The following is a 72,089-nucleotide window of genomic DNA, read 5'->3' on the forward strand; positions in this document are numbered from 1 at the left end:
CTACCCTATAGGCATGAGAGATTCTCAAGTACACTGAAGTTTGGGACAATTCCAACTGTATCCTAATATTATTATTTCAGTTGCAATAGTAAGCCAAAATTGGCTGCCAAAGACCAAGTCAGCTGATCCAGAAAGCTTAAACAACTGAAGTTTCCTATCAGCTGTGAAAAGAAAGCACATTTTGCCTTTTAATGCTATTTCTATGTTTCCATGTTTCTACCATGCCAAAATCCAAGCTTTTCAAGAGCAAAGTGTAAAATCCAGCAAATTTCTCAAGGCTGAAGAATAAGGAAAATTAGAAAAATGGAATTGCAGTGGAGGGGTGGGGAGAAAGATAATGAGGAGACAAAAAGTCCTTCATCTTGTCTCATCACCAGTTCTTTCATCCCTCTGTCCCACAAACGGTTATAATAGGGATGCTTGGGTGGCCCAGTGAGTTAAGAGTCTGCCTTCAGCTCAGGTCATGATCACAGGGTTCTGGGATGGAGTCCTGCATCAGGCTCCTTGCTCAGTGGGGAGCCTGCTTCTCCCTCTGCCTGCTGCTCCCCCTGCTTGCTCTCTCTCCCTCTCTCTCTCTCTGACAAATAAATAAATAAATATTTAAAAAGTACTGTATAATATTAGGTAGTGTTGATCTAATTCCTGGAACTTACATTAAAATGAATTTTTTGATTGCTGAATAAGTATAAATAAAAGCTATAGTCTGTTGAGATAAGACTATAGAAGCCATGTCAGAAGGTTAACTATTTAGAAATGTACACTAACAATGATTTGTAGATAATTTTATATGGTACATAAGACAAACGTTTTGTTTTTAATATTATCTAGCACATCAAGCCCATGATGCCAAAAAATCCAATGTTTAAGATAATGACAAAAAGGATATTTAAATTTAAAAGAGAGTCATTTTTTAAAAAATAGTAAGCAATTAATAATAAAAGTGTTGAGAATATAGCAGATACTAGGAAAGTGGTATAAAAATGACCAAAAGTTAAGCTTTAGGAAAACTTCCAGTAAAATTTAAGCTTGAGAGCAGGATATATATTTATAACTTGAACTTACTGAATCTTTATAGTCAAATAACAAAATATTCCTTAGGTTTAGACTATATTTAATCAGAGTTTTCAAACTGCATGGACCCTACTAATCAATTGGTTAATGACTTAGACAGGAAAGATTTTAATTTGGAGCAAACACTGGGACATGATTTGAAAGACAGAAGGGAGGAGGGGAAGATAGGGGAACTAAAGAGAGAGAATGAGAGTAAGGGAGAGAGAGGGAGAGAGAGAATGTACCTGAACTTTTATGTTTCTAAAAATCCTTGCTTTTGGTAAATTGAAACATTTTATTTAATTTAGTGAGGGTCTCTTTTTAGTTTTTAGATTAGAACTAGATGTCTAATTAATCTGTGTCACATCCAAAAAATATTTTATTTTTGCCTGTCTCAGAAAGGCAGAAATATCCACAGTGAACTTATACAATGTGATTTTATTCACTCACACAAACAAGAGAATGTAGTGTTACCTAGAACAATAGAAGTTGGGCGGGAGGCAAGTACCCTAGTCACAGAAGGTCTTCCTCCAGATTTCCTGTACACTACATTCTCCGGTATATATGTTTTACTGAAGAGAAAAAAATAAGAGAGAAAAAAATGTCTTTAATCATTGGTTTGTTTTTTTTTTTAGAGAAGTTCCAAAAAGACCAAGTGTACTTTGAGTTTGTGTCTTGGCATAATAAAATGATAGACCAAGGGGAGTTTGCATTTATCCAACTCATTATGCTAAAGCAATGACTGAGAAGTCTAATTATAAGAATTTACTGTCAGTACTGACAGTATTAACTACTTCCCCACTGATTCTCCTACCAGAATACAGAAAACACACACCACACCACACCACACACACACACACATACACACACACACACCATGTTCTATCTATCTATCCATAGATATTATACCATAAAATAATTTAATATTATACTTGATATATAATATTTTATTTTATAGTTATAATATCATTATAATATCATTTTGAAGTTTTAAGTGCGTTTACATTTTTAAATTTTCCAAACATTTTTGCATCAGTCATTTCAAACAGTTTATGATCATTCAAAAGGAAAGCATGGGGGAGGAGTTAGGTGGCAGAGGAGTAAGAAGACCCTATGCTTGCCTTCTCCATCAAACACAACTAGATAAATATCAAATCATTCTGAACGCCCAAGAAATCTATCTGAGGACTGGGAGAAGAAACTGTACAACTAGAGGGAGAAAAGAAGCCACATCATGGAAGGTAGGAGGTGTGAAGATGTGATTTGGGGCAGGGGGAGAATCACAGGTGCTGTGGAAGGGAGGGAACCCTGATCACAGGAAGAAGAGAAAGACAAACAGTGACAGAGAAAGAGCAGCACACAGGGGATTGCACCCAAAAAAATGTCTCCAAAACCATTGACTGGGAAAACAAGAGGGTCTAGTTTTTATAAGCAGAGGAGCTCAAAGACTGAAGTTTTAGAAGTCTGCACCATGGCAGGTGTGGAGCCTGGAAGGTGGAGCAGTGCTCCTGTGGAGAAGGAGGGCAGAGGCCTGAGAGTGGACGGTGTGGTCTGAGGATCCCCTGTGTCACACTAAGAGAGACAGTTCCCTTTCTTGGAGCACATTTGGGAGAGGTGGCCCTGCCTCTTAGGTGACAAAGGAGCCTGTGGGCACCATTGTGCTGCTTTGTTCATTAGCATAAGGGCAGAGACACTTGCTGAGGACAGCTAACATGAATATCGGCTTTTCGCTGTAGTTTACTATACACTTCAAGCCCCTGCACATTGGTGCAACTGCCCTGCTGGGATGCACCAGCCACAGTGCAGTGAGACCCTCCCCCAGAGTATCAGCAAGGGTCTATTTCATGCTGGATCTCTAAAATTTGGAGTTTTGAAACTCAGCCATCATGCCTGAGATAAAACACAGGAGCAATACACTGCTGGGTGGGCAAATGGCCCGGACAGACACAGTGAAGGCAAGGATCTGAGGGATGAATGGGACACATGAGGGGAGATTGTTTGCTCTTCTGTGAGGGCTTCCTGGACAGCAGCAGGTGCAAAGTCCCCTCTACAGGGACAACAGTGTGAGCTGATGTCAATTTTTATCCCCCACCAATCAGCACAGACAGACTTCAAGGAACAGCACAGTATCCACAGTGGAGGCTTGAGCTGCTTACATGAAGCCCTAGCCCCCTGTACTCTGCAGGTGCTTTTTTACTTGGGCAACTGTGCCTGAAAGCCAGAGAGGCAGGAGACCTCTCCCCCAGAAGACCAGCACAAACCCACCCACACCAAGCCCACTGACCTAGGGTGCTGCAAAGATTCAGCTCTAGTTCACTTTTAACAAGCAGACCAAAGCACACAGTTAAAACTCACCACACACTGGACAAGGTCCAAACACTCCCCACTGCAGGCAAGGGTAAACTCTCCAGAGGACTGATGTGAGGGGAAGAGCAACCAAAACATAACAGCAGAGTACACACAGGATACACCAGAAACACTTCCTGAAGTACCAGACCTTTGGAAGTATATGACTTCTTCTTAATAAAGCCATTACTCTCAGAAGCAGGAAACCTAACAGGTTTTCCCAACACACAGAAGAAGACAGAGATCTAGACAAAAGGCCAAGATGGAAGAAGTATCCCAAAAGAAAGAATGAGAAAAGGTCATGGCCAGGGATCTAATTGAAACAGATATAAGTAATAAGCCTGATCTAGATTTTAAAACAACAACCATAAGGATACTAGCTGGGCTTGAGAAAAGCATAGAAGACACCAGGGAGTCCCTTACTGCTGAGATAAAGGACCTAAAAACTAGTAAGCCTGAAATTTAAAAATGCTACAACCAAGAGGTGAAACCAACTGGATGTAATGACCATAAGGATAGAAGAAGTAGAAGAATGAATAAGATAAAATTATGGAAAATAATGAAACTGAAAAGAAGGGGAAAAGAGAAATATTGGTTAATGAAAGTAGACCTAGGGAATTCAGTGACTCCATAAAGCATAACACCATTCATATCATAGGAGTTCCGGAGGGAAAAGAGAGAGGAAAAGGGGCAGAAGGTTTATCTGAGCAAATTATAGCTGAAAACTTCCCTAATCTGGGGAAGGAAACAGACATACAAATCCAGGAGACAAAGAGAACTCCCATCAAAATTAACAAAAGCAGGCCAACACATTGTAGTAAAAAATTTGGAAAATACAGAGATAAGGAAAAAATCCTAAAAGCAGCAAGAGAAAGATATCCCTAACTTACAAGGGAACACAAATAAGGTTAGCAGCAGATCTATTCAAAAAAACATGGCAGGCCGAAAAAAAAAGAGACATGATATATTCAACATGCTGAATGGGAAAAATATGAAGCTGAGAATACTTCATCCAGTAATGCTGTCATCCAGAACAGAAAGAGAGATAAAGAGCTTCCCAGAAAAACAAAAAGTAAAAGAGTTAAAGACCACTAAACCAGCAGTGCAAGAAATATTAAAAGGGACTCTTTGGGGAAGAAAGACCAAAAGCAGCAAAGACTAGAAAGGAACAGAGAAAAATTTCCAGGAACAATGAATTTACAGGTAATACAATGGCACTAAATTCATATCTATCAATAATCACACTGAATGTAAATGGACTAAATGTTCCAATCAAAGACATAGGATATCAGAATAGATATATAAAAAGAAAAGACCCATCTATATGCTGCCTACAAGAGACTCTTTTAAGACCTAAAGACATGTGCAGATTGAAAGTGAGGAGATGGAGAACAATCTATCATGCTAATGGACATCAAAAGAAAACCAGAGTAGCCATACTTATATCAGATAAACTAGATTTTAAAGCAAAGACTGTAATAAGATATGAAGAAAGGATCTGTATCATAATTAAGGGGTCTATCCAACCAGCAGATCTAACAATTATAAATATGTATTACCCTAACCTGGGAGCACCCAAACATATATATCAATTAATAAAAAACATAAAGAAACTTATTGATAATAATACAATAGAAGTAGGGGACTTTAACACCTTACTTACAGCAAAGGCCAGAATATCTAAGAAGAAAATCAATAAGGAGACAATGGCTTTGAATGGTACACTGGACCAGACGGACTTAACAGATATATTCAGAACATTTTATCCTAAAGCAGCAGAATATATTCCTTTGAAGTGCACATGGAATATTCTCTAGAATAGATCACGTACTGGGTCACAAATCAGCCCTCTACAATAAAAAGATGGAGATCACACCATGCATAGTTTCCGACCACAACACTATGAAACTTGAAGTAACCACAAGAAAAAATTTGGAAAGACCACAAATACATGGAGGTTAAAGAACACCCTACTAAAGAATGAATGCATTAACCAAGAAATTAAAGAAGAAATAAAAAATACATGGAAGCAAATGAAGATTGAAAACCCAATGGTCCAAAACTATTGGGACACAGCAAAAGCAACCCTAAGAAGGAAGTATATAACAATACAGGCCTACCTCAAGAATGAAGAAAAGTATTGTATACACAACCTAACCTTACACCTAAAGGAGGTAGAAAAGGGACACTAAACAAAACCTAAAGCCAGCATAAGAAAAGAAATAATTAAGATTAGAGCAGAATTCAATGATATAGAAACAAACAATCCAATAGAACAGATCAATGAAACTAGGAGGTACTTTTTTGAAAGAATTAATAAAATTGATAAACCCCTAGTCAGACTTACCAAAAAGAAAAGAAAAATGACCTAAGTATATAAAATCATGAATGAAAGGGGAGAGATCACAACCAATGCCACAAAAATACAAGCAATTACAAGAGAATATGATAAAAAAAATTACATGTCAACCAGCTGGGCAATCTGTAAGAAATGGATAAATTGCTAGAAACATATAAACTACCCAAAGTGAAACAAGAAGAAATAGAAAATTTGAACAGACCAATAATCAGCAATGAAATCAAATCATAGTAAAATATCTCCCAACAAATAAAAGTCCAGGACCAGATGTCTTCCCAGGGAAATTCTACCAAACATTTTAAAAGGAGTTAATACATATTCTTCTCAAACTATTCCAAAAAATAGAAACGGTTGGAAAACTTCCACATTCATTTTATGAGGCCAGCATTACCTTCATCCAAAACCAGACACAGACCACACTGAAAAGGAGTATTAAAGACCAATATCTCTGATGAACATGGATGCAAAAATTCTCAATGAGATACTAGCAAATCGAATCCAACACTATGTTAAAAAAATTAAAAGTGAGATTTATTCCTGGCCTGCTGAGATGGTTCAATTTTCCCAAATCAATCAATGTGACACACCACATAAATAAAAGAAAGTATAAGAACCATATGATCCTGTCAATAGATACAGAAAAAGCTTTTGACAAAATATAGCATTGATTCTTGATAAAAAACCTTCAGGAAAGCAGGGATAGAGGGAACATGCCTCAACATCATAAAGGTCATATATGAAAGACCCACAGCTAATATCATCCTCAATGGTCAGGAATAAGACAGGGATGTCCACTCTCACCATTGTTATTTAGCATAGTACTGGAAGTCCTAGCCTCAGTAATCAGACAACAAAAAGAAATAAAAGGCATCCAAATCAGCAAGGAAGAAGTCAAACTTTCACTCTTTACAGATGACATTATAATCTATGTAGAAAACTTGAAAGCCTCTGCCAAAAAATTGCAAGACCTGATACACGAATTCAGTAATGTCACAGGATACACTATCAATGTACAGAAGTTTGTTGCATTTCCATATAGAAATAATGAAGCAGCAGAAGGAGAAATCAAGGAATCAATCCCACTTACAATTGCACAAAAATCATGGGATACTTAGGAATAAACCTAACCAAAGAGGTAATCCTAAACTATAGAAATCCTTATGAAAGAAATGGAGGAGGACACAAAGAAATGGAAAAACATTCCACGCTCATGGATTGGAAGAACAAATATTATTCAAATATCGATAGTACCCAAAGAAATCCACACATGCAATGCAATGTCTATCAATAGCCCACCAGTATTTTTCACAGAGCTAGGACAAACAATCATCAAATTTGTATGGAAACACAAAAGACCCCAAATAGCCAAAGCAATCTTGAAAAAGAAAAGCAAAGCCGAAGGCATCACAATTCTGGACATCAAGTTATATTACAAAGCTGTAGTCATTGAGACTGTATAGTACTGGCACAAAAACAGACACATAGATCAGTGCAATGGAATAGAAAACCCACAAATCAACCCACAATTATATGGTCAACTAATCTTTGACAAAGCAGGAATAAATAGTGAAAGGAAAAATGTCGGTCTCTTCAACAAATGGTGTTGGGAAAACTGGACAGCCACATGAAGAAGAATGAAACTGGACCACTTTCTTACACCATATACAATGATAAATTCAAAATAGACAAAAGACCTAAAGGTGAAACAGGAAGCCATCTAAATCCTAGAGGAGAACACAGGGAGCAACTTCTTTGACACTGGCCATAGCAACTTCTTGCTAGACATGTCTCTAAAGGCAAGGGAAACAGAAGCAAAACTGAACTATTAGGACTTGATGAAGAGAAGAAGTGTCCCCATAGCAAAGGAAACAATCAACAAAACTATAAGTCAAACTACAGAATGGGAGAAGATACTTGCAAATGATATATCTGATAAATGGTTAGTATCCAAAATCTATAAGAACTTACCAAACTTGACACCCAAAAAAACAAATAACCCAGTTCAGAAATGGGCAGTAGACATAAATAGTCATTTTTGCAAAGAAGACATACAGATAGCTAATAGATAAGTGAAAAGATGCTAAATATCAGTCATCATCAGGGAAATACAAATCAAAACCATGATGAGATACCACCCCACTTCCATCAGAATGGCTAAAATTAACAACACAGGAAACAACAGATAGTGAGAATGCAGAAAAGGCGAACCCCTTTAAACTGTTGGTGGGAATGCAAACTGGTGCAGCCACTCTGGAAAACAGTATGGAGGTTCCTCAAAAAGTTAAAATTGATCTACCCTACAATCCAGCAATTGCACTATTAGGTATTTACCCAAAGAATACAAAAATGCTAATTCAAAGGGAAACATGAACCCATTGCTTATAGCAGCATTATCAACAATAGCCAAATTATGGAAAGAGCTCACATGTCCATTGGTTGATGAGTGACTAAAGAAGATGTGGTATACACACACACACACACACACACACACACACACACACACTGGAATATTACTCAGCCACTAAATAGAATGACATCTTGCCATTTGCAATGATGAGGATGGAGCTAGACTGTATTATTCTAAGTGAAATAAGTCAGCCAGAGAAAGCCAGAGAAAGACAAATACCATATAATTTCACTCGTATGTGAAATTTAAGAAACAAAACAGATAAATATAAGGGAAGGAAGAAAAAGAGAGAGAAGGGCAAATCATAAGAGACTCTTAACTATAAACAACAAACTGAGGGTTGCTGAAGGGGAGGTGGGTGGGGGGATAGACTAAACAGATGATGAATATTAAGAGGGCACTTCTTGTGATGAGCGCTGTTATATGTAAATGATGAGTCACTAAATTCTACTCCTGAAACCAATATTATACCATATGTTAACTAACTAGAATTTAAACAAAAACCCGAAACAAAAAAAAAAAAGGAAAGCATGAAGAACTGTTATTGCTTTATTAAGAAATTAACCTCATTTCATTTTTAGATATGGTTGCTATACTAGCAGATTAGTGGAATGATATAGACCTAATATATCTTGATTTTTGCAAGTCACTTTACAAAATCCTTTATGATTTCCTGTGGCAAAAACAACGAAATGTGGGATACATTCTACGATACTTAGATATTGAACATGTTGAACAGATATACCCATGAAGTACTAATGAATAGTTTTCTATGTAACAACAGAGGCTAGTTGTACCACGTTGAGCACTTGCCAGACTATAGTATTGACGCAGAAATAAGTGGTCACAAAAGAGTGCCAGGATGATGAGAGGTAGTCAAAAGCATACCATATGAGAAACAGTTAAAGGAATTGAAGCTGTTTCACCTGGAGATTTATGGAGACTATTGGTTTTCACAATCTTGAAGAACCATTGTATTAAAAGATTAGAATTTATTCAGTGTGGCTGCAAAAAAAAATAAATAAATAAAGGGTTAAATTTCCAGTGAGGTAGATTTGAATTCAACATAAGGAAGAACTCTCTGGCAATAGTAAAATAAGCTTTCTGGAAAGATGGTGAGTTCCCTCTTCTGGAAAAGCTTGAGGATAGACTGAATGAGTGTTTGTCAAAGATATTGGAGAAGATGTTATGGAGTGAGAGACTGGGTTAGGTGGCCTTTAAAACTTCTGTAACTCTAAGAGAATATGAGTCATTAACTTACTCATTCACTCAGTCCGTAAATATTTATTGAGCTCCTACTAAGTGTCGGGCACAATTCTGGCAACTAGAAAAACCGTGGAGAATAAGAGAAATTTTCTATCCTAATAAGGTTACATTCTTTTGGAAGATACAGGCACTACATAAGAAAAAAAATATTTAAGATAATGTCATATAGTGACAATGTTAAAAAGAAAAAAACATCTTTGAATCATTTGCTCCTAATAACAACTGGAACCTAGATTTTCATTTCAGGATCGTACTACACCCATTAAACTTATTCCTTCAAAGTTAGCCTGGGATTTGTCAGACCAGATTGGCAGAGAAAAACTAACATTGGTGATTCCTTCTAAAGCATATTACAGGATTCTTGTAAAAGGGGGAATTAACAGTGTGAGATTCACAGTCAGTGAAAAAACCATGTTTCTTGGGGCAGCATTCTGCGTGGCCTGGGAGCTGCAAAAAAGGGTGCATGCATGAGCCCAAGGCCACTAGCAGTTGCAAAGTCATAAAGTGCAGAGACATTTGCAGGTTCCCTTGACTCCCCCAGGAGAGGTGTGTTGGGCATGAATTGCATGAGTCTGTAGAGTTTGGTACTCGAAGAGGTGGAGACGGATTGACATGGAGGATTTGCTGAGGGGGCGAACTGTGACATTGTGGCTCTGGGCTGGAGATTCTTGCATGGCCATGTTTGCTCTGACCCTCTAAAGAGAAGCAGGAAGATGCCAGGGAAAAAAGCCAACTCACAATAAGCCCATCCACCTGACAAGGGGTGGGGCAATTCCACCCAGGCAAAGATGCGTGGGAAGCCAAGCAGCAGGCCCCTCTCCTACAAGATAGACTGGAAGAACAGGTGAATAATAAGCTTATTTCCCACAGGACTGTAAAACTCCAACACAACAGGAAAAGTACATAGGGAGCTCCAGGTGTTCCCTCCCAACTCACTTATACTTCAGGCTAAAATTTTACATTTCTTTTTAATTTCTTTTCTTATTATTTTTTTAACCCTGCTCCTTTTTCAAATAGATTTGTATTTCCCAACTTATGTTTTTAAGTCACTTCTTGACTTTTGTTTTCTTTCTCACCTATATGTTTTATAGGTCGATGCCCCATACTAGCCTATTTTTCACACTATTCAATTTTATCCTGATATATATGTAGGTTCTGATTTCTTTGTAATTTTGAGATAGAACATTTTCTAACAGAGAGACCAAAAATCAAGCAGGAACAGGCAGATCACCCTGCTGTGTCCACCCTGAGTGATTATAGTCTCTCTCCCAGCACCCCCTCTTTTTTTTTCCTTTTTCCTTTCTTTTTTTTATTGTTTTGGAGCATTTTGGCTTTGATAGTGCATCTGTGGTAGCTTTTGACCACTTCAGATTTCTTCATAGGTGCATTTTGCTTGGGTCGTGGTTGATATTTTGGACCCTGTACATTCTCTCAATCATCCCTCAACAGAATGACTAGGTGGAGGAACTCTCAACAAAGAACAGAGACAATGTCCTCTGCCATAGATCTAATGGATATAGATACAAGAAAGATGTCAGAGATAGACTTCAGGGTAGCAATTATGAAGTCAATAGCTAGGGTTGAGAAAAGCATTAGTGGCAATATAGAATCTCTAAGGGCAGAAATGAGATCTAATCAGGCCATACTTAAAAATGCTATGAATGAGATGCAGTCTAAACTGGATACTCTAACAGCCAAGGTAAATGAGGCAGAAGAATGAATTAGTGACCTAGAAGATAAGCTGATAGAAAAGAAGGAGGATGAGGAAAATAGGGACAGGCAGCTAGAAGCCCATGAGAACAGTCTTAGAGAGATCAGTGACACCCTGAAACATTCCAATGAAAGAATTGTTGGGATCCCTGAAGGGATGGGGAGAGAGAGAGGACTAGGAGTTATATTTGAGCAAATCATAGCTGAGAACTTCCCTATTCTGAGGAAGGAGACAAGCATTCGTGTCCAAGAGGCAGAGAGAACCCCTTCCAAAATTAATAAAAATAGACCAACACCTCGGCATATAATTGTGAAACTTACAAATCTTAGAGCCAAGGAAGCTATCCTGAGAGCAGCTAGGGAGAAGATATTTCTTATGTACAGAGGGAGGAACATCAGAATGACATCAGACCTGTCCACAGAGACCTGGCAAGCCAGAAAGGGCTGGCAAGACATATTCAGGGTACTAAATGAGAAGAACCTGCATCCAAGAATACTTTATCCAGCAAGGCTGTCATTCAGAATGGATAGAGAGATGAAGAGCTTCCAGGAGAGGCAGTAACTGAAAGAATATGTGACCACCAAGCTAGCCCTGCAAAAAATATTAAGGAGTATTCTATAAAAGAAGAAAGACCCCAAGAGTAATATAGACCAGAAATTTACAGAAATAATCTATAGAAATAGGGGCTTTACAGGCCATATGATGGCACTAAATTCATATCTTTCAATAGTTACCCTCAATGTGAACAGCCTAAATGCTTCCATGAATGACACAGGGTTGCAGATTGGACAAAAAGACAGGACCCATCCATATGCTGTCTACAAGAGACTCATTTTAAACCTAAAGACATATCCATATTGAAAGTGAGGGGATGGAAGACCATTTATCATGCCAACGGACCTCAAAAGAAAACTGGGGTACCAATTCTCATATCAGACAAATTAGAATTTAAACCAAAGACTGTAGTAAAAGATGTAGAGGGACACTATATCATACTGCAAGGGTCTATCCAACAAGAAAATCTAACAATCGTAAATATCTATGCCCCTAATATGGGACCAGCCAACTACATAAACCAACTGTTAACAAAAAGAAGAATCATATAGATAATAATGCATTAATAGTAGGAGACTTGAACAGTCCACTCAAGCAACAGTCCACTCACAGATCACCTAATCAGAAAACCAACAAAGAAGCAAGAGCTTTTAAGGACACATTGGACCAGATGGACTTTGTAGATATATACAGAACATTCCATCCTAAAACAACAGAATGCTCATTCTTCTCGAGTACACATGGAACATTCTCCAGAAGAGATCACATACTGGGTAATAAATCAGGTTTCAACCAATACCAAAAGATTGAGATTATTCCCTGCATATTTTCAGTCCACAATGCATTGAAACTGGAACTCAACCACAAGAAAAAATTTGGAAGGAACACAAACACTTGGAGGTTAAACAAAATCCTGCTAAAGAATGAATGGGTCAACCAGGAAATTAAAGAGAAACTTAAACAGTTCATGCAAACCAATGAAAATGAAAACACATCCATTCAGCACCTATGGGATACTGCAAAGGCAGTCCTTAGAGGGAAGTACATAGCCATCCAAGCCCCTAAAAAATTATAAAAATCCCAAATGCACAAGCTAACCTTACACCTAAGGGACATGGAGAAAGAACAGAAAATAAAGCATAAACCAAGCAGGAGAAGAGAAATAATAAAGATTGGAGAAGAAATCAATGAAATAGAAACCAGAAGCACAGTAGAACAGATCAACGAAACTAGAAGCTGGTTCGTTGAAAAAATTAATGAGATCAATATACCTCTGGCCAGACTTATCCAAAGGAAAAGAGAAAGGACCCAAATCAATTAAAACATGAATGAAAGGAGAGAAATCACGACCAATAAAATAAAGACAATTATTAGAACTTATTACCAGCAGCTATGTGCCAACAAACTAGGCAATCTGGAAGAAATGGATGTATTCCTGGAAACTTATAAACTACCAAGACTGAATTAGGAAGAGATAGAAAATCTGAACAGACCAATAGCCAGCAAGGAAATTGAACTAGTAATCAAAACCCTCCCAAAAAACAAGAGTCCAGGGCCAGATGGCTTTCCAGGGAAATTCTGCCAACCATTTAAAGAAGAAATCATACCTATTCTACTGAAGCTGTTTCAAAATATATAAATGGAAGGAAAACTTACAAACTCATTTTATGAGGCCAGCATTACCCTCATCCCAAAACCAGACGGAGACCCCATCAAAAAGGAGAATTACAGACCGAGATCCCTGATGAACATGGATGCCAAAATATTCAACAAGACCCTAGCCAATAGGATCCAAAAATACAGTAAAAGGTTTATTCACCAAGACCAGGTGGTATTTATTCCTGGGCTGCAAGGGTGGTTCAACATTGCAAATCAATCAATGTGATAGAGCACGTTAATAAAAGAAGAGACAAAACCATATGATCCTTTCAATTGATGCTGAAAAAGCATTTGACAAAATACAGCATCCTTTCCTGATTAAAACTCTTCAAAATATAGGGATAGAGGGAACATACCTCAATATCATAAAAACCACCTATGAAAAGCCCACGGCAAATATCATTCACAATGGGGAAAACTGAGAGCTTTTCCCCTAATGTCAGGAATAGGACAAGGATGCCCACTCTCATCACTTTTGTTCAACATAGTACTAGGAGTCCTAGGAAGAGCAATCAGACAACAAAAAGAAATAAAAGGCAATCAAATTGTCAAAGAAGTCAAACTGTCTCTCTTCGCAGATGACACAATACTTTATGTGGAAAACCCAAGTTTCCATCCCCAAATTATTAGAACATATACACCAATTCAGCAACGTGGCAGGATACAAAATCAATGCACAGACATCAGTTGCATTTCTATACATGAACAATGAGACTGAAGAAAAAGAAATTAGGTAATTGATTCCATTTACAATAGCACCAAAAACCATAGGATAGCTCAGAATAAACTTAACCACAGAAGTAAAGAATCTGTACTCTAGAAACTACAGAACACTTATGAAAGACATGGAGGAAGACACAAAGAGATGGAAAAACATCCCATGCTCATGGATTGGAAGAAGAAACATTGTGAAAATGTCTATACTGCCCAAAGCAATCTACACTTTCGATGCAATCCCTATCAAAATAGCATTGATGTTTTTCACAGAGCTGGAACAAACAATCCTAAAATTTGTATGGAACTAGAAAAGACCCACAATCACCAGGGGATTGTTGGAAAAAAAAAAAAACCAAAGCTGGGAACATCACAATGCCTGACTTCAAGCTATATTGTAAAGCTGTGATCATCAAGACAGCATGGTATTAGAAAAACAGATATATAGATCAATGGAACAGAATAGAGAGCTCAGAAGTAGATCTCAATTCTATGGTCAACTAATCTTTGACAAAACAGGAAAAAAAGACAATCTCTTCAATAAATGGTGCTGGGAAAATTGGACAGCCACATGCAGAAGAATGAAGCTGGGCCATTCTCTTATACCATACACAAAGATAACCTCAAAATGGATGAAAGACCTCAATGTGAGACAAGAATCCATCAAAATCCTAGAGGAGAACATAGGCAGTAACCTCTTTGACATCTGCCACAGCGACTTCTTTCTAAGACACATCTCTTAATATAATAAAAAAATATTATAATAAAAAAAGACACATCTCTTAAGGCAAGGGAAACAAAAGAAAAATGAAATTTTGGGAGTCCATCAAGTTAAAAAGCTTCTGCACAGCAAAGGAAACAGTCAGCAAAACTAAGAGGCAACTCACAGAATGGGAGAAGATATTTGCAAATGACCTTACAGATAAAGGACTAGTATCCAAGATCTATAAAGAACTTCTCAAACTCAACACCCAAAAAACAAATAATCCAGTCAATAAATGGGCAGAAGACATGAATGGACACTTCTCCAAATAAGATACAAATGGCTAACAAACACATGAAAAAATGTTCAACATCAGTAACCATCAGGGAAACACAAATCAAAACCACAATGAGATACCACTTTACACCAGTTAGAATGGCAAAAATTAACAAGACAGGAAATAGCAAATGTTCACCAGGATGTAGAGAAATGGGAACCCTCTTACACTGTTGGTGGGAATGCAAGCTGGTACAGCCACTCTGGAAAACAGTATGGAGGTTCCTCAAGACATTAAAAATAGAGCTACCCTATGATCCAGCAATTGGACTACTAGGTATTTACCCCAAAGATACATATATAGTGAAAAGAAGGATCACATGCACCCCAATGTCCATAATAGCAATGTTCACAATAGCCAAAATGTGGAAGGAGTGGAGCTGTCCTTCAACAGATGAATGGATAAAGAAGATGTGGTTCATATATACAATGGAATATTTCTCAGCCATCCTGAAAAGATGAATACCCACCATTTGCATGGACATGGATAGAACTGGAGAGGATTATGCTAATGGAAATAAGTCAAGCAGAGAAAGACAATTATCATTTGGTTTCAGTCGTATGTGGAACATAAGTAATAGTGCAGAGGACCATAGGAGAAAGGAGGGAAAAGTGAATGGGAAGAAATCAGAGAAGGAGACAAACCATGAGAGACTCTGGACTCCAGGAAACCAACTGATGGTTACAGAAGGGCGGGCGTTGGAGGATGGGGTAACAGTGTGATGGGTATGAAGGAGGGCACGTGTGGTGATCAGCACTGGGTGTTATATGCAACTAATGAATGGTTGAACACTATATCAAAAACTAATAATGGGGTGCACCTGGGTGGCTCAGTCGGTTGAGCATCTGCCTTCAGCTGGGGTCATGATCTCAGGAGTCTGGGATCAAGTCCCACGTCAGGCTCCCTGCCCAGTGGGGAGCCTACTTCTCCCTCTCCTCCCTGCTTGTGCTCTCTATATGTCTCTCTGTCTCTCTCAAATAAATAAAATCTTTAGAAAAAAACTAATTATAGATTACATGTTGGCTAATTGAACATAATAAAAAAATAACATGTTTATTGACTCTTACCCTGACTAATTTCAGAAAAAAAGACACGGCTTTAGGACTCATAATGCAAATAAGGACATCAATGTATACTAGTTCATGCTCTTCAATCATAATTATAAATGATCATTTCACAGACATTGTGTGGATCAGAGATTAAAACTGGTGAGACCTACCTGAGCATGCAAATGAGTGCTGCTATCAGGTCAATCAGAGGCAAAATCTTTAAGCAAGCAGTGTTTTTGTTTTGTTTTGTTTTGTTTTGTTTTGTTTTGTTTTGGGGGGGTTATTTTTGTTGTTGTTATTGTTTTTGTTTGTTTGTTTTTTGTGTTTTTGGTTTTGTTTTTTGTTTTTGGTGCAGGGATAGGAAAGGGCATCTTTGCCAGACCCTTCAAATCACTCTACCAACACTTTGATGTTGCAAATCTGTACATTTTTTGTACATCTGCCTCAGAACCCATGTCCACGTCAGCAAAAGTCTACACTGAAGTTAAGGGTAACAAAATTACGACCTAAAAGAGTGGATGTAATAGATATACATCTCTACTTGTTACAGCTACCTACCTATCTTGATGCTCAGACAATATAAAGGCAGTTGAGATGGAAAAGGGCAAACAAATGGAAGGACTTTCTCAGGAAGGCAAATTAGACCAAAATAAACTCTAATATGAATTGGAAACAGCCACCCTGCTCTGGTCCAGTCAGCAAAATATAAAGCATAGTCCAAGCCTCCTGGTCACTCCCACTCCCCTGGGTGGTGAGTCAAAATGATACATCACCTGATGCAGAAAACAAAGCCAAGTTTATTCAAGCCTAGAGTAGCTTTGCCGGAAAAGAGAGATGTAAAACAAATAGTTAGATGAATTTTCAAAAAAGCAAACAACCAAAACAAATAAACAAATACAAAAGATCATTTAGAATGGTAATAACAAATTTCCCACTTCTGATTGAGACAGAAGAATGGGGGCCGCATAGGGTACATTGTCCTTCTTGCCAGACTCTTTAGTAGTCATGTAAATTATCCTGAGGCCAGGCCCCTTATGAGTGTTGATTTCTTTTTTTTTATTTTAATGTTTTTTTTATTATATTATCTTAGTCACCATACAGTACATCCCTGGTTTCTGATGCAAAGTTCGATGATTCATTAGTTGCGTATAACACCCAGTGCACCATGCAATACGTGCCCTCCTTACTACCCATCACCAGTCTATTCCATTCCCCCACTCTCCTCCCCTCTGAAGCTCGCAGTTTGTTTCTCAGAGTCCATAGTCTCTCATGCTTCGTTCCCGCTTCTGTTTATCCCCCCCTTTCTTTATCCCTTCACTGGAGGAGATAAGGCTAAGTGAAATAAGTCAAGCAGAGAAAGACAATTATCATATGGTTTCTCTCATCTATGGAACATAAGAACTAGGAAGATCGGTAGGGGAAGAAAGGGATGAGTGTTGATTTCTGGGGAGGAAGAAGATTGGGCAGGGCTCACATCTCCAGGGTGTGAAAGTTGTTTTCAATTCCTAGTTCCCCAGCACTTAGCTAGGGCAAAAACTGCTTATTGTTGACTTCATATTGGTGTAGGATAGAAAGCTGGCCTCAGTAGGGACATTTGAATGAGGCTTTGGAGATTACTCTCCACAGGACTGGTCTTTGATTATGTAATATACAAAATATGGCCATCTTTCATCTCCTCTTCCTGCTTCTAAAGGCTTTTTACAAAATCTTTCTAGTGGCTCCTACCCTTGAACCCAGTGCTCTCCCACTGAAGTATCAGTGACTTCAGAGAATGCCTCACTCAGGAACCTCTCTCCCAGGACTTAGTATAAGAGGCTATATTAGTTTTCTAGGGCTGCCGTAACATACATGAAATAAATTGAGAAATTTATTTTCTCAAAGTTCTACAGGGCAGAAACCCAAAAGTAAGGTTTCAGCAGAGATATGCACCCTCTGAAGGTTCTAGGAAGGAATCTTTCCTTGCCTCTTCCAGCTTCTGGTGGATTCTGGCTTTCTTTGGTTTGTTGATGCATCACTCCAACCCCTGTGTCCATCTTCACGTAGCTTTCTTTCCTGCATGGGTCTCCATATTTTCACATGTTCTTCTTATGAGGACACCAGTCATTGGATGTAGGGTCCCCCTTAATCTAATATGACCTCACCTTAAATAATTATATCTACAAAGGTTTTATTTCCAAATAAGTTCACATTTTGAGGTTCCAGGTACACGGGGAAAATTTATGGATGAAAATGTAAGAGTGGTGAACGCAAAAGAATATCTTTTTCTTAGTGGAAGAATGACGATAAATATAAAATGGCAAATTTTAAGAGAGTGGAACTAGAGTAAAAGAGACAGTTTGGGAGACAGAATAGACATTCAAAGGCCCGAAGATCCCTTATTAAACAGGCAAATACACAACCTGTGTTGATTTATTTTTGGAAAAGACACACACACAGAGCAAAATGAAGGCTTTAGTTACTCTGCAAATGTTAGGCTTTTGTAAATATCAAAATTACGTTACATATCTTCATTTCTACCTTAGTGGATACTTAAGGGTTCTGGGACTACAAATGGCAGACCCTGCTCAAAAGCATGTTGATACCATGTATGCACAGTTATCTCAAATCTTGGGCATTTGGATTCCCACCTTCGGCATTCACTAGTCATGTGTCCTGGAGCAACCTTCCAGAACACAACAACTTATTTCACAGATGAAGAAACTGAGATCCATTCTGAATACAAGTGAGCTCATAGTATAAAGTCTTGATGTTTCAACAAGAATTTGTTTTATACTAAAATCTCTCTTCTGCTGGCCTACAGCTGCTATCCTGAAGCACGATCATTCAGAATTCACCTTGGGATCAAACACTAAATATTGCTTTCTGAGCATTCCTTTTAAACGTTAATTCTCCCTTGAAGAGAAGCAGGGAAGCTCACTAACCTATCCTAGTGAGGGTGAGTTTATGTTGGGACAGAATACCAGGGGTTAAGGGTACCACCTAGGGAAAAGTAATCCAAAAGCAAGCAGGCAGAGTAGAGACAACTTATTGTGCTGAGGGCAGACCCTGCCACCAATTTTCAGAACCTAGAGTGAGTTAAGTATTTTGACCAGAAGTTTACTCCCTGCTAGTCTTCAAATATTCTAGCTAATTTCATGACATTTGTCCTGACATTTTTGAGCACCTTTGGAAAAACATTAAAATTAATCTTTCTTTAAAACTAGCATTATCTCACCAGCCAATCTCTTACTACAATTCCTCATACACACGTATCTCTCCACCAGCCACAAGCATTCTTTAAACAGACCAGAAAATAAATCTTTTCTCAGAAGAGTTTTGTTGGATTTGAGTTCCTTCTGCTCTCCCCATCCCAACTGCACACCAACAAACTGACTTATTCAGACCTGGATTTAAAAGTGACAGACCAAAAAAACAAAAAACAAACAAACAAAAAAAACCAACAACAAAAACAAGGGTCACCATATCTGGCTCCTTCCTAAAGTACCTAGTACTTGTTAAAATATAAATTGAAAGGCTCTACTTCTAGAGATTCTGGAAAAGTAGGTCTTCTTTGGATCCTGGGAATCTGCTTTTAAGGAAAAATCTCAGATTATTCTGAGGCCACCTTTTGAGGACTAGCATTTGAGAGCCACCGAAAACCATTGTTTTATAAGTATCTTGTTTAAAATGCAATAGACAATTCATATGCCATACAATGCACAAATCTTCAGTGACTTTTTACCTATGCATACACGCATGTGACCATCACTCAGATCAACATATAGAGTATTTCTTTTTTTTTTTTAAGATTTTATTTATTTATGTGACAGAGAGATAGCCAGCGAGAGAGGGAACACAGCAGGGGGAGTGGGAGAGGAAGAAGCAGGCTCATAGCAGAGGAGCCTGATGTGGGGCTCGATCCCAGAATGCCGGGATCACGCCCTGAGCCGAAGGCAGACGCTTAACGACTGCGCTACCCAGGCGCCCCAACATATAGAGTATTTCTATCACCCATACTCAGAAAGTTCCCTTGTACTTCTTCCCAGTCAACACCCCCTTATCCCCAGAGGTAACTACTATTCAGACTGGTAACACTACCTATTAAATTTACCTGCTCTTGAACTTTAAAAAATTGTATCATTTGTCTTTAGCTTCTTTCATTCAACATGTGTTTGAGATCCATCCACATTCTTGGGCGTATCAATAGCAACTTTAGTATTTTTTTTTTTTACTTCACATAGAATTATTGAATGTTGAAGCTTGAATGGACTTTAAAGATCACGTATCAGGGATTAGAGGTCCAGTTCAAATGTCTACAAGAAACGAGGCAGATAAAGTTTAGGAGTAAAGCAGGTATGTGTCATGCAATAGGGAGTGGTAGGACTGCAGAAAACTAGAGTGTGTTCTCCAGCTGAAGGAAGCAGCCAGTATTTACTCAGGTCCTGTTAGTGGTTGCTATATGGAAATGTGGACCTATCATAAGTTTCTTGATTTCCCAAGAGAAGTCAGAAGTCTGTATTGTTTTGTAGAAACTTCTCATTTTTAATCAACTTTCAAACTAATCAAAACGTATCTGCAGGCTCCCTCTAGCCCAGAGATCGTCAGTTTGCAATCTCTGACTAGTTTAGCCTTCTTACGTTCAAATAAGGAAATAAGGCTAAGAAAGAAAGCGACTTTTTCATGAACATACAGGAAGTTGGGGGCAGAGCTGAAGCAGTCTAGTATAATAGTTTAAATTATTTAGAGCACAGAGTATAAAGACAGATGGCTTGAGATGAAGTCCCACCTCTGCCATTTATCACCTATGTGGGGTGGGGTGGAGGACAAATAGAGAGACAGAGAGAGACAGAGAGTTTTTGGAAGTTGGACTTTAACTGTTACTTAATTCTTAACACTTATATAACTCTTAGGCCTTTGTTAACCAAAGAAGTAGAATTTTTATTAAGCTTTAAGATGATTTATGCAAGCAATTTTTCAGAAATACAGCTATTTTACCTGGTAATGTAAAAGCTGTGGGGAATTTTTAAAAAGTGTAATTCTAATACCACATTCTATTGTCTAGTACTTTAGAGTTTTTGAAAGATTCTTTCACAAATATTAGAATCCTAGAATGTTAAAACTAGAAGGCACTAAGGAAATAATCTAATACCCTTCATTTTCTAGACGAGGAAGCACATGTAGAGAGCTTGCCGCCCACCTAAGATCGTACAGCTAGGCTGTGACAGAACAAGAATCTGGATCCTCTCATCACGGAAAACTAAGACAAAATATAATTAGATTCCAACGAGGAACTGCAATCAGTTTTGGCTGCATTTGTAACACTAGCACAGAGCAGAGAGAGGAGGTATGGACTAGGGAAATCAGGTAAGGTGTTTTGGAGGAGGCAGCTTCTGATCTGGGCCTAGAAAAAAGAACCAGATTTCTAAATATAGAAAGCTAGTCAGAGGGCAAAGACATGTAAAGAAAGGCAGGGTGACTGTGCCATGTGAGTGACACAATGTAAAGACCTTAAAAAGTGAAAAATTGAGCTACCCTATGATCCAGCCAGTGCACTAATGGGTATTTACCCCAAAGATACAGACATGGTGAAGAGACGGGCCAGATGCACCCCAATGTTCATAGCAGCTTTGTCCACAATAGCTAAATCATGGAAGAAGCCGAGATGCCCTTCAACAGATGACTGGATTAAGAAGTTGTGGTCCATATATACAATGGAATATTACTCAGCTATCAGAAAGAACGAGTTCTCAACATTTGCTGCAACATGGATGGCACTGGAGGAGATAATGCTAAGTGAAATAAGTCAAGCAGAGAAAGACAATTATCATATGGTTTCTCTCATCTATGGAACATAAGAACTAGGAAGATCGGTAGGAGAAGAAAGGGATAAAGAAAGGGGGTAATCAGAAGGGGGAATGAAGCATGAGAGACTATGGACTCTGAGAAACAAACTGAGGGCTTCAGAGGGGAGAGGGGGAATGAGATAGGCTGGTGATGGGTGGTGGGGAGGGCACGTATTGCATGGTGCCCTGGGTGTTATATGCAACTAATGAATCATAGAACTTTACTTCAAAAACCAGGGATGTACTGTATGATGACTAACATAATATAATAAAAAATATTTTTAAAAAAGACTAAGAAGGTTAGTAGAGTGTAAGTAAAGGAAAAGGGAAACACTGCTGGAGAGGTAGGGTAAAACTACATCCTAGAGGGTTTTTTTTTAAAGATTTTATTTATTTATTTGACAGAGATAGAGACAGCCAGCGAGAGAGGGAACACAAGCAGGGGGAGTGGGAGAGGAAGAAGCAGGCTCATAGCGGAGGAGCCTGATGTGGGGCTCGATCCCATATCACCAGGATCACGCCCTGAGCCGAAGGCAGACGCCCAACGGCTGTGCCACCCAGGCGCCCCCATCCTAGAGGGTTTTGAGTACCAAATCAATAAACTTGGACATGAGACCACAGAGAGTTAATAAGGCTCTTTTTTTTCATGAAGGTAGTATATGTTCTCATGTTAAGTGTTCTTGCCACACACACACACACACACACACACACAAGGGACACAAGGAAACTCTAGGAGGTGTTGGATATGTCTATTACTTTGATTGTGGTAATGGTATCGTGGGTGTTTGCATATGTCCAAACTCATGAAATTGTACACAAAAAGTATGTGCAGTTTTTAAAATACGAATTATAGCTCAATAAAGCTGTTTTAATAAAAAAGAATAAAAAAGTATGCTCATATTTCAAAAATAACCCGAATGCTACAGAAAAATGTAAAATGAAAACTAAAAATCCCCTCCATCTTCACTACCCAGAGTCATTTGTGATTAACAGTTTCTTATGAAACTTACCACAAAAGCCCCCAGTGGAGTTCTTTTTAAATAACAATCCTTATTTTTCAAACTCTATCTACTGCAGTTATCCTGGTAAGCACAGTGATTGGATTGCACCATATGTGGGTTACACAAGTGTCGAAAGCAAAAAGTGGCCCATTAGTACTACCTGGACCGCCTGACGGCAGCTGAAAAAAGAAATCTCCTAGTCTTCTTTAAAAATTAAGAAAACTGGGACACCTGGTGGTTTCATGGGTTAAGCGTCTGCCTCGGCTCAGGTCATGATCCCAGGGTCCTGGGATTGAGCCCTGCATCAGGCTCCCTGCTCAGCAGGGAGCCTCCTTCTCCCTCTGCCCCTCCCCCCTGCTTGTGCGCTCTCTCGCTCGCTCTCACTCACTCTGACGAATAAATAAAATCTTTTTTAAAAATTAAGAAGACCAAAATGACCTTTCAGCCCTTGACACATAATTCATCAGTATAATCTTTCCCATTTGCACATGCTGGCAGACTCTGCTCTACTGGCATGCATGGAGAAAGTACAAATGTCCCAGGAATCTGAAGTGACTCGTCAGTAATGATATGTTCTGCTTTAGTCTTTCAGCCACAAGATAATCAGAGAACAAGAGGGGGCCTATTTTTCTGTCAGGGATATATATAAGAACTCAATTTTAGATGATCCAGCTGTGCTAGAAAAATCATATACAGTAGCGACAAGAACAAAATCACGGTAGAAATGAAATGAAAGGAAACAGGGAAATGGAATTTAGTTATGTAAATATGGTCCAAGAGGAAATAATTGAGATGAAATAGCTAAACCGAGAGGTCCATGCTGGGGTTAAGATGAGACAGTCCTGCTTGTTTAATATCCAGTTTCGAGGAGGAAAGGAATTTATTTCAAGCATGGAGTAAATCACAAGCAGGACTACAGAGAGTTAAGAAAACACACATTAGAAAGTTCTGGAAAATGTTAAGAGAGAAAATCAGCTGATAGAACATATTCAAGGTCTATCAGGTATTTTTGAGAGGAGGAGCTAATTGGGAGCCAGTAGTTTAGTAAATTAAGAAAATATATAGGGCAGGGACACCTGGGTGGCTCAGGAGGTTATACATCCAATTCTTGATTTGGGCTCAGGTCATCATCTCAGGGTCCTGGGATTGAACACCTCATCGGGCTCCACGCTGTGTGGAGTCTGCTTGTCCCGCTCCCTCTGCTCCTCCCCCTGTGCTCTCTTTCTCTTTCTTTTTCTCCTTTTCTCTCTCTCTCAAACAAATAAATTTTTTAAAAACAAATACATATGGCAGTGTGAAATTGCCAGGATCACATAATTCTTGACCACGTATATGTGGTGCACATTTGGTTTTTACTGCCATCTCTGTGCTAAATCTCGACTTTCTCTTTGAACAGCTGCATATCACATTACGCATCTGTGAATTATACGCTTCCTTCATACACCTGAGGCTTCGTTCAAACTGAACTGTTGCTTATCCATTTATAGGCTGCAATTCCCGAACTCATGCTTTTGTTTTTGCCGTTTATTCCATTGGGAATGTCCTTTTCTTCATCCATTCTAATTTCACCCTCATGGTGGGATGATAAAATTTTACCTTCCTTTCAAGTCCAACCCAGAAGCTCAACTCAAAGGTTACCACTTTTATTAAACTTTCCCAGATTCTATCCCTCACTCCTTCTCCACCCACCTTACCACATTCACAAGCTCTCTCTCTTTTCCACTTCCATAGGACTTTATCTGGATCTCTTATATGGCATTTAGCACTAGGAAATTTCTTCATTATTAATACTAAAGTACATACGTTGCCTGCTTTACTGGCTGTACACTCTTTGAGAGAAACTCCACACACACACACATGCCCCAAACACACACACACACACACACACACACACACACACACACACACACCCCATCATGCCTTTAACTGCTTGGATGCTCAATAAATATTTGCGGTACAATTGTATTAATTATGGTGGGTTTGTATACAAAAAGTTGGAAGGAATTTCGTTTGGATGCTATAGATAAGCCGATATATGAAATTTAGTGGTAATCCCATTTACCATCAGTAGGATTTTATTATCAGCTACAGTTTAGCAAATGCCTATTGTTACATACTGACATTTTTAATCCTCACAATAACTAAGTAATGACCTATTATTATCCTCTACTTTCCAGATGAGGAAAATGAGTCTCAGAGAATAGAAGTAATTTGGCCAGGATCACAAACTAGTAAAGAGCAGAGCTATGAATTGAACCTTAGGCTTGCCGTACTTCAAAGCCTGATTTCTTTCCATTAGCATATTGTTTCAAAGCACTTTCACAACTATTATCTCATTTATAGCATGCAATAAAAATGTAAAGTTGCCAGGGTTGGGTATTTGCCCTCCTCAACACCCCATTCACTGCTGCATCTCTCATCAGTACACTCCACTCTTCCTCTCCAGTCCTACTGAGGGTCTATCACCATCCCTTTAGTTGTCTATAACTCTATACAGACCATACTACCTCCATTGCCTGATTAAGACCTTTACAGGTAAGCCTAAGCACTAAAAAGGAATCTTCTACCATGTGATTTTTAATATGCTAAACCATAAAATTAATTTTTTTTATTTAAATTCAACGTAATTAACATATAGTGTATTATTAGTTTCAGAGGCAGAATTTAGTGATTCACCAGTTGCATAAAACACCCAGTGCTCATTTCATCAAGGGCCCTCTTTAATGCCCATCACCCAGTTACCGCATCCTCCCACCCACCTCCCCTCAAGCAACCCTCAGTTTGTTTCATACAATTAAGAGTCTCTTATAGTTTGCCTCCCTCTCTGTTTTTATCTTTTTATTTTTCCTTCCTTTCCATATGTTCATCTGTTTTGTTTCTTAAACTCCACATATGAGTGAAATCATATGGTATTTGCCTTTCTCTGACTGACATTTCACTTACTGTAATACCCTCTAGTTCCATCCACATTGTTGCAAGTAGCAAGATTTCATTCTTTTTGATGGCTGAGTAATATTCTGTGTGTGTGTGTGTGTGTGTGTGTGTGTGTGTGTGTGTGTGTCTCACATCTTCTTTACCCATTCATCTGTTGATGGACATCTGGGCTCTTTTCATATTTTGGTTATTGTGGACATCGCTGCTATAAACACATAAAATTAAATTCTATCTTTAAATGATCACAGTGAAGAGGTGCCTGGGGGGCTCAGATAAGTGGCTGACAATTGATTTTGGCTCAGGTCATGATATTGGGGTCATGAGATTAAGCCCCATGTTGGGCTCCATGCTCAGCAGGGAGTCTGCTTTTCTTCCTCTCCCTCTGACCCTCCTCCCAAGAGTGTGCGCTCTCTCTCAAATTAATTAATTAATTAATTAAAAAAGAATAAATGACCAAAACATACACATGCTCAGTTTTAAAGCTTCTTCCTAGACCTTCTGATATCTTTCCTTCTCCTTCACCCCAACCCTCCTTCCTCTACCCTCCTCTCCCCCTTCCTCTCTCCTTTGCCTTGTTGATGCCATCATCTCTGACTTAGTCTGCTTTCTGGGTGAACCAGCATTGGCAAACCTCAGAGTGTAGGGATCCAGGAAGTAGAGGAGAGGGCCAGATGAAAATAAAGACATCCCCACAAGTTGGATTATAGCAAAGGCCCCATATTCCCTTGTCATGCCATGGTGGTTGTTCCCCCAGCCCTTAGCTAGCACATCATCAGGGTTCAGTGAAGCCAGAGCACTGAAGTCATTAAGCAAATCTGCCAACACTAGAAGGCATACTAGACCAGTCATATAAGGAAACGAAATACAGAGCCACTTGAATGGTATAATCTGAAGGATGTTAAAACAGTATCTCTGTCCCAGAACATCTTTCCAAACAGAAAGGTCTTGAAGGGGTTGCAGCCTTTCAGAATATCCTATGAAAATGAAAATGCCCCAAGAAAGTTTTTTAGAACCCTAGGAGGTAATATCTCAGTAGGATTCATTTCCCAAATGACCATGGATCAAAGGGAAAGGCCATGTAAGTATGCATAGGACAAGAAATGGAATGGGAAGATGGTACATGTCATAAAGGAAGGTAAAAGGGTGACAGATTTTGACTCCTTCAGAGCTGTACTAAGGTAGACCTTGTTCATAGTACTTTACCAGGTGCTCTGGATACCAATCATATGAGTAAAAAGAATTCTTGGAAAGCTTTGGAAAGGAATTGGGAATTCCAGCTGTCCTAGTGCCATGTAGTGTTGATGACAACGAAAAGTTTCAATCTGTCCTAAGCACATTATGGGTTAAAATCACAAAAGTTCTGCAAGTTCTAATGCAACCATAGGAATATCAAGTTGAACAAAATAGACACGAGTGTGAGACTGTCCCCAAAGGGTAGCTGGACATTGGGCCAGAGACCTGTCAGATAACCCGTCTTATTGACTATTTACAGGGCGGAAAGGAGGGGCAGGAGCTTGATCCTGACACAGACCTGAAATGTTTCGGATTGTACATCGTCCCCCCAAATTATTATTCTTAGTGCAGTGTACAAAGTAGAACTTCAAATTATTCAATCCCTCTTTTCTCCCTAAGCTAACAATTAGCATGTGTAATTTATTAACATAACTGAGCATAACTGTGCAGTCTTTTTATATCCGTTTAATGAACACATTTGTCTCATGCTTCCCTAAAAATTCATTTGCCCAGTTAACAAAACCTCATTTACTTAAAATATGTTCTTAAGCATTATAAAGACTCCATAAATCTCACAGTGTTGTGAGTGTAAGAAAGATTAAAGTGCAGGTGAAACATGAGAATTTCAATGTGATTACTTTCTTATTCTTACTTTGACTAATCCAGGATATTAAAACTACTTTAGTCATTCTGACAAAAGTCAGTGTAGCTCTTTTTTTCTGCTCAAAATAGAGTAATTCTGTAAGTTTAGGCAATTTGAAATCTGTATTTAAAGATGTTGAATGTGGTCTTTGCTCTTTAGCAAAAGGGTGGAGGTGAGGAGAAAGGTCCCTATGCTTATCCATTGGGTAAATATGCTTGTAGGCAAGGCACTGTTCACTGCTTTATTAATTCTTAGACTTTTTACAAATCTGTCTTGTTTACTCTACAATCCCCTTGTTAATCATCTCATCATCCTGCTCAAGTGCCTCCAGTTCTGATTCTAAAGCATTATTTGGTAAACTAAATCGTTCATAACTCAGCCAGGAAGGAAAAAAAGAAAAGAAAACTTCTGAGTAGTGAAAAATTGATGCCATAAGAGCCAAACACTGTATATGTCTTCACGTGAGAGCCCTGCTCAGCTCCTACACAATTCTAGCAAGTCACCTACCCAGTTTACTAATTCACAGATGATTAAAGATAATAAGTTAAAATGAGGTTGCTGCTGCTACAGCTTATTATAATTATTATGATTAACCTTTATTACATGTTAGTAGCTACTAAACACTGTGCTAAGACTTTTACATGCATTATTTCATGAAATCCTTGCAGCAATTCTATAAAGTGAAATATAATTAATAACTTCATTTTACAGTTCCATAAACTGAGTTTTATATTTCTTTTATTAAAAATATTTTTCATTATATTATGTTAGTCACCATACAGTACAACCCTAGTTTTTGATGTAAAGTTCCATGATTCATTACTTGCATGTAACACCCAGTGCACCATGCAATATGTGCCCTCCTTAATACCCACCACCGGCCTATCCCATTCCCCCAGCCCCCTCCCCTCTGAAGCCCTCAGTTTCTTTCCCAGAGTCCATAGTCTCTCATGGTTCATTCCCCCTTCTATTTACCCCCCTTTCTTATTCCCTTTCTTCTCCTACTGATCTTCCTACTTCTTATGTTCCATAAATGAGTGAAAACATATGATAATTGTCTTTCTCTGCTTGACTTATTTTGCTTAGCATTATCTCCTCCAGTCCCATCCATATTGCAACAAATGTTGAGAAATCGTTCTTTTTGACATCTGAGTAATATTCCATTCTATATATGGACCACATCTTCTCAATCCAGACAACTGTTGGAGGGCATCTCAACTCCTTCCACTATTTAGCTGTTGTGGACAATGCTGCTATGAACATTGGGGTGCATATGGCCCTTCTCTTCACTACGTCTGTATCTTTGTGGTAAATACCCAGTAGTGCAATGGCTGGGTCATAGGGTACCTCCATTTTTAACTTTTGAAGGGACCTCCACATTGTTTTCCAGAGTGGCTGTACCAACTTGCATTCCCACAAACAGTGGAAGACGGATCCCCTTTGTCCACATCCTCTCCAACATTTGTTGTTTCCTGCCTTGTCAATCTTTGCCATTCTAACTCTCATGAGGTAGTATCTCAATGTGGTTTTGATATGAATTTCCCTGATGGCTAATGATGTTGAATATTTTCTCATGTGTCTGTTAGCCATTTGTATGTCATCATTGGAAAAGTGACTATTCATGTCTTCTGCCCAATTTTTGATTTGTTTATTTGTTTCCCGAGTGTTGAGTTTGAGAAGTGCTTTGTAGATCTTGGATACCAGTCTTTTATCTGTAGTGTCATTTGCAAAAATCTTCTCCCATTCCATGGGCTGCCTCTTAGTTTTTCTGACTGTTTCCTTGCCTGTGCAGAAGATTTTTATCTTGATGAAGTCCCACAAGTTCATTTTTTCTTTTGTTTCCCTTGCCTGTGGAGATGTGTCATGAAAAGAGTTGCTGTGGCCGATGTCGTAGAGGTTGCTGCCTATGTTCTCCTCTAGAATTTTGATGGATTCGTCGCACATCGAGCTCTTTCATCCAATTGGAGTTTATCTTTGTGTATGGTATGAGAGAGTGGTCAAGTTTCATTCTTTTGCATCTAGCTGTCCAGTTTTCCAGCACCATTTATTGAAGAGACTGTCTTTTTTCCACTGGATGTTTCTTCCTGCTTTGACAAAGATGAGTTGCCCAAAGAGCTGAGGGTCCATTCTGGGTTCTCTATTCTGTTCCATTGGTCTATGTGTCTGTTTTTGTGCCAGTACCATGCTGTCTTTGTGATCACACCTTTGTAGTACAGCTTGAAGTCTGGCAAGCTGATGCCCCCAGCTTTGTTTTTCCTTTTTAACAATTCCTTGGCGATTCGGTGCCTTTTCTGGTTCCACACAAATTTAAGGGCTGTTTGTTCCAGTTCTTTGAAAAATGTCATTGGCATTTTGATTGGGATAGCATTGAAAGTGTAGATTGCTCTGGGAATCATGGACATTTTAACTATGTTAATTCTTCCGATTCAAGAGCATGGAATATTTTTCCATCTTTTTGTGTCTTCTTCAATGTCTTTCAAGAGTGATTTGTAGTTTCTAGAATATAGATCCATTACATCTCTGGTTAAGTTAATTCCGAGATAATGTATGATTTTTGGTGCTATTGTAATGGAATGGATTCCCTAATTTCTCTTTCTTCAGTCTCATTGTCGTGTATAGAAATGCAACTGATTTCTGAGCATTGATTTTGTATCCCGCCACATTACTGAATTGCTCTATAACTTTTAGTAGTTTGGGGATGGATTCTTTGGGTTTTCCATATAGAGTATGTGTCACCTCATGTCACCTGTGAGGAGAGACAGTTTGACTTCTTCTTTGCCGATTTGGATACCTTTGATCCCTTTTTGTAGTCTGATTGCTGTTGCAAGGACTTCTAGTCCTATGTCGAATAATAATGGTGAGAGTGGGCATCCTTGTCATGTTCCTGATCTTAAGGGAAAGGCTTCCAGCTTTTCCCCACTGAGGATGATATTAGCTGTACGCTTTTCATAGATGGGTTTATGAAATTGAGGAATGTATCCTCTATCCCTACACTCTGTAGGGTTTTAATGAGGAAAAGATGTTGTATTTTGTCAAATGCTTTTTCTGCATTAATTGAGAGGATCATATGGTTCTTGACTCGTTTCTTGTTGATATGATCTATCACACTGATCGATTTGTGAATGTTAAAACACTCTTGCATCCCAGGGATGAATCCCACTTGGTCATGATGGATAATCCCTTTAATGCAGTGTTGGATCCTATTAGCTAGGATCTTGTTGAGAATTTTGGCATCCATATTCATCAGGGTTATCAGTCTGTAATACTCCTTTTTGATGCGGTCTTTGCCTGGTTTAGGGATCAAGGTAATACTGGCATGATAGAATGAGTTTGGTAGTTTTCGTTCTGTTTCTTTTTTCTTTTTTCTGAAACAGCTTCAGGAGAATAGGCATTATTTTTTCTTTGAATGTTTGCCAGGATTCCCTGGGGAATCCGTCAGGCCCTGGGCGCTTGCTTTTTGGGAGGTTTTTGATCACTGCTTCGTTCTCTTCAAAATTAATCAGTCTGTTTAAAAAATCAATTTCTTCCTGTTTCAGTCTTGGTAGTTTATAGATTTCCAGGAAGGCAACCATTTCCTCCAGATTGTTTAATTGATTGGCATAAAGCTGTTGATAAAAGTTGCTAATGATCCTATCAATTTCTTTGGTGTTGGTTGTGATCTCTCCCTTTTCATTCATAATTTTATTAATTTGGGTCCTTTCTCTATTCTTTTGAATGAGTCTTGCCAGTGGCTTATCGATCTTATTTATTCTTTCAAAGAACCAGCTTCTAGTTCTGTTGATCTGCTCTACTGTGCTCCTGGTTTCTAATTCATTGATCTCTGCTCTAATCTTGATCACCTGCCTTCTCGTGCATGGGTTAGGCCTATTCTTCTTTTCTGTCTCTAGCTTCTTGAGGTAAGAATATAAAAACTGCATTTTAGATTTTTCTATTCTTTTGAGTGAGGCTTCGTTGGCTATGTATTTTCCCCTTAGGACCGCCTTTGCAGTGTTCCATAGGTTTTGTACCATTGTGTTTTCATTCTCGTTGGTCTCCATAAACTGTTTAAATTGATTTTTCATTTCCTGGTTTATCCAATCATTGTTGAGTAGGATGGTTCTTAGTTTCCAAGTGTTTGAGTTTCTTCCAAATTTGTCCTTGTGATTGAGTTCCAGTTTCAAAGCATTGTGGTCTGAGAATATGCAGGGAATAATCTTAGTCTTTTGGTATCAGTTGAGACCTGTTTTGTCACCCAGTATATGGTCTATTCTGGAGACGTTCCATGTGCATTAGAAAAGAATGAGTATTCTGTTTTTCTGGGGTATAGTCTTCTGTATATATCTATGAGGTCCATCTGGTTCAGTATGGCATTCAAAGCTTTTGTTTCCTTGTTGATTTTCTGCTTAGGTGATCTGTCTATTTCTGATAGTGGAGTGTTGAGGTCCCCTACTATTAGCGTATTTTAATCTATATGTCACTTTATTCTGGTTAAGATTTGGCTTGTCTATTTTGCTTCTCCCCTATTGGGGGCATAGATATTTATAATTGTCATATCCACTTGTTGGATACATCCTTTAAGAATAATATAATGTCCTTCTGTATCTCTAACTACAGTCTTTAGATTAAAATCCAATCTATCTGATATGAGAATTGCTACCCCAGCTTTCTTTTGAGGTCCATTGGCATGAAAAATTGTTTTCCATCCCTTCACTTTCAGTCTGGATGCATCTTTAGGTTCAAGATGAGTCTTTTGTGGACAGCAAATGGATGGGTCATGCTTTTTTATCCAATCTGCAACCCTGTGGCGTTTTATGGAAGCCTTTAGGCCATTCACATTGAGAGTGATTATTGAGAGATATGATTTTAATGATGCCATGTTGCCTGTAAAGTCTTTGTTTCTATAGATTGTAAATTTCTGTTCTGTATCGCTCTTGGGGCCTTTTTACTTTTATAGAACCCCCCTTAATATCTCCTGTAGGCCTGGTTTTGTGGTTACAAATTTGGTCAGTGTCTGGCGGTTCTGGGTAGTCCTTATCTCTCCATCAATTCTTTTTTTTTTTTTTAAAGATTTTATTTATTTATGTGAAAGAGAGACAGCCAGCGAGAGAGGGAACAGAGCAGGCGAGTGAGAGAGGAAGAAGCAGGCTCCCAGCAGAGGAGCCCGATGTGGGACTCGATCCCGGAACGCCGGGATCACGCCCCGAGCCGAAGGCAGACGCTTTAACGACTGCGCTACCCAGGCGCCCCCTCTCCATCAATTCTGAATGAAAGCCTTGCTGGATAAAGGATCCTTGGCTGCATGTTTTTCTCGGATAGAGCTTTAAAAATACCCTGCCAACCCTTCCTCTCATTCCAGGTCTGTGTAGACAGGTCTGCCATAATTCTATATTTTTGCCTCTATACGTGAGAAATTTCTTTGCCTGGCCTCTTTCAATACTGTATCCTTGGATCTATTATTTGCAAAATGCACTATGACGTGATGTGTTGTAGGTTTGTCTTGGTTGACCTCGGGAGGGGTCCTCTCTGCCTCTCAGACACGAATGCTTGTTTCCTTTGCTAGATTAGGGAAGTTTTCAGCTACAATTTGTTCAAATATCTCTTCTAGACCTCTCTCTTTCTCCACCCCCTCGGAGATGCCGATGATTCTGACATTGGAACGTTTCATTGAGTCTGTAATCTTCTGTAATCTACATTCTTGAGATTGGATTTTTTTTGAGCCAAGTTTCTGTTTTCACTTTCTCTTCTACAACCCCCCCTCCAATTCACTAATTCGTTCTTCTGCCTCATTTACTCTGGCCGTCAGAGTATCTAGTTTTGATTGCATTTAATTCATACCATTTTTAATTTCTGTCAGATTCGCTCTCATTTCCACCCTTAATGATTCTATATTCTTGTTAATATTTTCGTTAATATTTTTTTCAAGTCTACACATCATCTTGACCATTTTTACTCTGAACTCCATTTCTGATAATTTGGTTATATCCATATCCATCAGTTCTGTGGCAGAGGCCACAAACTCTTTGTCTTTTCTTTGCTGGGGGGGATTTCTCCTTCTCATCATTCTGATGAGGTGAGGTTGCGGGGTTGCCCAGAGCCCAAATTATTGAGCAGGACCCAGGCAGTGTGCTCTTGTTTTATAGGGACCTTAGGGATGTGGGCTTTTTGATTTTTCAGCCTGCCTTCTGGGGTAGGGGCCTGCCACGCTGATATTCAGGCAGCCCAGTTTGGGTAGAGTCTCCCTGTCCCCTGCGAGGGTGGATGGGGATGGGCACAATGTTCGCTTGTGTCCGGGCTTTTGTTCTCTGGTGGCTTTCCCTGGCGGTTTGCTGTGCCTCTTATGAGAGTTAGAGAAGCAGTGGCCGAATCTCAGCCTCTGTCTCAGAACAGAGAGATCACAGTCCACTCTCCACTGAGCTCTCTTGGGTCTTTAACTCTGTCTCTGTTGCTGCTGCTAAAAACCCTGCAGCGACCCGGTTTGTGCACCCCACAGCCGCTCTCCCAGCCCTCGCTTCCAGGGCCAGCATGTCTCTGTCCTTTGTGCTTCTAACACCGGTAGCCACCCCCGGTTCCTGTGTGCGCTCCCAAGCTCTCTGTTTCAGTGTGGTTCGTGCACGCTCCAGAGCTCCAGTTTTCAGTCTGGTCACGTGCATGCTCCCGAGCTCCCGGTATAAGTCCGGTTCCAAAGAGCACTCCAGAGCTCCGGTTTTCAATCAGGTCGCGCGCGGGCTCCCGAGCTCCTGGTTTCAGTCTAGTTCGAGTGTGCGCTCTGGAGCTCCGAATTTCAGTCTGGTCGGGCGTGTGTTCCTAGGCTCATGGTCTCAGTCTGCTCTCTCATGGGTGCCCATCCGTGAGTCCGGCCTCTCTCCAGTGCAGGTGGCTACTGCTTCCTGGCACCCCAGCACGGTGGCTCCCTCCCCCTTCCGTTTATCTTGTGCATGGATTCACGGCTCCCTGCCTCGTACCTCAATACTCAGTGCTGGAGATGTTCGTTTGTAGAGATCCAGATGTATCTTCCTGCATCTTAGGCTGATTCTGTGGGTTTTCAGGATGGTCTGGTACATATCCAACTCGACTCAGGGGACCAGCTGAAAAAGTGTACCCCTACTCCTCCCATAAACTGAGTTTTAGACTACATTTTAGGATTAATTTTCAAATTTATCTATATTTAGTATGGACAGGCATATAGGTAACAGTGTAAAGGGCTATGAGATAGCCTGAGAGCAAAAGATTAGAAAAAACACAAAGAAGAAAGAAATTACATGTAGTTGGAAAGCATAGCAATTTGAAGGTTTTTAATTTGGAGACAGGCTACTTCATACCTCTCAGCAGCTTTCAGAAGGCAATACGGCATTACAACACAGCTGAGGAGCTGGTCTGTGTACTTATGACCTCCAAATGATGAAGAATAAATTATGTTCAAAATCATTTACTTAAAATTGAGAAAGAAGTGTAATGTATGCTGTAAATATTTATTTTTTAATTGGTAATGTAAATCTCAACTCTGCGTTTTGGATTCTCAAAGGGAAAGCTTCAGTTATCTGAAAAATTCGCATAAATACAACACGTTATTCCCTGACGATGGTGGTATTTTTTATGTGCGGTATGTTTCCAAAGACTAAAACATTAAAAGGGAGGGAGACAATATAACCTGATTTGCAAAAGATTTTACTTCTCTTTTCAAAGCCTCTGGATTCTGGTTCAGTTCGTCCAGTCAATTTGCTGTGGTTTGAGCATATTCCATCACCAGGGTTTATCCATTATGCTGACTAATGTGGAACTGACCGTTTTGAAAGGAGACTTGGGAACACAACTGACTAGATGTGTGATTTGAAGTTGCCAAAGACAACCCCCAACCCCACTCTAGTAAAGAGACAAAAATAGCTGTCCCTTAGCCCTACCTAAAATGGCTATGTGGCCCAGGTTCAGGATGTGATTGTAATTTGTCATGAGAAGAGGAGAAGAGATCTCGAATGAGGTCATTTCTCAAGAGGCCAGCCATCAGTGGGGTACCTAGGGTTTGCTTAGTGCACCAGAGTGGCTCAGGGAAGTATGAGAACCCTGGGGAAAGACATTCAGAATAAGTCAGGGTCCCTGCAAGACTACTACAGGTACCCTTCAACAAAGTTGGCCTCATCCACAATCTTACTTATTATACCTTGCCTAGATCTATTCATGGTAAAGATCCCAAGAAAGCATTGCAGGAAGGGACCCTAGGGACTGAGTAGGTAGAATGGGCAAGAGGCTGAGGGACACTGGAGGCTGCAATCTGAGTGAGAATTAAACAAATGGCCTAGTGTGGATGGAGTAAGGGGAGGTTACATGAAACAGACATAAAAAATAAAGTCCCAAACCACTGTGATCATTCAGAAATGTTTGCAACTTTTTACAAGGGCAGTGGTATTACTCCTAATTTCTTAGCCAAATATTTATTAACTTAACCAAGGACTGAGTACATCAGGCTGCCTCACATTGGTGCAGCATCTCACCTTCCCTGCAGCTCTAAACTGTGAGGTGGTGTAAAAAAAAAAAAGGCAAAAAAAAAAAAAAAAAAAAAAAAAAACCTCTTCCACACTCTAAATAGCTATGCTACAGAGGAAAGTTGGAATGTGTTCTGGGAGTGGGTGTGTTTATTTGAGTTCAGTGTGTGCAGAAAAGGCAAGCCTCTACAGCCATTTACACATTTTCCTCCTCAACGATGGGTACACAGACAGCTGAGCTCCTGGACTAAGTCTCTGAACGGTAATGTACATTTATAAAGATTATTTTCTTAACTATTTTGAGGCATTTTATAAATAATATGCATGTATTTGCTGAGCACATATATATATATTTAGTCAACTTTTGCTTATTTTCTGCTGAGGCTGATCTTGTGTGGTTACTTCTGCGGTACAATTTCTGAGGTGTCAGAAAGAGTTTCTACCCCAGCCACCCAAAAATATCTCTTGGGTTGACCCACCACAGAGCCTAAAATCTCCACATTGCTCAAACATTTGATTTAGTCATTGAAAGCAGCTGTTAAAATCCCAATGTTACATTGGGATATTAAGCAGACATAAGAAATTAAAGACTATGTAAAAGAGAAAAGAATATGGAGAAATTGCTTCTAATGTTAAGTTTCAAAAGAAGAAAGCAAAATGACATACACAGTCTGGATCAGATGTTGTTCTTAAAATGTGGGTTCAGAACGAGCATATATGATTCAGCTCATGAATATGAGCCTCTAGTAAAAGAAACCCAGCATTGTTAGGCAGGTTTTGTTCTAATTTATTTTAAATGAGTGCTTTCCACAGTTTCTGATCCTCAGATCCCACTCTTTTTACAGTGTATCTCATATATCCCTTGCTGAGCTCCAGAGGCTCCCAATGACCTGGTAATCAACCCTGGTGGGACCCAAACCTCTACCTCCTGGAAAATTCACAGAGCCTGACATCTTTTATAAAGGGGCTTTTTCTAAATGGAACTTTTAGAAAAATCACCCAATCTCTCTTGGTAGCAACTTGCCAAACCAAGCCCATTTCCTCAAAAGATGGTAGAGATCTCAGCAGCCTTCTATATTGCTCTGAAATTGGAGAATAAAATTTTTGCAGGCCCAAGTGAAGTGGCTGATGGAAGAAAGTGTTGCTCCACAGGCTCAGATCCCAGAGCTCAAGATGCCCCAAGCAGCCAAGGAGGCTGAACCACTCCAGAAGCCCTCAGAGTCCCAGGAAACCCAGAAACCCTTAGAAAACCTGGATCTCCCAGAAGCCTGGGAGTGCGAAGAATTCCCAGAAGTTGGGCTTCCCCAAAATCTCAGAGATCCCCAGGAGCTCCCAGGCTGGAAGCCCCCTGCAGCCCAGGAGCACCAGGAAATGCCAATAGTCCAAGATACCCAGAAGCCCTTGGAACCCCTAGCAGCCCCAGAGTCCCTGGGGCTTCCAGTGATCCATGAGCCACCAGTGCCTTCACTGGTCTGTGAGCTCTCAGCAGCCTGAAAATCCCAAAATCTTCCAGAGGTCGAGGAACTCCAGAAGCCCCTCTTTTTTTTAAATGTTTTTTTATTACATTATATTAGTCACCATACAGTGCATCCCTCGTTTCTGATGCAAGGTTCGATGATTCATTAGTTGTGTATAACACCCAGTGCACCATGCAATTTGTGCCCTCCTTACTACCCATCACCAGCCTATCCTATTCCCCACCCCCTTCCCCTCTGAGGCCCTCAGTTTGTTTCTCAGAGTCCATAGTCTCCCATGCTTCAAGCCCCTCTTGATGTAGAAGGCCTACAGGCTCTCGGAAGTTAAGAGGGCCCAGGAGCCCCCAGATACCCAGCATGTTCCGGTGCCCCAGAAGCCTCAGAATTCAGAGCACCAGGATCTTCCAAATGCCCAGGAGACCCAGGAGGCAATAGAACGCCAGGAGACCCCAACACACCTGGAGCCCTTTAAGCTTCCAACTCTCCAGGAGTCTCTGGAAACTGGAGTGCCCCACCAGCCTCCAGATCCTTTAGATGCTCAGGAGTTCCTAGAGCCCTCAGCACCACAGGAGTCCCTGGAGGTCCAAAGAGCTGCTTTGACATCAGCAGCTTCAGAGTTCCCACAGTCCCCCAGTGGGTTAGAAGGTGAAGCTTTCTCCATAGAATACTGTTTAGCCTTCAGCGGAGATGCTCAGAAGCTTTCTGAGTTCAGGTTCAGTTGAATAGTTACATGAGAGTCAGAGGACATCTGTATCCCACCGAAGCAGCTATGGTGAGCTTTGTTGGCAACTGGTTCTCAGGTGAGGCAGGAATGTGTTTTTAGCCCTTACTAGATATCCAAGGTGCCCTGCTGGAGCAATATGAAAGTTTCTTTTCTTTTTTTTTTTTTTTAAGATTTTTTATTTATTTATTTGACAGAGACAGAGACAGCCAGCGAGAGAAGGAACACAGGCAGGGGGAGTGGGAGAGGAAGAAGCAGGCTCATAGCAGAGGAGCCTGATGTGGGGCTCGATCCCATAACGCCGGGATCATGCCCTGAGCCAAAGGCAGACGCTTAACTGCTGTGCCACCCAAGCGCCCCAATATGAAAGTTTCATAGAAGTGCTCCAGGATACTCTTGACAGTCCAGAAAACATGGAAGATGCCAGTCACCGCATCTGTCAGCTTTGCCAATGGGAGGATCCTGTCCACCAGTATGTGACCCACTTCCATCTCTGCTCAAGAGCTAAACTGAAATGAAAGCATTCTCAGCATCCAATTTCAGGAAGGGCTTGCCAATTCTGTCCCATATGATCGGTCTCACACAAGCCCAGCAGCAACCAACCTATCTGATCTGATCACTCAGTACCTAGAAGAGAAGCTAAGTGGTAAGCCTGATCCAAATCCACAGGGAGCAAGCCCCTCTGAGGAGAGAGCTGGGCCTGAGAGTTCACTAGCTGAAAACCAGCCTGTGCTAGCCACAAGCAATAGCCCACATCTCAGTGAAGCTGAACAGGCTCACTGCTGTGAAGGCCACTTGTGCCTCTACTGTGGTCTTCCTGGTCATTTTGACAGAGGTTGCTCTGTCAAGCCTCATCGTACACAGCAGGTGGGAAACATCGAGGCCCAGCAGTAAGGGGGAACCCAGGCAGGCCAATTTACAAATATGGGTCCCCCTCATTTCCATATCCATGTCTCATACCCTATGTCTTATTGTTGAATTCCAACTGGGAAGACAGCAGTTTTTTGAGCAAGCAATGGTGGATCCAGGCTTCTACAGAAACAGCATTGACCATTCTGCGGTTCTTCGAGAGAATCTGCCCATCTGCAATAATATCTTTTCTCTGATGCTTGAAGTGGTAGATGGTCGTCCACTGATTAATGGACCCATAACCAAGGAAACACCACCTGTGGAAGTTAAAATTGGAAACCACGTTGAAAAGCTCCAGGTTGACATTATTCATGTGCCATGCTACCCTCTGATTCTTGGAATTCACTGGCTTGAAACACACGATCCAAACATTGAGTGGAGTACCTGCACTGTGTCCTTTCCATCCCATTATTGTCACTACAGTTGCTTCAGGCACAAGAGGAATAGAAGATGTCATGATGAAATAATTGCTGAATAGATCTTCTGTCCTAGTGACTGAGCTTAACAACCTGTTTTCTGTTACCTTAGCTGTCATCAGCGTTTGGTGCTCTCAGAATCTTCCACTGATGGGGCACCTGGGCTTCCAACTCTTGGTTTCAGCTCAGGTCGTGATCTCAGAATCCTGAGATAGAGCTCATGTTGGGCTCTGGGCTCAGTGAGAGTCTGCTTGAGGTCCTCTCTCCCTCTGTTCCTCCCCCTTCCCTGTGCTTGCTCTTCCTCTCTCTCAGATAAATATAAATATATAGATAGATGATAGATAGACAATTGATAGATAGATGATAGATAATAGATGATAGATAGATGATAGATAGATAGATAGATGATAGATAGATAGATAGATAGATAGATAGATAGATAGATAGATGATAGATAGATAGATAGATGACAGATATTTTTTTTCTTAAAAAATCTTCCACTGAATCTCTGGCAAGGAACTAAGGGTACTTGCACAATGACCGTGCCTCTCAGATCACGCAATGATCTCAGATCAGGCAATGAATCTGATGACTGAGTTGTTTTTTATCAACAACTCTGCATGCCCCCACCTTGAACCCTGAATGAATGTGGGACTGTTTTAATTACAATTTGTACTAACAAAATGCATGAGAATAGATATTAAGAACTAACATTGAACAAGTGTAGTTGAGGGGCGCCTGGGTGGCTCAGTTGGTTATGCATCTACCTGAGGCATAAGTCACCATCTCAGAGTCCTGGGATTGAGCCCTGCATTGGGTTCCTGCTCAGTGGGGAGCCTGCTTCTCCCTCTTCCTCTGCCCCTCTCCCTGCTAGTATGCATGCTCTCTCTCTCTCTCTCCCTCTCTCTCTATCAAATAAATAAGATCTTAGAAAAAGTGTTGTTGTCAGACTGACTTGACTTTTTTTATCAAGATTTTCCTTATCACAACAATTACAACATTTTCTCAATAAAGAAAACAAATTTATAAGTGATATTTTTCAAAAACCAGTAAACATTGGCAATTTCTACTGGTGTTTGAATGACTTCATGACTTAGCTGAGGGAAAAGGAAATGGACAAGTAAATTGGGAGAGAGGAGATTGGAAAAGGCTTAAAGTTTGGGTGAGATCCTGAATATTCCAGGGGTAGTCAGGTCAGTGGTTGATGGGGTTGGGGGAAATGGAAAGAGTATGGGATGGTTGTGGTGGAGGGAAATTGTGTAAAATATGGAGGAATTAGTGGGGAGGGTAGAGGGAAGGTTGAGAAGACTGTTTGGGGATGATTGGGAGGAAAGTTTGGAAAGGGTTCAGGTGAGGGCTAGCGGGTGCTAAGGGCGGGGATGAGAGGAGGATAAATTCCAACAAAAATAAAAGGAGCAGCAACAGAAATATTGAGCAATTTTAAAAGGAAACTTTTTGGACTTTGTAAGTTAACCAAATAAAAGCATTGAAGAAAGTAATGAGACCCCTCAGTGTCCCAACTTTCCCAGTAATGTGACAAGGTCTTATTCCCTGTACCAGGGACACTTGTCCTAGGACTCATGTCTGTTAATCTGTTCTTGCTGGTGCATAGGGATGGGGTAGCAGGAATCAACTTTCAACACATGCAGATCATTAGAAGCCAACTTTACCTCTCCCACATACACAGGTTGCCCCACCCTACTAACCATGCTGCTTGCATGACACACAGAAAGAGCCAGGTCAATGAAAGGAACTTATGTCCTTATGGACCTGAGAGGGGGTAGTGTCCTAACTTAAATCACACACATACACATTCCCACAAACTACAGGGTGGGGGGATCAAGGGGTGGGATCCCCAGGTAAAATATAAAACATCATCAAAGTAGATTCTAATGTTTTCCTCTGTGTTTTCAACACCCCTTTTGGAGTCTCCTTCTGAAGCCACTTGAAGGGGGTTCTGCCTCTTACTTAGACAAATAATCAAATATATAATCATAACCCTAGGAGATAGATGAGGAACCTACCATTCATTGATCACCTAATATGTTCCAGCTATAATATCAGGTTGTTATACACATTCACTTACGTCTCAGAACAACCCAGTGTAGTAGGTATATTTGCTCCTATTTTATCTATGAGCAAATAGAGTCCCAGGGAGGTCAGCTCACTTGCCCAAAGTCACAGCATTAGTAAGTGATGGAGAACTCTTTGGTCTTCAGAGCCTGTGCCCTTTTTCCTACAGCATGCCAGTTTCCCTAACACAGTGGTAAGGGCCAAATGAGATTGTGGTGACAGAGAGCTAAATGAGATAACCCTGAAAAGGGGAGAGGATCTATGGAACATAAGAACTAGGAAGATCGGTACACATATTGCATGGTGCACTGGGTATTATGCACAACTAATGAATCATCAAACTTTACCAAGGAAAACACCCAAAAACCAGGGATGTACTGCATGGTGACTAACATAATATAATAAAAAAATATTTAAAAAAAGAAAAGGGGAGAGGGGACTCAGAATAAAAATTGCAGGGATCATTTGGGTAGTAGTTGTGTTTCCCCAGTTCCCTTGATCTTACTCTCAACCCCCCTCCACCCCATTAACCCCCAAACTTTCTATTTCATCTCTTGGAAAAATTCCTTTTGTTAAACTGATCGCACAGCCCCCTTTCACACAGGTAGCACAGATAATAAAATGTGTGACAGTAACAAATATATACCAAACTGAAACATTGTATGAGATGATGAAAGTAACAGTAATAACTACCATTTAATAAGCACCTGGGTTTTGCCAGACATTGGACGAAGTAATTCCAGTATTATTAGCCCCTTTATAAAAATCAAAGAAGTGAAACCCGCTGAGGTGAGGTCACTTGCCAAAGGTCACACTGCTAGGAATCGGTAGATGCTAAAAACAAACCCTGATCTGTCTCATTTCAGAGCTGGAATTCTAGCCAATACACCACACTGCTTCTCAGGCTGAATAAACTTTACTCTTTAGTAACCGCTTTAACAATATTTACTCACTAGACGTGAGTTACATTACTTTAGAAAAAATATATTAATTTGTTAGTGCATTTATTTATTCATTCATTTAACAAGCATTTACTGAATGTCTTCAATGTTTCAGGCAAAGCATGGAGGAAGAGGAAGAGAGGTACAAAGATGTCTAATGTATGACTCATGGTTCTTGCTCTGACCACAGTTAACAGGGGAAGCTGTTGTGCAACACAGCACTCCTGGTATACAGAGGAAAGCAGTAAGGTTGCTGTGAACTAAAAAAGTGTGGTTTGAGCTGGGTCTTGAAGGAACCTCATTGGAAACAAAAGGGAGGGCATGGTTTTCTAGACTGAATAAAGTGCACACGAAAAAGCAAGTTGGGTGGAAAAATAATGGCGAAAAGATAGTTCTCTTTCACTGGAGAGTAGCGATGTGTGTACATGTGTGTAGGGTGACTGGTGGGTGTTGGTGGGGAGATGAAACTTGACAAGGAAATTGGAAGTTTCAGGTTAAAGACCTATCTATCTGGATAAAGCGTTTAAAATTTATCCCGTGGCCAACTTGGATTGGAATCTTTGTTTATCTCCTGTGTTAGATTTGGGTGTGCTTTTTTTTCTCTCTTGCTGCAAAGTAATGCACACTCATTGTAACAAAGTCATATATATCAGAAGTTTATAACATAAAAGTAATACGCCCCTTGTCTCACAAATTAGTTTTTTTAAGTAGGAAAGAAACATGATTCATTTATATGGTAGAAATTTGATAGCAATGTAGAAAATAACAGAGAAAATGATAAAGTACCCCCATTATTTTTTACCTCCTTAGATTTTATGAAGATAGTCTCAAATCATCAAAAGCAAAGAATTAAAAGTAAATTAAGCCCAATTTTCGTCAAATATTTGAGTTCCTAGTATAAGCAAGACATTGGAGTATGCACACATATACACAGGATGTTCCAACCATCAAAAATTTTACAATCTGATAATGGATAAGAGCTCACGAATTACAAGAAACTGCCTTTCCATTTGGACTTTTCTAGTTTCAGATTTTAAAGATTCTAACTGGAGAGGATTTTCTGAAATTATATATTCTGCAATACTAGCACAGATACAAAGACAACAGTTCCCTCTTTAGCTAACTTTTTTAAGTTTAAACTTTAATAAAAAAGTAATCTCTATAATAAACTTTGATATCTAGCATATTACTAGATATCAAATATTAAATGAAAAGAGTAATATAGGGGTTAGAAAATTAAGGGTGAGAATATTAGGATAAACTCCTGAGTTTGTGGCTTACTGGCTGTATGACCTATTTCATTTATGAAATGAGAATAATAATACTTGCTTTGCCTACCCAATGAAGGTAAGGAAAGCATCAGATGAAAAAGCTCATGCTAAATAAACACCATGAAAATTAAAAATGCTATTTAAATAAAAAGTATTAAAATAACTTATGTTTGTAATAATGACTCCAAGGACCTCCATGGTACTAAAATGTCTGTTTCAGGCTTCCAGTTATGGAATGAATAAGTCGTGAGAATAAAAGGTACAACATAGAAAATATAGTCAATGGTAATGTAATAGCATTGTATGGTGACAGATGGTAGCTATGCTTGTGGTGACCATAGCAGAAGGTATAGAGAAGTTGAATCACTATGTTGTGCACCTGAAACTAATGTAACATTGTGTGTCAACCATACTCAAATGAAAAAATTTAAATAAAGTAAAACAATCAACAGAACAATAATTTTAATAAATATGACAAAATTTTAATATTTAAATTATATACAGTACATAACATTTTTAAGACAAACATTAAGACCTACCTCAATAAATGGATGTGCAAAAGAACATTTATAGAAAAGAAAATGCCATTAGCAAATAAACATCATAAGAATCATTCAGCTCATAGTAATAAACATATATTAAATAATGAAAAATAAATAAAATGCCTATTTATTTATTTATTTTTAAGATTTTTATTTATTTACTTGACAGAGACAGACAGCCAGCAAGAGAGAACACAAGCAGGGGGCATGGGAGAGGAAGAAGCAGGCTTCCAGCGGAGGAGCCTGATGTGGGGCTCGATCCCATAATGCCGGGATCACACCCTGAGCCGAAGGCAGACACAACGACTGCGTCACCCAGGCGCCCCTAAAATGTCTATTTAAATTCATTTCAATTTCACAGACATCTAGTATTTGTCTGCCAGTACTCTATATTGTCAGCCAAAGGAAGATTCAATTAAGTTTGATATAATTATTGTATTAAGTAGATTTTTGGTATTATTATAATCAAATTATTTGAATATAGAAATAACAACTTTGGTATATATATGTATATCAGCACTTTATTTATCAAAATAGTATATTATTTAAAATGCTACTTCTTTCCTGCGGTATATCACCTAAATAAGAACTTTAATTGGTCTGAGCCTATTTCTTCATCTATTTAGCCCAAGCTGGAGAAAACAAGTCCACAAATTAATCTTCATGTCCCCACCAAAAGAAAATTAAAAAGTGAAACTCTTAAGACTGTCATGTTTTCCTTTTTGAATTTATTTATATGATTTCTACGTAAAAACAATTGAAAGTTAAAATGTCAAATGGTACTGGCCTCTAAGTCATAATGTCTACAGGAAACAACTGCCATCATCATTTAATACGACTAACAGGATCCTCACTTTGGTTATTATTCTGCCTCAAAATAATTCAAATATGTGAGAAAGTTTGGTGAAGAGTTTTAGTTTGGAGAATGTGTGACATATTCCGACCAGGTTGGTGGGGGGAGGGGACAAGTGCTAGCTGTAGTCAAATATGCCTGATTTGGCTCAAATGGGAGAACCATTATGTATTCTGATACAGATGAAAATGGGATATGGCACAGAAACACAAAATAGTCATATGTGCACAGGACATCTGGCAACCTAAAATTTGCATGAGAAAGAGAAAGCATGAAATTTTACAACCACTGTTGTAAATTCAGAACAGAATGTCTGAAACTCTATATCTGATCTCACTGTTTTTCTTTGCCTTTCACATTGCTTTTTCCTGTCAGTTATACCACAAATACCACATAATAAGCAGCAAATGAACCAGCTGTATAGCCGGTGAAGCTTTTCTGATTATTAGAAGAAAAGGCAGCTGAACTCCAATATTATTAAAGGCAGTCCCAAAAGAGTAAATACCAAAGGGAATTTCCATATTTCTTCTATATTTGTAACACTGACTTTTGTTGTAAAATTGGACGTGTGTCTGAAATAATGGAAGAGAGACCAATTAGGGTCTAGTCAAAATAAAATCACACTTAAGAATTAACAATATTCAATGGAAAATATTGACATGTTCCAATACTTCAAATTTTTTTTACCAATAAGTTTTTATTTATTCATTGTATTTTCCCAGGGTAAAGAGAGAAAGGTGAGGGTAAGCATGTGTGTTAAAAAAAAAAAACAATAGCAAGTGAGAAAGGAAGTACCCAGCACAACAAAATCTCCATCAAACAAACAGTCCCCAGGGACGGAGTCACTAAAGCCCAAGGGGGATCAGTCTCCTGCAGTTCAGAAATGAGAGGAAGGAATGAGGGAAAGAACAGATAGGTACAAACTTTCATACCTTCTCCCTTTCCCAATAAATTTCAAGATTTCACACAAAACTTTGGTTTCTAGCAGTAAACAAGGGGTTACATTTGTCTTTCTCCTATTACATAGTCTTGTGGCCACTTTGATACAAGTTTCTTGCACCCACATAAAAGTTCTTGGGTGACTTGGATATTCATCTTCCCTTTCTTGGTCTCTTGGCCCTAGTTTCTACATGGAAAGCCCTCCTCATTGCTTCTGTTTCTCTCTACCCCAAGATTAGAGAGTAACTTAGGTTTGATTCATCCAAATACAAGTGTATCAGTTTGAATCACATCAAGGAATGATCTTGAAAAGGAGATTGGGAACAAAGGATGGGGTGTTCTTAGCTTCTTCAGGATTTTTGCACAAATCACTCAAGAGTCATGGAGACACCCCACAAATTAAATATGTATGTGTGTGGGCTTTTATTGGGAGGGGGTTTGGAAAAGGGGATAAGGTATGAGTCAAGTTTTTAGGACAGAAGATCTGGCCCAAAATAGGAAATAGGGGAATGGGAACACAAAAGAAAGGATGGTTCAAGACCACATGTGAAGAGGGGTCACCAAGCTGTGTTCCAGAATCTTTTCCTTGTGCAGAACCTTTCAACAATGGAATGGATTCCCTAATTTCTCTTTCTTCGGTCTCATTGTTCATGTATAGAAATACAACTGATTTCTGAGCATTGATATTTCATCCCGTCATATTACTGAATTGCTCTATAAGTTCTTGTAGCTTTGGGGTGGATTCTTTTCGGTTTTCCATATAGAGCATCATGTCATCTGCAAATAGAGAAAGTCTGACTTCTTCTTTGACAATTTGGATACCATTTATCCCTTTTTGTTGTCTGATTGCTGTTGCAAGGACTTCTAGTACTATGTTGAATAATAATGGCGAGAGTGGACATCCTTGTCATGTTCCTGATCTTAAGGGAAAGTCTTCCACCTTTTCCCCATTGAGAATGATATTTGTTGTAGGCTTTTCATAGATGGTTTATATGAAATTGAGGAATGTACCCTCTATCCCTACACTCTGAAGGGTTTTAATCAGGAAAGAATGCTTTTTCTGCATCACTTGAGAGGATTATATGGTTCTTGACTTTTTTCTTGTTGATGTGATCTATCGCAATGATTGATTTGCGAATGTTGAACCACCCTTGCATCGCAGGGATGAATCCCACTTGGTCATGATGGATAATCCTTTTAATGTACTGTTGGATCCTATTAGCTAGGATCTTGTTGAGAATTTTGGCATCCATATTCATCAGGGATATCGTTCTGTAATTCTCCTTTTTGATGGGGTCTTTACCTGGTTTGGGGATCAAGGTAATACTGGCCTCATAGAATGAGTTTGGAAGTTTTCCTTCTGTTTCTCTTTTTTGAAACAGCTTCAGGAGAATAGGTATTATTTCTTCTTTGAATGTTTGGTAAAATTCCCCGGGGAATCCGTCGGGCCCTGGAATCTTGTTTGTCGGGATGTTTTTGATCACTGCTTCAATTTCTTCATAATTAATCGGTTTGTTTAAAAAATCAATTTCTTCCTGTTTCTGACTTGGCAGTTTATAGGTTTCCAGGAAGGCATCCATTTCTTCCACGTTGTTTAATTCTTTGGTATAAAGCTGTTGATGAAAGTTTCTAATGATCCTTCCTATACCATTTACAATAGCATCAAAAATCATACGTTATCTCGGAATTAACTTAACCAGAGACGTAAAGGGTCTATATTCTAGAAACTACAAATCACTCTTGAAAGACATTGAAGAAGACACAAAAAGATGGAAAAATATTCCATGCTCATGGATCGGAAGAATAAACATAGTTAAAATGTCTATGTTACCCAGCGAAATCTACACTTTCAATGCTATCCCGATCAAAATGTCAATGACGTTTTTCAAAGAACTGGAACAAACAGCCCTTAAATTTGTGTGGAAACAGAAAAGGCCCCGAATCACCAAGGAACGATTGAAAGGGAAAAACAAAGCTGGGGGCATCACAATGCCAGATTTCAAGCTGTACTACAAAGCTGTGATCACAAAGACAGCATGGTACTGGCACAAAAATAGACACATAGACCAATGGCACAGAATGGAGAACCCAGAAATGGACCCTCAACTCTTTGGGCAACTAATCATTGGCAAAGCAGGAAAAAACATCCAGTGGAAAAAAGACAGTCTCTTCAATAAAAAGTGCTGGGAAAATTGGTCAGCTAGAAGCAAAAGAATGAAACTTGACCACTCTCTCACACCATACACAAAGATAAACTCCAAGTGGATTAAAGACCTCGATGTGAGACAGGAATCCATCAAAATCCTAGAGAAGAATATAGGCAGCAACTTCTTTGGCATCGGCCACAGCAACTTTTTTCATGACACATCTCTGAAGGCAAGAGAAACAAAAGAAAAAAATGAACTTGTGGGACTTCATCAAGATAAAAAACTTCTGCACAGCCAAGGAAACAGTCAAATGGGAGGGAGAATGGGAGAAGATATTTGCAAATGATACTACAGATAAAAGACTAGTATCCAAGATTTACAAAGAACTTCTCAAACTCAACACACAGGAAACAAATAATCAAATCAAAAAATGGGCAGAAGATATGAACAGACACTTTTCCAATGATGACATAGAAATGGCTAACAGACACATGAAAAAATGTTCAAAATCATTAGGCATCAGGGAAATCCAAATCAAAACCACACTAAGATACCACCTTACGCCAGTTAGAATGGCAAAAATAGACAAGGCAAGAAACAACAATTGTTGGAGAGGATGTGGAGGGGATCCCTCCTACATTGTTGGTGGGAATGCAAGTTGGTATAGCCACTCTGGAAAACAGTGTGGAGGTCGCTTAAAAAGTTAAAAATAGAGCTACCCTATGACCCAGCAATTGCACTACTGGGTATTTACCCCAAAGATACAGATGTAGTGAAGAGAAGGGCCATATGCACCCCAATGTTCATAGCAGCATTGTCCACAATAGCTAAATCGTGGAAGGAACCAAGATGCCCTTCAACAGATGACTGGATTAAGAAGTTGTGGTCCATATATACAATGGAATATTACTCAGCTATCAGAAAGAACGAGTTCTCAACATTTGCTGCAACATGGAAGGCACTGGAGGAGATTATGCTAAGTGAAATAAGTCAAGCAGAGAAAGACAATTATCATATGATTTCTCTCATCTATGGAACATAAGAACTAAGAAGATTGGTAGGGGAAGAAAGGGATAAAGAAGGGGGGTAATCAGAAGGGGGAATGAAGCATGAGAGACTATGGACTCTGAGAGGCAAACTGAGGGCTTCAGAGGGGAGGGGGGAGTGGGATAGACTGGTGATGCGTAGTAAGGAGGGCACATATTGCATGGTGCACTGGGTGTTATACGCAACTAATGAATCATCGAACTTTACATCAGAAACTGGGGATGTACTGTATGGTGACTAACATAATATAATAAAAAAATTAAAATAAAAAAATGGACAGAAGATATGAACAGACACTTTTCCAATGAAGACATACAAATGGCTAACAGACACATGAGAAAATGTTCAAAATCATTAGCCATCAGGGAAATTCAAATCAAAACCACACTGAGATACCACCTTATGCCAGTTAGAATGGCAAAAATTGACAAGGCAAGAAAAAAAACAAATGTTGGAGAGAATGTGGAGAAAAGAGATCCCTCTTTCACTGTTGGTGGGAATGCAAGTTGGTACAGCTGCGTTGGAAAGCAGTGCGGAAGTCTCTTCAAAAGGTAAAAATTGAGCTACCCTATGATCCAGCAATTGCACTACTTGGTATTTACCCCAACGATACAGACGTAGTGAAGAGAAGGGCCATATGCACCCCAATGTTCATAGGAGCATTGTCCACAATAGCTAAATCGTGGAAGGAGCCGAGATGCCCTTCAACAGATGACTGGATTAAGAAGATGTGGTCCATATATATTACTCAGCCATCAGAAAGAACGATTACACAACATTTGCATCAACACGGACAAGACTGGAGGAGATTATGCTAAGTGAAATAAGTCAAGCAGAGAAAGACAATTATCATATGATTTCTCTCGTCTATGGAACATAGGAACTAGGAAGATCGGTAGGGGAAGAAAGGGATAAAGAAAGGGGGGGTAATCAGAAGGGGGAATGAACCATGAGAGACTGTGGACTCTGGGAAACAAACTGAGGGCTTCAGAGGGGAGGGGGTGGGGGAATGGGATAGGCTGGTGATGGGTAGTAAGGAGGGCACATATTTTGTGGTGCACTGGGTGTTTTACGCAAATAATGAATCATGGAACATTACATCAAAAACTAAGGATGTACTGTATGGTGACTAACATAACATAATAAAGAATAATTATAAAAAATAAAGTCTATTTTTTCTGATACAAGTATTACTACCCTGGTTTTCTTTTGACAATGATTTGCATGATATATGTTTCTCCATCCCCTCACTTTCAGTCTGTAGGTGTCGTGCATTCAAAGTAATTATTCATAAGTATGTATTTATTGCCATTTTGTTACGTGTCTGTGGGTTTTTTTGTAGTTATCCTCTGCTCCTTTCTTCTCTTGTCCTTTTTCATGGTTTGTGATATACTTGGATTCCTTTTTCTTTTTTGTACATCTATCACTGGTTTTTGGTTTGTGGTTAACATTAGATTTGTGTACCACGTCTTCTGCACATAGCAGACTATATTATGTTGATGTTTGCTTCAATTTGAACCCATTCTTACTCCTGTCCTCCCCAAGTTTTTGGTACATGGTGTCACACTTTATATCCTTTTGTTTTGTGAGTGCCTTGACTGATTTTTACAGATATACTTATTATTACTGCTTTTGTCCTTCCTACCTTTTTTACTCTTACTCATGATCTTTCCTTTCCACACAAATAGGCCCCTTTACCATTTTTAGTAGGACTGGTTCAGTGACCATGAACTCCTTCACCTTTTGTTTGTCTGGGAAACTCTTTATGTATCCTTCTATTCTCATGACAGCCTTGCTATATAGAATATTCTTGGCTGTAGATTTTCCCATTCAGCACTTGAATATATCGTGACACTTTTCTCTGGCCTGCAAAGTTTCTGTTAAAAATTTACTGATAGACTTATGGGGTTTCCCTTGTTTGTAACTGCTTTTTTTTTTCTTCTCTTGCTGTTTTAGAAATTCTCTCTTTATGACTACTTTTGACCATTTAATTATTATGTGTTTTGGTATGGACCTCGGGTTGATTTTGTTAGGGGATCTCTGTGGCTCCTGGATCTGGATATCTGTTTCTCCCCCCATATTAGGGAAGTTTTCAAGCTATTATTTATTTGAATAAATTTTCTGCCCCCTTTTCTCTCTCTTCTTCTTTTGGCACTCCTATAATGCAAATGATATTAGGTTATATGGAGTTACTGACTTCTCTTATTCTATTCTCATTTTGCATTACTCTTTTATCTTTCTTGTCTTCAGCTTGTTTACTTTTCATTACTCTGTCTTCTAGGTCATTAATTCCTTCCTCTACTTCTTCCAGCCTGCTGTTGATTGCATCAAGAGTATTTCCAATCTCCTTTATTGCACTCTTCTTCTTTGATTGGTTCTTTTTTATCTCTGTATTAAGGGTCTTACTGATGCCTTCCACTCTTTTTTCATTCCAGTGAGTATCCTTATGATCATTGCTTTAAATTCTCTATCAGGCATGTTACTTATATCTGTTTTGCTTAGATCTCAGGCTGTGGCCTTGCCTTGTTCTTTCATCTGGATCAAATTTCTCTGTCTTCTCATTTTGTCTAACTGTGCCTGTTTCTATGTGTTAGGAAAGTCAGCTACATCTCCTGTTCTTGATGGTAATGGTCTTATGAAGAGGTCCTGTAGTGCCCTGCCATGTAGTGTCCCCTATTCACTGCCTGGCACTTCCAGGACGGTTTCCAATGTGTGCTGCATGTGCTCTGCTCTTTTGTCCTGACCACTTTATCCTTCAGGCCAGTCATCTGCAAGAAGCTTTCTTTGCCTATTTTGAGCAGTATTTGTTCCTGGGGCTGAATGTGAGTGTTTTAACCAGCTGTGCTCTGGTCTGCTTATGAAATGGACCCTGTTGCCACTGCCACTGGAATTGGGGGTCTGCAAAAGTTCTGCATTGGGAGACATGGTGTGGGCAGGGTTTGGGGCTGGTCTTCTGGGGCAGGGGGCCTACTACAGTGAGAGTGAGGCAAGAGTGACTGGGAAGGGCAGTTACATCAGAGTGTGGAGAGGCAGTGTTTAGTGCAAGAAAGTTAGATAGTATCACTGATGCACTGGTTCTCACAGGTGGCCTGTGCTTATACTGAAGGGCTAGGGAGGGAAATGGCATCTGCCAGTTCCTTTGTTCCTGAAGGAGTCTCTCTATGAATGCTGACTCTCTGGTACATGCTTCAAGATGAGCACATAACCTCCCCACTGTGTGCGTCATGCGCTCTACAAATTGCTGTTTCCCTGCTGTATATTCATGGGCTATTTGTTTGCTTTCCCTCCAAGAGCAACCCCAATGCCCTTCAGGTTCTGAGCCAATCCCACTGACCTTTAAAACTCCATGCTTTGAGCTTGGCTAGTTGTCAGAACTCATGAAATTCAGCCTCTCTCAATTTCTAAGACAATTGCTATGGGGAATCATCTTCTGTGTTCATTCCCCTGTGTGCTAGCTGTTTCTTGCCCTTCTCTTTAACCATACCTCCTTTCTCACCATAGCAGCCACGATCTTTTTCTCTCCCAAACCACATCTCCACACTTGCTACCTTCTTCGATAAGTCCTCTTCTCTACATTTGGGTTTGAAGTTTGTTCTGCACTCTTCAGGTCAATTTCTGGGGTATTTAGGATGATTTGAGAGTTATCTAATTTTCTTCATGGGATGAGGCAAGCATAAGGCCCTCCTACTCTGCCACCATCTTCCATTCCTACCCCTTTCTTCTGCTTTTGAGGCTAATCTTCCAGATAAATACCAACATTCAAGTCTTTATCTCAAATTCTATTTGAAAGGGGTACTTAAAATAAGACAAGTGGAAGTAATACTACTCCAGACAGATGCCATAGCATATGACAAGGGCCTCAAACATGAGGGAGGTTTTTATAGATCATAAAAAGAAATTGGGATTGCATTTAAAAATACAATGTAGAGGGGCGCCTGGGTGGCTCAGTTGTTAAGCATCTGCCTTTGGCTCAGGGAGTGACCCCAGGGTCCTGGGATTGAGCCCCTCATAGGGCTCCCTGCTCTGCTGGGAGTCTGCTTCTTCCTCCCCCACTCTCCCTGCTTGTGTTCCCTCTCTCACTGGCTGTCTCTCTCTCTCTCTGTCAAATAAATAAAATCTTTAAAAAAATACAATGTAGATTCACTAAGATTTTCAGGCAGCAAAATAATGTGTGTGTGGGGTGTGTGTGTGTGTGTGTGTGTGTGTGTGTGTGTTGCATTTAAATGTTATGGGAAAAGGGAAGAGAGTGTTTTAGGCTTGAAATGTTGAGTGTCCCAGTTCTGCCATTTACTTATTGTGCAATCTCACTATTGTAGTTTCAGAGTTTCTTTGCCATTAAGAGGAAGTGAAATACCTGTAAAAACCCACTAGATTCGGAGTCAATAAACTTGACTTTTAATGAAGTCTAGCTTTATCTTTCCACTGCTGTGAAATCTCAAGTCCTTTAATCTTTCCTAACCTATTTCCTCATTTATAAAATGAGAACAGTTAGACCTCCCTCATTAGGCTGTTGAAAATATCAAATAAGACCAAAAAATTGAGAACACTTTGGAATCTCTAAAGCAATATCCAAATATGGAGTTGTTTCTATAATTGGAATGCAGGAAATGCTATTACTCTTAACTGACAGGTGGTAGTAAAGAAATCGCTTTAGTGCATCTTAATTCAGGTACAATGGTGTCAAATTCGTTGTATTGGGCCATCTATACCAATACATATAAATGTTCCCATGCTTCACTAGGGCTGATAGTCCAAGCCTTCCAAAAAAAATCTGAATTTCTACCTTCTGCAACAGCTGGAGAACAAAGAATGGCTCCCATTTCCCCCCCTTCCACAGCTGGATGGTGTGGGATGCCCTCCATTTGAACTTGAGTGCTTATAAAGTATCCAAGCCTGGTGGTAACTAGCCCAATACTATCTGATTACTATTTTCCTCTAAGAATGAATTGCTCAAAGGCAAATCAAGTAGAGAAATCTCAAATGACTAGATTCACTAATCTTCAAGTTGCCAACATCAGGCTGAGACATTTATCAGTGGAATAACAAGTGTACCAGCAAGATATTTGATAAATGAGTTTGGAAATGTTACACAACTGTCTGACCATAATTTAATTACTGGCATCAGCCATCTTGCCATTTTATGGGAAGAATATGTAATACATCCCAATAATAGAGAAACTTTTAATAGTAACTTTTTAAAATGGTTTCCTCAATTCTTAATTATAAAAGTGGGTGGTTTATATGAAGCCATAAGTAAAGAAGGAACTCAACTCCAGGGTACCACTAAAAAGAGATCTGGGTAAGGAGAAGGACTTAAGAATGACTCTTCTTGAGTTTGGATCAAAACCTCAATATGACTATTGCAGGTTCATAAAGAATTCTCTTGACAATCCATTCCTTTTATTCCAGCCAAGCAAGGGATTTCTTGGTGTCTTTCTTCAGATACTTTTCCACCCATACTGTCATGCCAAAGCAGATAATTTTGACTTTCTAGACAGCCTTCTCATTTGAGGAACTATGAAAGGAATGGATACCCCTGCTGTGAAACAGGCCAGGGGAATAGAAAACTTTGATATCTGCCTTTCTCATTCTTACCTTGATCAGCCATAATCTCAGCCTCGCCGTAGCACTAAAACAGAACTAGGAAACCTTTTTTCTTTCAGGTGCTTTTGATTCAAAGGGTTGGAGGGAATTCAATCAGGAGTCAATACACAAGTCAAAATTATCTTTATTAATTCTGGCTTTGTGAAGAGTAGTGAGCAGAGGTTCAAATCCTCTGGTTTTTAAGTTCAGAAAAAGAAACAAAGTTTTCTTAAAATCAATGTGAAAATAATAATACACTTTGAAAGAGAGAGATACTTGGAAGGAGGAACACCAGGATTGTGGAGTGGTGAAACAATAAAAAATTAGAATGATGAAATAGGACAAAGATAAGCATTTGTATCTCTTACCCTGGATCAGTTCCCCACACTCCTAAATTCTGTGTGTCATCTGGAAGTCTGCCTGTTCCCCCCGCACCCCATCCTGGATTCCTAGAAATTCCTGCCTCAAGCTTTACAAGTTGTATGCTTCCCTGTTCTCCAGATATGGACTCTCTCTCCAGTCTTTAAATGATGGTTTCTCTTCCTGCAATAGCCTCTCTGATTTGGCCAGAGTTATACTGTAGTTGTTTGGTTATTTCCAAGTCCCTGGTACTTTTTATTTTCAGTCACATGTATCCTGAATTTTAGATAGTTTCTAGGCTTTCTCTGAGTTACTAACTTTCTAAATTCTACCTCTCATTTTCTTTTCCTACCCCATGTTGTATTTTGTCAATGTTCCAGCTTCAAAATTAAAAAAAAAAAAGAACTTAATGGATTTCTTTTTTTTTTTTTTCATCTCCCTAAATGATGTTGAATTTACTGGAATTTCAAAGTTCAAAGGAACTCTGAAGGTCATCAAATTCAGTCCGCTTGTTGGAATTTTAATCTCCTTCAATTTCCTCAATCTCCCCACCCTAACTGTGGATCCCTCTGACTATTAGAAAGTATTTTCTTAGATTTAGCTGATACCTTTCTTTCTGTTTCTTTCTTCCTGGCATTACACAGAAAAAAACTGTTGCCATTGCCTTATGACAACCTTTCAGCTAACAATAAATTTACCTTATCCCCCATTCCACTGAAACCTCAAGCCTTCTCGATTAAACAAACCAAGTCCCTTTGACAGTTATATGACATATTTTCAAAGCCTCACAATGGACATTCTTGTTGTTTTCCCCAAATTATTATTATTATTAATTATTATTATTATTATTATATAGTTTCTGTACACAAAGAGAAAAGTTCTCTGTCTTGGAGTATCATATTTACCTTATGGGCATTTAGAATATGACCACTAAATATGCTTGAACTTACCTGACACTTTAGCTTTTACCATAAGTGAGTTTAACAATGGCACAAAAAGCTAGTGACTGGCATGCTTTCCTTAAATCATTTCCTCATCTCCTCTCCCTGCCAAGTATGTTAGATAATCTTAGATTTTTTTTCTTCATAGCATTTTCATCACTGTAACTTATTTTTGTAATTATTTGTTTAATCCCATCTTTCTTGGTAGAATATAAGCTCCAATAAAGCAAAGAGTATAGAATAAAGTTTGTCCACATGCAGATGCTAACACGATGTCTGGCATAATAGAGCCTTCACATATATTTATTGATAAAAATGCATGAATCAAAGAATTCTGTTATAGTGCTGGAATTTGAAGAGAACATAGAGTTCCTGTTTTTCAGATGTATAAACTGATGTCCAAGGAAGTCAAGGAATTTATCCAAGATTACATGGTTGTTTGTTGAGAGACCTGTAATTTTAGATTTTGACATCCTTCCCATTCTACTGTTATTCTAAAATTTTAGGTCATGCTCATATTGTTAATCCAGGGGCTCTAGCTATGCTAGGGGCTAAATTGGATAAAAGATGGCCACAAAGAATAACTCCTCTATCCACTGATTTCTTGAATATCAAACTGAAACCATCTACATGTGAAAAGACCATTTTTTTAAAAAGCATAAAATTGTTGTATTGTACTGCTGGTTTGAACTGAAAATGAACAATGTTCAATGGACTATGCCATCCTGTTCACCATGAGATTTTCATAAAGAATAAAGAGAGAAAAACAAAATAGATCAACTTAAGTTCCATGTTTGAAAAGATACTCAACTGCTTCTTCCCTGAAATTTCACCACTTTAGACCTACGCTGCTTTATGTAGCAGCTTTGGGCCACATATGGCTGGTCCAAACTAAGATGTGCTCTAAGTATAAAATATACACCAGATTTCTAAGATTCAGTACAAAACTATAAAATATCTTATTAATAATGTCATACTGTTCACATAATAACAATACTTTGGATAACCAAGGTTAAATAAAGTATATTACAATTAATATTACTTATCAAAAAACTTTTTATGAGCCTTTTAGAAATTTTTTCTTATTTAAACTCAATTAGCCAACATATAGTACATCATTAGTTTCAGATGTAGTGTTCAACGATTCGTCAGTTACATATAACATCCAGGGCTCATCACATCATGTGGCTTTTAGAAAATTTTAAATCACTGGTGTAACACCCATTCGTGATGAAAGTATTCAGAAAATTAGGGAAAAAGAGACTTTCTCAACTTGATTCAAGTACATCTTTATCCCACACATTCTACAAAAAAACTTACTGTTAATGTCATACTTAATGGTGAAAGACTGAATGCTTTTCCTCTAAGATAAGGAAGAAGGCAAAGATATCCACTCTGATTACTTTTATTTCACATTATGCTGGAAGATCAAGCCACTGCAATAAGGCAAGGGAACAAAATAAAAGGCATACAAATTGAAAGAGAAGAAATGAAATTGTGTCTATATGCAGACAGGATTGTTTGCATAGAAAATCCCAAAGAGTCTATAAAACACTTCTAGCACTAATAAGTGAGTTCAGCAAGGTCGCAGGATGTAAGATCAACACATGAAAATCTATTACATTCCTAAATGCTAACAATGAATATGTAGAAACTGAAATTAAAAAGATAATACCATTTATAATCACTCCAAAGAAAATAAAATGCTAGGTATACCCTTAACAAAATATGAATGGGAATTAATATGCTAAAAATTATAAAACACTGATGAAATAAATCGAAAAAGACCTAAATAAACAGAGCTATATACCTTGGTTATGAAAAGGAAAACTCAACATAGAAAAGACATCAATTCTCTCTCCAAATTGACCTACATGTTTAATCCAATTCTGATAAAAGTCCCAGAAAGGATTTTTGGAGACATGAACAAGCTTATTCTAAAATTTATAGGATGTGGAATTTAAGAAACAAAACAAATGAGCAAAGGAAAAAGAGGGAGAGAGAGACGGAGGGAGAAAAACCAAGAAACAGACTTAACTCTAGAGAACAAACTGATGGTTACCAGAAGGGAGGTGGGTGGAGGTATGGGTGAAATAGGTGATGGGGATTAAGGAGTGCACTTATCATAATGAGCATTGGGTGATACACGGCATTGTTCAATCACTATGCTGTACACCTGAAACTAATATAATACTGTATGTTAACTACACTGGAATTATAATAAAAAAGAATGTTGGATATCTTTTAATATTAAAGTGTGATAACTTGGGAAAGCAGATTGTCTCCCTTTCCTTTCTTCTCCTTCCTCCTCCTCCTCCTCCTCCTCCTCCTCCTCTTTTTCTTTTTCTTCTTCTTCTTCTTCTTCTTCTTCTTCTTCTTCTTCTTCTTCTTCTTGATTGTAGGTGTTTGCTTTTCTATTTTCTTTTAGTAAAGACTGTATGTTTGGTCATGCCTGCCCACTGAATTCTCCATTCCATTAGTTAAATGGTCAGCTAGTGATCTGTAGAAATGTTCTTAAATGCCTGTGCTCCCAATGTACAATTACTGACATATTTTATATAAGTGCTTTTAAAAATCAGTTAAGAAAGGAAATATTCATTTATACTGCCTTATAGTTACATACTAACCTTTAATTGTGCTCTTTGTATTTTTTAATGTATATTATTATATGAGCTCATTTGATTTCAGTCTGAAAATTTTTTTTACTATAGTTTGTAAGGTGGGCCTTCTAGCAAAAGATTATCTAAGTTTTTGTTTAACTGGAGTGCCTTCATTTTACCTTTATTTTTACAATTGATGATAAAAGACTGCTTCCCCCTGAGATGTGACACTTGACAAAAGTGTTCTCTTTCACCTCACCCAAGGAAGGGACGCCTGGGTCTTCGCCCAGAAGGGTTAGAGGAGAAGGTGACAAATAAGAAAATCTTTTGGAGTGACATGAACTGGGAATGATCACTTGCCAACAGGAGAAACGTATTTTCCTAGGTATGGTGCAGTGCACATGCATGATGTCCTGGAAGATAAAGCCAATCAGAATCCTCTCTGACATGCAGTCAGGGACAGTAACTTGGGTCTGTACCCAGTGGAGAAATGAGCAGAGAGGATTTGGGTGGCAGGTCCAAAGGCATCTCACATTTCTGGAGTCCCAACTTTCTGACCAGGAGGAGGCACTATCATCCCTCTGGCAGTACTTCTTGCTGGGACCCTGCCTTTCTGATTCCCCACAGGGATCCTATCACCTGTAGCTTGGAATAACCTGCTTCAGGCAAGTTACAGTTTAATATTTTTTTCTTAGTCTCTGCACCTGACTTTCTCCTCATAGTCTCTGCTCTTTTTTTGTTGAGGCATTTGTGCTTTTCTCATATAGATTTGAAGGTTTCTCTTTAGCTATTCTATAAATAAATACTTTATTGGACCATCTTTCTCATAGATGGTCCTTTCCCAAGTCTGATCTTATTCATATAATTTTATTTTTTAATGTGTTTTCCTGGTTGATAGTAATCAGTTTGAGTTTATATATTTAAATTCATTTATTAATTATAATTTTTTTTGTTTTCTGGGGTGTTCTTTATTTTTCATTTTGTTTTTATTTGACTTCTCTTTTGTTCTTTAAGTTTTTATCTAAATTCCAGTTAACATATGGTATAATATTAGTTTCAGGTGTACAATTTAGTAATTCAACACTTCCACACAACACCAGGTGCTCATCACAACTGCCCTTCTTAATCCCCATCACCTAATTAACACCCCCCACCTCCCATCTGGTAACCATCAATTTGTTCTCTATAGTTAAGTGTTTGTTCTTTAGTTTACTTTCCTCTATCTTCCCCCCCTTTGCTCGTTTGTTTTATTTCTTAAATTCCACATGAGTGAAATCATATGGTATTTGTCTTTTTATGACTGACTTATTTTGCTTAGCATAATACTCAGTAGCTCCCTCCATGTTGTTGCAAATGGCAAGATTTCATTATTTTTTATGGCTGAGTAATATAGTGCAGTTGCTGGGATGTAGGGTAGCTCTCCTTTTACCTTTGTGAGGAAACTCTATACTGTTTTCCAGAGTGGCTGCACCAGTTCCCATTCCCACCAACAGTACAAGAGAGTCCCCCTCTCTCCATATCCTCACAGCACCTGTTGTTTTTTGTATTGTTGATTTTAGCCATTCCAATAGGTGTGAGATGGAATCTCCTTGTAGTTTTATTTGGTATTTCCCTGATGATCCATGATGATGAGCATCTCTTCATGTACCTGTTGGCCATCTGAATGTCTTCTTTGGAAAATGTCTATTCATGTCTTTTGCCCATTTCTCAATTGGATTATTCATTTTGAGGTGTTGAGTTTTATAAGTTTTTTATACATTTTAATAGTAACCCTTTATCAGATATGTCATATTACAAATATCTCTGTAGGTTGCCTTTTAGTTTTGTTGATTATTTCCTTCATTGTGCAGAAGCTTTTTATTTTCATGAAGTCCCAAATGTAATTGTTTTGGACTATGGTGGATTGTCTATGTATATGAATGTGTCGTCTACATATTATAGTGATTATATTGTTTAAAAGTTATTCCTTTGGGGCGGAGTTGAGATGGCAGAGGAGTAGGGGTCCCCTTTTTCAGCTGGTCCCCTAAGTTGAGCTGGATATATAACAGACCAACCTGAAACCCACAGAATCAGCCTGAGACACAGGAAGATACTTCTGGATCTCTACAAATGAACATCTCCAGCACTGAGTATTGAGGTAGGAAGCGGGGAGCTGTGAATCCAAGTACAGATATCAGAAGATAAACAGAAGGGGGAAGGAGCCGCCACGCTTGGGCACCAGGAAACGGTAGCCACCTGCACTGGGGAGCAGGCTGGAATCGCAGACCGGCACCCGCGAGGGAGCAGACTGAGACTGTGAGCCCCAGAATGCACGCGCATGTGTGACCAGACTGAAAACCAGGGCTCTGAAGTGCAAACTCGAACTAGACTGAAACCGGGAGCTTGGGAGCGTTCGTGAGACCAGACTGAAAACAGGTGCTCCGGAGTGTGTGTGAACCACACTGAAACAGAGAGCTCGGGAGCACACGTGTTGGGGGGGGGGTTGGAAGTGTTAGAAACGCAAGGACGGAGACGAGCCAGCCCTGGAAGTGAGGGCTAGGAGAGCGGCTGTGGGGTGCACATCCCGGGATGCTGTGGGGTTTTTAGCACCATCAGAAACAGAGGTAAAGAGGGCCAGAGAACTCAGTGGAAAGTGGAATGTGATCCCTCTGTTCTGAGACAGAGGCTCGGCCCCTGCTGCTCTGATTCTCAGAAGTCACAGGAAACCGCCAGGGAAAGCCTCCAGAGAACAATAGCCTGGAAATACCAGCTCACATTGTGCCTATACCCATCCCCCCTCACAGGGGACAGGGAGACTCTACCCAAACAGGATTGCCTGAATATCAGCACGGCAGTCCCCTCCCCCAGAAGGCAGGCTGAAAAATCAAGAAGCCCACATCCCTAAGGTCCCTATAAAACAAGAGCACACTGCCTGTGTCCAGCTATATAATTTGGGCTCTGGGCAACCCCGCAACCTCTCCTCATCAGAATGACAATAAGGAGAAATCCCCCCAGTAAAGAAAAGATAATGAGTCTGTGGCCTCTGCCACAGAACTGATGGATATGGATATAACCAAATTATCAGAAATGGAATTCAGAGTAAAAATGGTCAAGATGATGTGTAGACTTGAAAAAAATATTAACAAAAATATTAACGAGAATATAGAATCTTTAAGGGCGGAAATGAGAGCAAATATGGCAGAAATTAAAAATGCTATGAATCAAATGCAGTCAAAACTAGATGCTCTGATGGCCAGGGTAAATGAGGCAGAAGAACAAATTAGTGAATTGAAAGATGGAATGGTAGAAGAGAAAGCTAAAACAGAAACTTGGCTCAAAAAAATCCAATCTCAAGAATGTAGGTTACGGGAGATTACAGACTCAATGAAACGTTCCAATGTGAGAATGATCGGCATCCCCATGGGGGTGGAGAAAGAGAGAGGTCTAGAAGAGATATTTGAACAAATTGTAGCTGAAAACTTCCCTAATCTAGCAAAGGAAACAAGCATTCATGTCCGAGAGGCAGAGAGAACTGCTCCCAAATTCAGCCATGACAAACCTACACCATGTCACGTCATAGTGCAATTCGCATATATTAGATCCAAGGATACAGTATTGAAAGTGGCCAGGGCAAAGAAATTTCTCACGTACAGAGGCAAAAATATCAGAATTATATCAGACCTGTCAACACAGACCTGAAATGAGAGAAAGGGTTGGGAGGGCATTTTTAAAGCTCTTTCAGAGAAAAACATGCAGCCAAGGACCCTTTATCTAGCAAGGCTGTCATTCAGAATTGATGGAGAGATAAGGACCACCCAGAATTGCCAGACACTGACCAATTTCGTAACCACGAAACCAGCCCTACAGGAGATATTAAGGGGGGTTCTATAAAAGTAAAAAGGCCCCAAGAGCAATACAGAACAGAAATTTACAACCTATAGAAACAAAGACTTTACAGGCAACATGGCATCATTAAAATCATATCTCTCAATAATCACTCTCAATGTGAATGGCCTAAATGCTCCCATAAATGCCATAGGGTTGCAGATTGGATAAAGAGACATGACCCATCCATTTGCTGTCTACAAGAGACTCATCTTGAACCTAAAGATGCATCCACACTGAAAGTGAAGGGATGAAAAACCATTTTTCATGCCAATGGACCACAAAAGAAAGCTGGGGTAGCAATTCTCATATCAGACAGATTGGATTTTAATCTAAAGACTGTAGTTAGAGATACAGAAGGACATTATATTATTCTTAAAGGATGTATCCAACAAGTGGATATGACAATTATAAATATCTATGCCCCCAATAGGGGAGAAGCAAAATAGACAAGCCAAATCTTAACCAGAATAAAGAGACATATAGATAAAAATACGTCAATAGTAGGGGACCTCAACACTCAACTCTCAGCAATAAAGAGATCACCGAAGCAGAAAATCAACAAAAAAACAAGAGCTTTGAATGACATACTAGGCCAGATGGACCTCATAGGTTTATACAGAACACTACAGCCCAGAAAAACAGAATACTCATTCTTTTCGAATACACATGGAACGTTCTCCAGAATAGACCATATACTGGGTGACAAAACAGGTCTCAACTGATACCAAAAGACTAAGATTATTCCCTGCATATTCTCAGACCACAATGCTTTGAAACTGGAACTCAATCACAAGTAAATATTTGTAAGAAACTCAAACACTTGGAAACTAAGAACCATCCTGCTCAAGAATGATTGGATAAACCAGGAAATCAAAAATTAATTTAAACAATTTATGGAAACCAACAAGAATGAAAACACAACGGTCCAAAACCTATGGGACACTGCAAAGGTGGTCCTAAGGGGAAAATGCATAGCGATCGAAGGCTTACTCAAAAGAATAGAAAAATCTAAAATGCAGTTTTTATATTCTCACCTCAAGAAGCTGGAGTTGGAACAGAAGAACAGGCCTAACCCATGCACGAGAAAACAGTTGATCAAGATTAGAGCAGAGATCAATGAATTAGAAACCAGGAGTACAGTAGAGCAGATTGACAGAACTAGAAGCAGGTTCTTTTAAAGAATAAATAAGATTGATAAGCCACTGGCCAGACTTATTCAAAAGAAAAGAGAAAGGACCCAAATTAATAAAATTATGAATGAAAAGGGAGCAGTCACAACCAACACCAACGAAAAAGGAAGGATCATTAAAAACTTTTATCAAGAGCTTTATGCCAAAAAATTAAACAATCTGGAAGAAATGGATGTCTTCCTGGAAACCTATAAACTACCAAGTCAGAAACAGGAAGGAATTGATTATCTAAACACAATGATTAGTTATGAAGAGATTGAAGCAGTGATCAAAAACTTCCCAAAAAACAAGACTCCAGGGCTTGAAGGATTCCCTGGGGAATTCAACCAAACATTCAAAGAGGAAATAATACCTATTCTCTTGAAGCTCTTTCAAAAAAGAGAAACAGGGGGAGGAGTTAAGATGGCAGAGGAGTAGGAGACACCATTTTCAGCCGGTCCTCCGAGTCGAGCTGGATAGGTACCAGACCAGCCTAAACAACCACGGAACCAGCCTGAGACGCAGGAAGACGCATCTAGATCTCTACAAATGAACATCTCCAGCGCTGAGTATTGAGGTACGAAGAGGGGAGCCATGAAACCGTGCACAGATATAGGAAGATAAACGGAAGGGGGAGGGAGCTGCCGCATTCGGGTGCCAGGAAGCGGTAGCCACTTGCACGGGGGAGCGGGCGGGGCTCGCGGACGGCACCCGCAAAAACAGCAGACCGAGACCGTGAGCTGGGTGCGCGCGCCACCAGGCATCTCACGGAACACCGGAATCCCGGTGCGCTCACTGGATCCAGACTGAGACCGGGAGCTTCCGGAGCGCCCACGGGGCGGCTGGCGGCATTAGAAACACAAAGGACAGAGACGCGCCGGCCCTGGAAGTGAGGGCTAGGACGCCGGGTGTGGGGCGCACATCCCGGGACACTGCAGGGTTGAGCAGCACCAACAGTAACAGAGTTAAAGTGGCCAGAACATTAGTAGAGAACGGGCCGCAATCCCTCTGTTCTGTGACAGAGGCTGAAATTTGGCCGCTGCTGCTCTGACTCTCAGAAGAGGCACAGCAAACCACCAGGGAAAGCCGCCAGAGCACAAAAGCCTGGAAATACCGGCTCAGAGAGTGCCCATCCCCATCCCCCCTCGCAGGGGACACGGAGACTCTACCCAAACAGGGTTGCCTGAGTATCGGGGCGGCAGGCCCCTCCCCCAGAACACAGAAGGCAGGCTGAAAAATCAAGAAGCCCACAACCCGGGCGCCTGGGTGGCGCAGTCATTGAGCGCCTGTCTCCGGCTTAGGGCGTGATCCCGGCGTTCGGGAAAGGAGTCCCTCATCGGGCTCCTCTGCTGGGAGCCTGTTTCTTCCTCTCCCACTCCCCTGCTTCTGTTCCCTCTCTTCCTGGTTGGCTGCCACATAAATAAATAAATAAAATCTTTAAAGAAGAAGCCCACATCTCTAAGATCCCTATATTTTTTATTTTTTTTTTAAGATTTTTATTTATTTATTTATTTATTTGACAGAGAGAGACAGCCAGCACGAGAGGGAACACAAGCAGGGGGAGTGGGAGAGGAAGAAGCAGGCTCTTAGTGGAGGAGCCTGATGTGGGGCTCGAACCCAGAACGCTGGGATCATGCCCTGAGCCGAAGGCAGACGCTTAACCGCTGCGCCACCCAGGCGCCCCTCTAAGATCCCTATAAAACAAGGGGCACGGCCTGGGACCCAGTCAATAATTTGGGCTCTGGACAACCCCGCAACCTCTCCTCATCAGAATGACAAGAAGGAGAAGCCCCCCCCCAGCAAAGAAAAGACAGTGAGTCTGTGGCCTCTGCCACTGAAATAATGGATATGGATGTAACCAAAATATCAGAAATGGAATTCAGAGTCACGATGGTCAAAATGATGAGTAGAATTGAAAAACCTATTAACGAAAAGGTTACTGAGAATATAGAATCCCTAAGGACAGAAATGAGAACGAATCTGACAGAAATTAAAAATTCTATGAGCCAAATTCAGGCAAAACTAGAGGCTCTGACGGCCAGGGTCACAGAAGCAGAGAAACGGGTTAGTGAATTGGAGGATGGGTTACTAGAGGAAAAAATGAAAATAGAAGATGGTCTTAAAAAAATCCACGCCCACAAATGTAGGTTACGGGAGATTACTGACTCAATGACACGATCCAATGTTAGAATCATCGGCATCCCTGAGGGCGTGGAGAAAAACAGAGGTCTAGAAGAAATATTTGAACAAATTGTAGCTGAAAACTTCCCTAATCTAGCGAGAGAAACAAACATTCGTGTCCAAGAGGCAGAGAGGACCCCTCCCAAGCTCAACCACGACAAACCTACGCCACGTCACGTCATAGTGCATTTCGCAAATATTAGATGCAAGGATACAGTATTGAAAGTGGCCAGGGCAAAGAAATTTCTCACGTACCAAGGCAAAGGCATCAGAATTACGTCAGACCTGTCTACACAGACCTGGAATGAGAGAAACGGTTGGGGGAGCATATTTAAAGCTCTTTCAGAGAAAAACATGCAGCCAAGGATCCTTTATCCAGCAAGGCTGTCATTCAGAATTGATGGAGAAATAAAGACATTTCAGAATCGCCAGTCACTAACCAATTTTGTAACCACGAAACCAGCCCTACAGGAGATATTAAGGGGGGTTCTATAAAAGTAAAAAGGCCCCAAGAGTGATACAGATCAGAAAGTCACAGCCAATACAAACAAAGACTTTACTGGCAACATGGCATTATTAAAAGCATATCTCTCAGTAATCAGTCTTAATGTAAATGGTTTGAACCATCCCATAATACGCCAAAGGGTTGCAGATTGGATAAAAAGAAATGACCCATCCATTTGCTGTCTACAAGAGACTCATTTCGAACCCAAAGATGCATTCAGACTGAGAGTAAGGGGATGGAGTACCATCTTTCATGCAAATGGACCTCAAAAGAAAGCTGGGGTAGCAATTCTCATATCAGATAAATTGGATTTTAAACTACAGACTATAGTTAGAGATGCAGAAGGGCACTATATTATTTTTAAGGGAAGTATTCAACAAGTGGATATGACAATTATAAATATATATGCCCCCAACAGGGGAGCAGCAAGATACACAAGCCAACTCTTAACCAGAATAAAGAGACATATAAATAAAAATACATTAATAGTAGGGGACTTCAACACTCCACTCTCAGAAATAGACAGAACACCCTGGCAAAAACTAAGCAAAAAATCAAAGGCTTTGAATGCCATACTCGACGAGTTGGACCTCATAGATATATATAGAACACTAAACCCCAGAACCAAAGAATACTCATTCTATTCTAATGCCCATAGAACATTCTCAAGAATAGACCATGTTCTGGGACACAAAACAGGTCTCAACCGATACCAAAAGATTGAAATTATCCCCTGCATATTCTCAGACCACAACGCTCTGAAATTGGAACTCAACCACAAGGAAAAATTTGGAAGAAACTCAAACACTTGGAGACTAAGAACCATCCTGCTCAGGAATGACTCGATAAACCAGGAAATCAAAAATCAAATTAAACAATTTATGGAGACCAATGAGAATGAAAATACAACAGTCCAAAACCTATGGGATACTGCAAAGGCAGTCCTAAGGGGGAAATACATAGCCATCCAAGCCTCACTCAAAAGAATAGAAAAATCTAAAATGCAGTGTTTATATTCTCACCTCAAGAAGCTGGAACAGCAACAGAGGGACAGGCCTAATCCACGCACGAGGAAGCAGTTGACCAAGATGAGAGCAGAAATCAATGAATTAGAAACCAGAAGCACAGTAGAGCAGATCAACAGGACTAGAAGCTGGTTCTTTGAGAGAATCAATAAAATTGACAGACCACTGGCAAGACTTATCCAAAAGAAAAGAGAAAGGACCCAGATTATTAAAATTATGAATGAAAAAGGAGAGGTCACGACGAGCACCATTGAAATTGGAAGGATTATTAGAAATTTTTATCAACAGCTATATGCCAATAAACTAAGCAATCTGGAAGAGATGGAATCCTTCCTGGAAACCTATAAACCACCAAGATTGAAACAGGAAGAAATTGATTCCTTAAACAGGCCAATTAATTATGAAGAAATTGAGTCAGTGATAAACAACCTTCCAAATAACAAAACTCCAGGCCCGGACGGTTTTCCTGGGGAATTCTACCAAATATTCAAAGAAGAAATAATACCTATTCTCCTAAAGCTATTTCAAAAAATAGAAACAGAAGGAAAGCTACCAAACTCATTCTATGAGGCCAATATTACCTTGATCCCCAAACCAGGCAAAGACCCCCTCAAAAAGGAGAATTACAGACCGATTTCCCTAATGAATATGGACGCCAAAATCCTCAACAAGATACTTGCTAATAGAATCCAACAGTACATTAAAAGGATTATCCATCACGATCAAATGGGATTCATACCTGGGATGCAAGCGTGGTTCAATATTCGCAAATCGATCAGCGTGATACATCATATCAACAAGAAAAGACTCAGGAACCATATGATCCTCTCAATCGATGCCGAAAAAGCATTTGACAAAATACAGCATCCTTTCCTGATTAAAACCCTTCAGAGTGTAGGAATAGAAGGTACATTTCTCAATCTCATAAAAGCCATCTATGAAAAGCTTACTGCAAATATTAATCTCAATGGGGAAAAGCTGGAAGCCTTTCCCTTAAGATCAGGAACTCGACAAGGATGCCCACTCTTGCCACTATTATTCAACATAGTACTAGAAGTCCTTGCAACAGCAATCAGACGACAAAAAGGGATCAAAGGTATTCAAATCGGCAAAGAAGAAGTCAAAATGTCTCTCTTCACAGATGACATGATACTCTATATGGAAAACCCAAAAGAATCCACTCCCAAACTATTAGAAGTTATAGAGCAATTCAGTAACGTGGCGGGATACAAAATCAATGCTCAGAAATCAGTTGCATTTCTATACACGAATAACGAGACCAAAGAAAGAGAAATTTAGGGAATCCATCCCATTTACAATAGCACCAAAAACAATATGTTACCTTGGAATTAACTTAACCAGAGACGTAAAGGACCTATATTCTAGAAACTATAAATCACTCTTGAAAGACATTGAGGAAGACATAAAAAGATGGAAAGATATTCCATGCTCATGGATCAGAAGAATTAACATAGTTAAAATGTCCATGCTACCCAGAGCAATCACACTTTCAATGCTATCCCGATCAAAATACCGAGGACATTTTTCAAAGAACTGAAACAAACAGTCCTTAAATTTGTATGGAAACAGAAAAGGCCCCGAATCTCCAAGGAACTGTTGAAAAGGAAAAACAAAGCTGGGGGCATCACAATGCCAGATTTCGAGCTGTACTACAAAGCTGTGATCACAAAGACAGCATGGTACTGGCACAAAAACAGACACATAGACCAATGGAACAGAACAGAGAGCCCAGAAATGGACCCTCGGCTCTTTGGGCAACTAATATTTGATAAAGCAGGAAAAAACATCCAGTGGAACAAAGACAGTCTCTTCAATAAATGGTGCTGGGAAAATTGGACAGCTAAATGCAAGAGAATGAAACTTGACCACTATCTCACACCATACACAAAAATAAACTCCAAATGGATGAAAGACCTCGATGTGAGACAGGAATCCATCAAAATTCTAGAGGAGAACATAGGCAGCAACCTCTACGACATCAGCCAAAGCAACCTTTTTCATGACACATCCCCAAAGGCAAGAGAAACAAAAGATAAAATGAATTTATGGGACTTCATCAAGATTAAAAGTTTCTGCATATCCAAGGAAACAGTCAGAAAAACTAAGAGGCAGCCCACGGAATGGGAGAATATATTTGCAAATGACACTACAGATAAAGGACTGGTATCCAAGATCTACAAAGAACTTCTCAAACTCAATACACGAGAAACAAATAAACAAATCAAAAAATGGGCAGAAGATATGAACAGACATTTTTCCAATGAAGACATACAAATGGCTAACAGACACATGAAAAAATGTTCAAAATCATTAGCCATCAGGGAAATTCAAATCAAAACCACACTGAGATACCACCTTATGCCAGTTAGAATGGCAAAAATAGACAAGGCAAGAAACAACAATTGTTGGAGAGGATGTGGAGAAAGGGGATCCCTCCTACATTGTTGGTGGGAATGCAAGTTGGTATAGCCACTCTGGAAAACAGTGTGGAGGTCGCTTAAAAAGTTAAAAATTGAGCTACCCTATGATCCAGCCATTGCACTACTGGGTGTTTACCCCAAAGATACCGACGTAGTGAAGAGAAGGGCCATATGCACCCCAATGTTCATAGCAGCAATGTCCACAATAGCTAAATCGTGGAAGGAGCCGAGATGCCCTTCAACAGATGACTGGATTAAGAAGTTGTGGTCCATATATACAATGGAATATTACTCAGCAATCAGAAAGAACGAGTTCTCAACATTTGCTACAACATGGACGGCACTGGAGGAGATAATGCTAAGTGAAATAAGTCAAGCAGAGAAAGACAACTATCATAAGATTTCTCTCATCTATGGAACATAAGAACTAGGATGATCGGTAGGGGAAGAAAGGGATAAAGAAAGGGGGGGTAATCAGAAGGGGGAATGAAACATGAGAGTCTATGGACTATGAGAAACAAACTGAGGACTTCAGAGGGGAGGGGGTGGGGGAATGGGATAGGCTGGTGATGGGTAGTAAGGAGGGCACGTATTGCATGGTGCACTGGGTGTTATACACAACTAATGAATCATGGAGCCTTACATCGGAAACCGGGGATGTACTGTATGGTGACTAACATAATATAGTAAAAAATCATTAAAATAAAAATAAATAAATAAATAAAAATTAAAAAAAAACAGAACAAAAAAAATAAAAGAAAAAAGTAAAAAGAAAAAAAAAGAGAAACAGAAGGAAAACTCCCAAACTCATTTTATGAGGCCAGTATTACCTTGATCCCCAAACCAGGCAAAGACACCATCAAAAAGGAGAATTACAGAATGATATCCCTGATGAATATGAATGCCAAATTCTCAACAAGATCCTAGCTAATAGGATCTAACAGTACATTAAAAGGATTAACCACCATGACCAACTAGGATTCATCCCTGGGATGCAATGGTGGTTCAACATTTGCATATCAATCAGTGTGATAGATCATATCAAGAAGAAAAGAGTCAAGAATAATATGAGCCTCTCAACTGATGCAGAAAAAGCATTTGACAAAATACAGCATCCGTTCCTGATTAAAACCCTTCAGAGCGTAAGGATAGAGGATACGTTCCTCAATCTCATAAAAACCATTGTTGAAAAGCCTACATCAAATATCATTTTCAATGGAAAAAAGCTGGAAGCCTTTCCCTAAGGTCAGGAACACGACAAGGATGCCCACTCTCACCATTATTATTCAACATAGTACTATAAGTCCTTGAAACAGCATTCAGACAACAAAAAGGGATAAAATGTATCCAAATCGGCAAAGAAGAAGTCAAAATGTCTCTCTTCGCAGATGACATGATACTCTACATGGAAAACACAAAAGACTCCACCCCCAAACTACTAGAACTTATAGAGCAATTCAGTAATGTGGCGGGATACAAAATCAATGCTCAGAAATCAGTTGCATTTCTATACACAAACAATGAGACTGAAGAGAGAGAAATTATGGAATCCATTCCATTTACAGTAGCACCAAAAATCATATGTTATCTCAGAATTAACTTAACCAGAGACGTAAAGTATCTATATCGTAGAAACTACAAATCACTCTTGAAAGACATTGAAGAAGACACAAAAAGATGGAAAAAGATTCCATGCTCATGGATCGGAAGAACAAACATAGTTAATATGTCCATGCTACCCAGAGCAATCTACACTTTCCCGATCAAAATACCAATGACATTTTTCAAAGAACTGGAACAAACAGCCCTTAAATTTGTGTGGAACTAGAAAAGGCCCC

At 39.5% G+C, this 72,089-nt stretch overlaps 1 protein-coding gene across 1 annotated transcript; it reads left to right on the plus strand.

Annotated features, from left to right (window-relative positions):
* The first annotated feature begins 37,294 nt into the window (after window positions 1-37,294).
* Window positions 37,295-39,345, plus strand: RTL3 (retrotransposon Gag like 3). The gene is given in 6 exon segments (XM_045804478.2): window positions 37,295-37,348; window positions 37,350-37,715; window positions 38,023-38,428; window positions 38,431-38,586; window positions 38,796-38,934; window positions 38,936-39,345. Coding segments are annotated over 6 exon segments (1,521 nt in total). The 3' UTR covers window positions 39,336-39,345.
* Window positions 39,346-72,089: the final 32,744 nt, after the last annotated feature.

The sequence above is a fragment of the Ursus americanus genome, chromosome X (assembly GCF_024610735.1).
Source record: "Ursus americanus isolate L20-20 chromosome X, mUrsAme1.1.p, whole genome shotgun sequence".
Classification (NCBI taxonomy): domain Eukaryota; kingdom Metazoa; phylum Chordata; class Mammalia; order Carnivora; family Ursidae; genus Ursus; species Ursus americanus.